The sequence below is a fragment of the Onychostruthus taczanowskii genome, unplaced genomic scaffold, assembly GCF_017590055.1.
Source record: "Onychostruthus taczanowskii isolate IOZ18803 unplaced genomic scaffold, ASM1759005v1 scaffold151, whole genome shotgun sequence".
In the NCBI taxonomy this organism is placed as follows: Eukaryota; Metazoa; Chordata; class Aves; order Passeriformes; family Passeridae; genus Onychostruthus; species Onychostruthus taczanowskii.
In genome coordinates this window covers 486,941-556,386 of record NW_024498697.1, presented here as the reverse complement: position 1 = coordinate 556,386, position 69,446 = coordinate 486,941, and the positions used below count along the sequence as shown (strand labels likewise).

General features: G+C 53.2%; 2 protein-coding genes across 4 annotated transcripts; one reads left to right on the top strand and one right to left on the bottom strand.

The window, feature by feature from the left end:
• The first annotated feature begins 24,480 nt into the window (after window positions 1–24,480).
• Window positions 24,481–51,587, top strand: MAP3K14 (mitogen-activated protein kinase kinase kinase 14). Of its 3 annotated transcripts, none has more exons than XM_041398963.1 (16): window positions 24,481–24,606; window positions 32,599–32,871; window positions 33,420–33,489; window positions 35,682–35,892; window positions 36,000–36,596; window positions 37,589–37,726; window positions 39,826–39,955; window positions 40,622–40,753; window positions 41,175–41,279; window positions 42,370–42,533; window positions 42,863–43,013; window positions 43,643–43,993; window positions 45,196–45,302; window positions 46,601–46,745; window positions 47,274–47,374; window positions 48,480–51,587. In XM_041398963.1, exons 2-16 carry the CDS (start codon window positions 32,619–32,621, stop codon window positions 48,642–48,644), a joined length of 2,820 nt encoding a protein of 939 aa, XP_041254897.1. In that variant the 5' UTR covers window positions 24,481–24,606; window positions 32,599–32,618; the 3' UTR covers window positions 48,645–51,587. The 3 variants fall into 3 exon arrangements, with proteins under 3 accessions (XP_041254897.1, XP_041254899.1, XP_041254896.1); XM_041398965.1 differs by having other exon boundaries at window positions 24,485–24,602; window positions 35,685–35,892; XM_041398962.1 differs by having other exon boundaries at window positions 24,485–24,602.
• Window positions 51,588–52,655: 1,068 nt separating this feature from the next.
• On the bottom strand, window positions 52,656–64,721 carry FMNL1 (formin like 1). The gene is given in 26 exon segments (XM_041398978.1): window positions 52,656–54,117; window positions 55,094–55,217; window positions 55,399–55,491; window positions 55,731–55,832; window positions 56,063–56,226; window positions 56,313–56,442; window positions 57,033–57,113; window positions 57,212–57,280; window positions 57,365–57,599; window positions 58,195–58,397; window positions 58,844–58,965; window positions 59,062–59,267; window positions 59,269–59,380; window positions 59,522–59,747; window positions 59,854–59,955; window positions 60,047–60,196; window positions 60,309–60,419; window positions 60,915–60,989; window positions 61,359–61,452; window positions 61,546–61,622; window positions 61,834–61,942; window positions 63,135–63,266; window positions 63,481–63,564; window positions 64,092–64,165; window positions 64,254–64,337; window positions 64,590–64,721. Coding segments are annotated over 26 exon segments (3,195 nt in total). The 3' UTR covers window positions 52,656–54,013.
• Between the last annotated feature and the right edge of the window lie 4,725 nt (window positions 64,722–69,446).

The window sequence follows — 69,446 nt, the reverse complement described above, 5'->3', positions numbered from 1 at the left end:
CACCATGTGGATACCCTTCAAAAAACTGCTTTCATCTGTCACCCCAAAAGGCAGCTTTGGCAGAAGCAGGAGGATGAACCCACAAGCAGCTGGGCCTGAAAGGGCTTTTCAGGATGTTTTTATTTTGCTGTTGTTCATTTCTTCTATTATCTTTTTTAGCTCTGTTGTTAGTAGAAGACAGAAGCCCAGATAGGCTGAGGAAGTGGAAGGGTTAAACACAAACATGGAGCTTTTATCAGCCTGTGGATCCAGAATTAACCAACAAAGACTTCTGTTCTTAGGGAGCCCTGGAGGAGGACCAAGGCTCTCACAGTTTGCTGTCCTCAAGGGTGGACTCGTGCCATTCCTGTTGCCTGTGCTCAGGATGGTGTTGGCCTTTCCAAAACTCAGATCTGAACCCAAACCACGCCTTCATCTGCAGGACACAGCTGTGGGATTTACTTTGTAGTACATGATCCTAAAAGTTTTGGAAAACAAAGAGTGGAACTGCTTTGTGCAAAATGGAGAAAAAGCCCAGTAAAAGCTGCTGCTTCCTGTCCCAAGGGCGAGGAGGGATGAGCAGCTGTCCTCTCTCTGGGGTGCCGCTAGTGATGAACTGAAAATGGGCTGTGGAGAACGTCCCTGTGCCAGGGTAGGACACCAGCCAGGTGTCCAAATCCTCAGAGGATTTGCTGGTAGGTACTGGACTGAGTTCTACCTGATCCCAAAAAACAGGGGGGCAGGGTTGGGGCTGGGCTTGCTCTGGGACCCAGAGCAGGTCAGTGTGGGAGGTGTGTGCTGGCCATGTGCCAGCTCCAGGTGTGGCACAGAGCCATGGCATAGCCAAAAGGCTACTGAGGACAGCAAAAGGGACATGGCTGATATCCAGGTAAAAGAAATCAGAGCCTGGCTCAGCCAGGGCACCCCATCCCCATTGCTGTGGTGCCCAAAGGAGGGGGCCTGGGGGCTCCAGCATCCCCTCCACCTCTGAAGGCTGAAATCCCCCCAGACCAGGTTCAGGTGCCAGTGGGGTGAGTGTGGCCCTGCAGCTCTGCCCAGCACAGGGCTGGGCACACGATGGCAGCTCCGTGCCCGGGTGTGCCTGAGTGCAGGCAGCACATCAGCCACAAGGGCCACCGTGCTGGGTCTGGGCACTTCAAATCACAACCCTGGATCACACCTGAGGCTTGCACAGACATCTCTGGGATGCAGCTTCTGGCTGGGATAGAAGGATGGAAAAGACGACAAAACAGAAAAACACAGAGATTTCTCTGGAAAATGCCCTGAGGGCTGGAGCTCCTCTGCTCTGGAGACAGGCTGGAAGGGATGAGGGTGTTGAGCCTGCCCAGAGCAGCTGTGGCTGCCCCAGCCCTGGAAGTGTCCAAGGCCAGGCAGAACAGGGCTTGGGGCAACCTGGGACAGTGGAAGGTGAGGAAGCCTCCTGGATGGGCTTTAAGGTCCCTTCCAGCCCAAACCATGCTGGGATTTTATCAGGTTGTTCTCTGATGCTGTAACTGCTCATCTGCCAGGTCTCTCTTTAAAAACATGAATTTTGCTTTTGTAATTTATATTGATTCTTCATTTCTTCTTACTCAGCTTCCTCTGGTATTTTTTCTATTTCATGAGGCAGGGCCTCTTCCTCCTTTCCACAATTCCCCTGCTGGTAAATGGCTCCGTGGGCTGCCCCAGCAGTAACCGTTTGTGAGGGGGTAACTGTGCCCTTCCCTCTTCTCTATTTTTTCAAAAAGGGAAGTAATAAAGAAAATTAGACAACATCAAAATTTCCAGCCCAACACACACACTTTGCTGTTATGGTCTCAAGCCAAGGAGGAGGATGTCAAACTGTAAACAAACTAAATATTCACTTCCCAGGCATTTTGCAATTAAAGTGGATATGGTGTTTTCTTTTATGGAGTTTTCCAGGAAGTTTTATGAAGACCAAAATGAGACTCCCCAAGACTGCAATGTGACTGTTGCACAAATACGTGAACATTTATGGTGGGAAAACATTAACATCCCCTCTAAGGTCAGTGTGTACAGAGCCAGCCACCCTGCGAAAGAACCCAGATGAAGAAGAGTCCTCAAGGACTTTTCTTCTTGTAAGGGGAAATCTTTCCCAAAGCTGTTCCTGAGAATCCTCTTGAGGATGTTTGTGTTCCTGGGAGAGGAGGGTGGAGGAGCCTGAGGCAGCATGAGGGGTTGTGGGGCTGCCCTGTCCCTCAGCAGCATCCAACTGCTTCGTTTCCTCTCCGGGAAGGAATTGCCCCACAGCAAAGCTTCACTATGAGCTGCTTCTATTTGCATCCATGTCTGTGATTCCCCAGGCTGAAGAGGGCTGGGAATCCAGCCAAAACCACCAGACTCAGTTGAACAGAAGGGAAACATCTTGAGATGTTGACCGGGTCTGACTGCAGCTGATTCTGCAGTTTCCTGAATAAAAACCCATCCCTGCTCTCCTGGAGATGTGGTGCTGAGCCATGGCCAGCCCAAACCAGCACAAAACAGGCTGCTCAGGAGAAAAGGGCTCCAGGCAGACCTTAGAAACCCCTTCCAGTGCCTAAGAGAGCTCCAAGAAAACTGGAGAGGAACTTTGGACAAGGGATGGAGGAACAGGACTAGGGCTTTCCAGTGCCAGAGGACAGAGTCAGGTGGGATATTGGGAAGGAATTGTTCCCTGGCAGGGTGGGCAGGCCCTGGCACAGGGTGCCCAGAGCAGCTGTGGCTGCCCCTGGATCCCTGGAAGTGTCTGAGGCAAGGCTGGACAGGGCCTGGAGCCACCTGGGACAGTGGGAGGTGTCCCTGCCATGGCAGGGGTGGCACTGGATGGTGTTTTAGGTCCCTTCCAACCCAAACCATTCTGGGATTCTATGACAAGGGATGGAATCCCAGGCTGACCACTGAAATCTCAGGCTCCTGTACTCTGGCTTCACAGCACAGTGTTGAGAAGTTGTTACCCTGTTACCCCAGTGCATAACATCCATTAAAATTCCTTAAAGAAACAAAAAGGAAGTTTTTATAGTGTGAAGATCTTTGGCAACACTCACCCAGCTCCATGGTCCCTCCTCATTGTCCCCAGCATGGTTCTTCATCCTTCCTCACCTGCCGTGGGCCTGAGGCAGCCCAGCAGTGCTGCTCCTGCATCCAGGCAGCTGGAAAGTCACAGGGATGGGAGCAAACCCCTTCTCCAAACATCAGTCTAAGAGAGGAGGAGCTGGTTCCAGGCCGAGGGCAGTTTTCACCTGCCTGGAGTCACGAGATTGTTTGGAACAGCAGCAGAGAAGCAGAGCAAGCAGAGCTGGAGGGGTGCTGGAGCAGTTGCTGCTCACCCTGATCCAATGCAGGGTGAGTGCAGCTTAAACCCCTCATGATGGATGTTTGTTTAATTTGTGCTCTTCCCTCCTAAAACTGCCGCTGACGGAACCCCAGCGCAGCAGCTCTGTCCTGGCCCAGGGCTGTGTTTACACTCAGCCAGTCCCCAATGTCTGATTAAAGCTCTCTCTGCAGCCTCACTCTGTGATTCCTCATCCTCTCCAGGCAGACACAGAGCAATTTATTCCCTTCTTTTCCATGGCAGCCTTTTATTTATTGGAAGAGGGTTATCCCAGCAGGGCAGGAAGTGCAGCTGCAAAGGGGAGGCTGGAGGTCAGCTCATCCCCAGCTGTCCCTGCTCTGCTCCTCTGCTACAAACAGCCCAATTCTTTCACTCTTCCCTCAGAGATCACATTTTCTAGATTTCCTTTAATCCTCAGTGCTAGAAAAACAAGGGAAGTTTTTCAGGATATGTTGTAAGAAAGAAGGAGCAAGTTCACATCCCAGTCCTTGGAGGTGGCATCTGCTGTGGGATCTACTGAGGAATTCCAAACTCACCTGGCATTGTGTGAGGGTTGCAAAAGCACAGGATGGGAAGCAAAGGCAGCAAAGCAGTTCTGAAAGGACCAGCCACCTTTGTCCAAGCTTCAGACACCAAGAGTATTGTAACATATAAATATCCAGGTCCATCAGAATTCCTCATCCCTACCAATGTGACCTAAAGGATCCTGAACTTGGTGGTTTTCATGAAAAAGGTGATTTCTTGGGTCTTCCTTGTCCATCAGCTCTCTTGCTTCTGCAGATGCCTCAAGCAATAACACAGAGCACCTTCACCTGCACCCCCCATTTCCTGCCCTCCCCTGGGCCAAGGGAGGAGGTGCCAGACCACCCCATGGCCCCTGGATATGATGCTACTTATCCTGATCATAAAAAAATGCTCCTAATTTACCTATCAGAAAAGGGTCTTTGAAGAATAATTACAGTCTCCTTGTATTGCTTTCCCCCCCACTGGAAGTTATTCTGTTCTATTCTGTTCTGTTCCATTCCATTCCATTCCTTTCCAATTTTACTCTTCTCTATTTCTCTTCTATTTTTTTCTATTTTATTCTGTGCTCTCCCATCCCAGGTTAGTCCAGCTGCAATGATATACCATTCCAAATGGGAATGCTAATTTAAGGGGCAGGTTTCCAGCTATCTAAGATGCAGTGAAATGCTTGGAAGATCCCTCACAGACACCTGGGCTCCCAATGCCAAAAGAATGTCTAAAATCTACATAGGCATTTTCTTTATCTCAAAATCTTAAAAATCCTTGGATCTAACACAAACTGGCACCCTGAGTTCAGGTGTGGTGTCTCAGCAGAACTCAGTGTGACACCCATCCATTCATCATCCAACACTGTGTTATCCCAGAAAAGAACTCCTGAGGGTCTGAATTTTCCCAATCAGTCATTAAAAAATTGTGTTGCAAATGTTAAAAAGCTTCTTCCCAACCACCTCAGTGCAGCAGCCAGAGCCTGAAGCTCTCCTGGATGTGTGAGAATAGTCCCAGACAGGAGCTGAACATGGCCAAGTGCATCAGAGACTGTAAGCAACAACCTTCAGTTCCTCTGTGCTCCTTTTCCTGGAAAAGCTGTCAATGGCTGTGCAGAAGAGCCAAAAAAATCCCAAAATCAAGGGTGGTGAGACCCTGGCACTGAGTGCCCAGAGCAGTTATGGCTGCCCCTGAATCCCTTGAAGTGTTCAAGGTCAGGCTGGACAGGCCTTTGACTGATCTGGTCTAGTGGAAGGTGTCCCTGCCCATGGCAGGGGAGGAACTGGTAATCCTTAAGGCCTCTTCCAGCTCAGACCATTTTGGGATTCTGTGGGCATAGCTCAGCAGAGATTCTAAAGAAACAGAACAGCCAAGGGGAGGACCTGGATGTCCACTTGAGTGGTTTCCAACCAGCTTGGCAGGAAAGAGTTTTGTCCTGGACAAACTCTGGACCCTGGAGTCTAGGACTTGTCTGACTTTACTTCTGGCTACCAGAATTCATGAACAGCAAATATTTGATGAGCCCAGGCAAAGAAGAGTTGTGTGGATTGAAAGTGAATTGATTGAGGGCAGTTGTTTGAGAGGCAGCTGGGCTCAGCCTCCCCAGGTCTCTGTGTGCATGAGGCAGCCAGAGCTTGCTGAAATAAGGTAAAGCAAGGACAGTGTGGCACAGAAAAGACACGAGGGCAGGGAGTCTGAGCTAGAAGAACCCAGGGGCCAGAGGAAAATAAGAGACGAACTGCACGAAGTTCCTGCCAGCTCATTTCCTCGGGCCCCTCTGGATGGCAGCACAACCCTCTGCTCCATCCACTGCTCACCCGGGGGTTCGTGTCAGTGGCAAAGGCTGTGTCCCACCTCCAGATCATTAATGAAGAGATATTCCCAGCAGGAAGTACAGGGGGAAGAGCAGCAGGTAAATGTTTAAGGTGGAAGGAGTCAAGAAGCAGGTACTGACTTGCTGGGCCCCAGACAAAGCCAGACCCATTCAGTGTTTGGTGGGTGGCTCCTACCATGGCTCAGCCAGCAGCCCCTGCAGCATCCCTGCGACTCCCAGGGGTGTTTGTTTGGGATTACAGGGTTGGGTTCTGCTGAGCTGTGATGGCAGGACTGACAGGATGGGTAGCTGACACTGCAGTGCCCTGCCACCAGTGACTTCTTCCTGGTGTCCCCATCCCTGCTCATTGCCCTTGTGCTCCAGGCTTGCTCTGATCAGCTCAAGGCTACCCAAACAGCTCATTAGGAAGTCATTAGCTCCCAATACAAACACACAGTAAGTTTCTCCTCAGGTTATTTCCTCCTCCTGTCCCCTTTCTCCTGGTGCCACCAGGCAGCAATGACCAGAAAAGGCTTAAACCCCTTCACTGCTCCACAGTGCTCTGGTCTCCCCTCCCTACATTCTTCCAAGCTCAGGGAGGCCTGGAGAGCATTCTGCATGGCTGGTGGCCTTCATCCTCACTAAAAGAGTCAGGAGAAGCTTGTGTAGCCTCTTCCTTGGCACCAGCTCACTCTAACACCCCTGATGCCTGCAGGGATAGAAATCATGGCTAGTAGGGCCTTCTGGGGGGATGAGCTGCTGGATGTGTCCTGGTCTGACCCAGACCCTTGGCTTGGCCACCCCACCCTGCACTGGGGCAGGGCTGGGTTCATGCTGTGCCACCTGGCTAAGGATGGCACAAGTTGGAGCTGCTCCATCAGGGAATGGGGCTGGGGTCCTGCCCTGGCATCTCCCCAGCGAAGGGGCTGCAGCCCAGGGCAAGATGGGGCAGTGGAGATGGGGATGTCTGGGGCTGTGTTTGGATCCATGCAAGGAGGCAGCCAGAGGCTGTACATGAGACCAGTGCCACCACTGTCACTTTGGGAGCTAGAAGTGAATGAAGAGAAAGTGTTAGAGAGGGTCACACAAACGTTTATGGAGAGGAGAGGAGAGGAGAGTTTGAAGGGACCTACAGTGACCATCTACTGCAACTGCCTGACCACTTCAGGGCTGACCAGAAGTTACAGTACATTGTTAAGGGCACTGTCCAAACACCTCTTCAACACTGACAGGTTTGGGGCATTGACCACCACTCCAGGAAGCCCATCCCAGTGCCTGACCACTCTCTTGGTAAAAATGCTTCCCAATGCCCATTCTAACCCTCTCCCTGGGCAGCTTTGAGCCATTCCCAGGCATTCAGTGCCTGGATCCCAAGGAGAAGAGCTCAGCACCTCTATCTCCACATCCTCTCCTCAGGAAGCTGCACAGAGCCATGAGATCACCCCTCAGCCCCCTTCTCTCCATATCTTCCAGCCCATTGCCCCTTGGTTCTCCTCCTCTGGACACATTCCAGGGTTTTCCCATCCTTCTCAAATGTTGGGGTGCAGAACTGCACACATTTTCTATGTATGGGATCAGAGACTGTAAAAATTTGACTTAGGATGGGGAAAATCAGGATCTAGAAATGGGATGGGGGACCACAGCCAGCCTAGGAGCTCACATCAGCAGCTTGGGAAACCTGGAGGGAACCTGGAACAAAATGGGGATCCCACACCTGTGGTGCCACCCACGGCTCAGGAAAGACTGGAATGCTGGCAGTTCCCATGGGGGAGCAGAAGTTTGACACGGGAGGGTTCTTCCTTCTGGCAGAGAAGAGGAAGAACACACGCCAAAGCTGTTGGCCAACAGAGACGCGTGGAACTGGGAAACAGCATATTCTTTACAGGGGAGGTAATTAATTGTTGGAGCTGCTCATTAAGGCATTGGCAGGCTCAGTACTGACAGTCACAACTGAGGCTCCAGGCCTTTGCTGTAAGAGGTTTTTCTTCAAATCTGAGTCATTTCAGTGCTGTCCTGCATCACCCAATGTTTTCTTCACAGTGAGACCTGCATTGGAACACTGGGTTGAAGCGTGGCCTTAGGAACTGGGCAGTTGGAGCTGACCATGCAGGTGTCACACCTGGGAAGGCAGAGTCCTCCAGTGATGGCTTCTGGGCAAACAGGTCACACAGGTCTTTACTCCATCTCTAAGTGAGGGAATCCTCTGGAGCTCTCACTTAGTCCCTGTGTGGTTGCAACCAAATCCTCACTCCGTAACAGGCTGGGAGAGCTGGGGGTATCCAGCCTGGAGAAGAGAAGCATCCAAGAAGTATTTAGCATCCCTTCCACTGCCTAAAGGGGCTTCTGGAGAGCTGGAGAGAGACTTTGGACAAAGGATGGAGGAACAGGACACAGGGACCTGTGTCAGAGGGCAGGTTAGGTGGGATGTAGGGAAGGAATTGTTCCCTATGAGGGTGGTGAGGCCCTGGCACAGGGTGCCCAGAGCAGCTGTCACTGCCCCTGGATGCATGGCAGTGCCCAAGGCCAGGATAGACAGGGCTTGGAGCCACCTGGGCCAGTGGAAGGTGTCCCTGCCAATGGCAGAAGTGGCACTGGATGTGCTTTAAGGCCCCTTCCCACCCAGACTCATCTGGGATCCCATGACAGGTTAGATTTTCTCTCACCTCACTCTGCTGATCCCACACCGGGTGAGCAGTTCCCAGTGTCACAGCAGGAGCTCTTGGCCAGTCAGGCCTGGATTGACCCTTGATCATACATCAGTTTCTATTGTGGTCTTTCACATTTCTTACACCTGGCATCAGCAGGCTTTGTCTTTACACCACTGGCCATCCACAGGTATGGCATCTCCCAGTTAACCTCTTCACTCCTCCTTGGTAAGAAAGGTGGGAAAACCAAAATATTGGTGTTGTTTCAGGGATGCAAGTTGAAGCTGTGTTGGCCCTGCCCGGGCTGTTTGCAGTTAACAGCTTCTGTGTGAGTGTGAACACCCGAGTGGCACTCGCGAGGTGACCTGCGCTCCCCCCACACGGAGCGGGTGCCAAGAGGCTGCACCTCGCCAAGTGTTTACAGTAATCCTTGGCAGGGACCCAGGGCTCCAACAAAGACATCTGCTAATCTGCAGAGAGGAACTTTCAGGAAAGAGAAGCTTGAGCGTTTCAGGGAAACTCTGCTCCCAGCCGGGCTCTGCGAGTCACAAACTTGTCTGTCCCGGCTGGAGAAGCACACCTGAGTCTCCCGAGACTGGGATTTGTCTCAGACAGCAGTTCCCAGTAGGTTCCATCTCTTGGATTAATTATTCTGCAGCGCTCGTGGCCTCTGTCCTCGTTCCTGGAGCCTCCTGGCTGTGCTGGGATCAAAGGGGATCCTTGTGAGATATCCACGTGGGACCTGAGCCGGGCCAGGAGCTCAATGACCGAGCGGTTCCCCGCTTCCCTCCTCAAATCACGAGGCTGAGGGAAAGTGGGACAAGGAATGAGGTGCTGGCAAGAACCTGGCAGCAGAACAAAGCCTGATCCTGCTGCCATGGAGCTCAGCCACACTGTCTGTCCCCATCAGAGCCAGGTGCCACGTGCTGTACAGAGTTTGGGGCTCACCAAGGGTACATTTCCTCACATTCCCTCACCTCAATGTGCCAAACCAGGCAGGTGCAGCCCCTCTGCCCCAATTCAAACTCCCTCTTTGGAAATATCCAAATTCAGACAGATTCAAAGCTTTAAAGGCTTTTCTTCTCTGAAGGGTGCAGTCCTGCATGGTGCCTTGGCAGTCCCATCTCCTGGGCAGAGTCCTGCTTGGACCCCCTGTCCTTGGAGAGAGGATAAAGCCTTTCCTGCTGAATCCCAGCTGGCTCCTGCACAGCTCCTCTCCCTCTGAAGGAGGGAGGCTCTCAGTGTCGGGCTGGGAAATCACATGCTCAATGGCTTCAACATGAGGTAATTGTTTTTGGAAGAGACCTGGGCACTGGTTGGGTTTGCTGGTTTGTCAGGCACACACGGATGTGGGACAGGGGCACGAGTGACCAGGACCAGGCCAGCCTGCCCCAGGCACTGATGGTGCAAATATCCAAATTCTCATTTGCAGCATCAATAATTCCTACAGAAATGGTTGAGAGGGGCTGGTGGGTGCAGTGCCACTGGGGGATCCCCCCATGGGGGTCAGAGGGACATTTGAGTCCCCCCTGTGCATTTGTCCCCAACCCAGGAGCTACCATGGGGGCAGGAGCAGTCCAGGGGCAGCAGCCACAGGGAGTGGCTTCAGCTCCAGAAGCTTCTGCTGGGGAGTCCTTGCTCTGATGCCAGCTGGTGCCAAGGTGCTTTGCCAGATTATCTTTGATCTACCCCATTAATGGGTCTGATTAAAGCTGCCTCATTAATGAGCATTTCAGTGTCAAAGAACATGAACTGGGGCACAGCCCCCATCCATCTCTGCCCACAGCTCCCAGGGAATTGGATGGATTTGTCCTTACCTGCATGAGATGTGACACAGGGAAGCATGTCCAGGACAGCCCCCTGCCATCCTTCAGCTCTCTCTAGCTTAGAGCCAGAGCCATTTCAGTGTCCAGAAATTCAATATCTAGCCACCAAATGAACCTGCAGTAGCTGAATTAGCCCTGCCAGCTCCAGCTGACCTGTGGTTGAGAGCTGGGGTGGGCACAATCTCAGAAGCTCGGCAGATTTTTCAGCACCATCCTGCCCAAATCTTCCTTAAGCATCACAGAATCATAGAAACATTTCAGTTGGAAAAGCCCTCTAAGATTGAGTCCAACTGTTCCCCTAGCACTGCCAAGCCCTCCACTAACCCATGCCCCCATATGCCACATTCATACACCTTTTAAGCCACTCCAGGCAGGGTGACTCTGCCCCTGCCCTGGGCAGGCTATCCCAGGGCTGGACACCTTTTCCATTGTTAAATTTTCCCCAACATCCAACCTAACTCTCTCCCCTGGCACAACTAGAGTCTGTTTCTTTTTGTCCTGTCCCTTTTTCCCTAGGAGCAGAGCCCGACACCCTCCTGGCTGCCCCTCCTGTCAGGAATTGTGCAGAGCCAGAAGGGCCCCCCTGAGCCTCCTTTTCTCCAGGCTGAGCCCCCCCCCAGCTCCTTCAGCTGCTCCTGGTGCTCCAGACCCTTCCCTGCTCCGTTCCTTTCTCTGGAATGCTTTCTGTGGAAGGTGAACCCTCTAGAGTTCTTTGAGGAAGACTCAAGGTGTCCCTTGGACAAGTCCTTGTGCCACGTGCAGGTTGGAATGGTCACAGCACAGGTGATTCAAGGGTTGGGCTCCCAGAGCAGCTCATGAATCAAACACCTCCCGGTGGGTGATGCTGCAGGAAGGTGGCAAGGGGATCCATCCCAATGGCTGCAGCTGTTTGCAGGTATTTGCTGGACCCTTCACTCATAACTGGACAAATACAGAGCTGATTACAGAGATGCTGTTCCCAGTGCCCAGGAGCTGAGGGCATAGTCCTAAAAATGGTATCACTTGCAAAAGTGATCTTTGAATTCTTGAAAATCCCCTGGGCAGCTTTGGTGAGACAGGCAGTGAAATCCTGCATCCTTCTGAAGGAACATGGGACAATGCATGTGGCTCCAGGTGGCACAGCCCTATCCAGGCTCCTTACCCAGCTGATGAATGCCTCGGGAAGGGAGGGGAGAATGAGTGTCCTGTGAGCAGAAGGAGATGCAACATCCTCCTCAGACCAGTTTTTCTTAAGTCATTGATTTCTTATTTTTTAGAAGTGATTTTTAAAAGTGTGCATTTACATTAAAAAAGAAGAACTTTTCTTTAACGTCACAAGGTAGGAACTGCTTCTATCTAGTATGAGAGTGTCTGCTCTTATCTATGACAATTCTTTGATCTGCTAAGACATGTCTGAGCCTGGTGCACAAAGAGAATCAGGTCCCCGTCTAAACTTGGCAAAGCAGCAGCTTTTCCCCGTGATGTTGCAAGAGCATCTTGGGATCCCGTTGATGAATGAGCTCTTTTTGTGTCTGGTGTTACATGAGCCAAACCGGAGAGTTCGTCTCTCAGTCAAGCCAGTGACAGTGTAACACAACACGGGCAGGGAGGGGACACAACCCTGAGCTTATCCTGTGCTGCAATTCCCTGTTGTGGCAGGAGCCATTGATTTTAATGCATAAATTACTGTGGGAGATGAGACAGACACTTAATTTTGGTTCACTGATGAAGTTAAAGTGGATTCAATGAGCCTCTCCTGCTTCTGTGCCAGCCTGGATTTGCCTCCTTCTTGCTCCTGGCTGTTGGCACTGGTGTTTCTGTTGTTAAAATAAATGTCCTCTAACATCAGAATCTCCACTGGAGAACATGATCGAGTCACTGCTTAACCTTTTCTTAGTTATGCTCAGTCTAGAATCATAGGATGGTTTGGCTGGAAGGGACCTTAAAGATCACCTTGTTCCCACTCCCCACCATGGGCAGTGACACCTTCCACTCCTGCCTTGAGCGCTTCCAGGGATGGGGCACCCACAGCTGCTCTGGGCACTCTGTGCCAGGGCCTCCTAATTTCATCCCAATATCCCATCTACTCTGGCAGTGGGAAGCCATTCTCCCTTGTCCTGTCAATCCAGGCCCTTGTCCAAAGTCCCTCTCCAACTCTCCTGGAGGGTCTTTAAGCACTGGAAAAGGCTCTAAGATCTCCCTGGAGCCTCCTCATCTCCAGACTGAACACCCCCAACTCTGCCAGCCTGGCTCCACACCTGAAGACTTCAGATTTGTAACAGTCTGAGCTGACTCTTTCCAGCATTTATTAAGTTACCAACAATTCAGGCAACCTCCCAATGACAGATGGAAATATTTTTCTGACCAAGAGCTCCCCATGGAGGGGAGGAGGGTCTAACCAGAAGGTCATGGGTCTAGGACAGCAGAAGCCCTGTGGGAATGGGCTGGTTTAGCCCTGGAGCCAATGCTGTGTCCTCTGCAGAGTGTGAATTTGCTTGTCTGGAGACCCAGCAGATTCACTACGGGGGTCATTGCTGTGTTTTTCCAGCCCATTACTTTTTTGTTGCTCTTGCTACTGGATTCCTCGGGTGAGCAGCACAGCCTGTGAACACAAACACCTCAGCTTTGCAGAGCTGGGAACAGAGGGAAAGGTGCAAATTCACCTGAGTGTGCTGAGGGAAATCAACAACTGTACTCTGGGTACAGCTCAGCTGGGCTGGACTGGAATTTTGGGCTGGAATGCTTTGCCTGGGAGCCCCTTAATTTCAAAATTATAATAGCTCAGAGTGGGGGGGGGGGCTATATTTTCCATTTCAAAGGAGGCTCCTACCTTCCTTAGCAGACACCTGGCTTTTCAAACCAAGACACAGCTTCCCTGGGCAACCTGTGCCAGTGCTGCAGGAGCCCAGCGCTGGGGCTGTGGGAGCCCAGTGTAGGCAGCCAGTCCCAGAGCAGCAATCACAAGGAGGCGGCTCCATGTTGCCTTTGCCATTTAGCTGAATTTCCTCTTTATCTCCCTATGGATCCCACCTCCAGGCAGAATCCCCATCCCATGGGATGCTTTAAAGGCTTTGTTATTTTGACCAGATTATTACATAATTCCCTTTAAAGCATCACACACATTTTTGTGTTGGATTAATACCAAATATCTGATGGAATTTTTAGCCCATTTCCATTTTTATACATTTTTTACAGTCTAGTTTAATTTAATTAGAAATTCCAGTCTCTGATTTATCTTAATAAACTTCCAAAGCCAAGGCTGAGCCAGCTGCTATTGCTGGAGAACTGCTGCTTTAGGGGTCTGTGTAAAACTGACTTTGTGCCATGCCCCTGCTCGATCCTGTGCTCTGGCTGACCAGGCTTCTGCTGAATTTTTCTTACCAGGATTTACTGTCACAGCAGCTGAAGGTGCCTCACAGGCCCTGCATTTCTCAGTCCAGATAATGCTGCCTGTGAGCTCTCAGGCTGTTTGGTAAAAGGACATTTTTGGTGTTAGAAAAGCAAAGATACTCCAGGTGTTGCGTTTTGCAACCTAATATTAATTGTAGTTCTCCTGCCATCAGCCCTGATGGATCTGTCTGTGGATATCTCCCCAGTGACCCCACATCTTGCTGTCAAACCTGGTGAAGGAAATCGTTCTCCTTTTTAGGCTCCAGGAGAAGTAATGGCTTCTTGTAAGCTCCTGCAGATGGGATTACCTTGGACATGCTGCCCGTGTTCCATGCCCAGCTCTGGGCCTCTGGATGTAATTTTCTCCATCTCTCTTCACACAACAGCAGGAATGAGGACCATGCCAAGCTGGGCTCCCTCCACCAAGATCATCCTTCTTCTGGGAAGTTAAAAATTAATCACAAGGAGGGAATTAAAGCTCTGAGGTTTGTGAGGGATTTCTGTCCATGGGCAAAGGGGTCACTGGGAAATAAAGGGAGGGAGGGACAAGTGGATGGATGGATGGATGGATGGATGGATGGATGGATGGATGGATGGATGGATGGACGGACATACAACTTTAACAGCAGGAGATCAACAGAGTTATGGGAGAGAGCACCAAGGGAGGTGTCACTGGACTAAGGAGCTGTGTGGGTGGCTGGGGACATCAGGAGAGGGACAGAATACCCAGAGTCAACAGTGAGTAAATCTCTGGAGCTGGAATGTCTCTAGCAGGACTGTAGTTGGGAGGAAGGGAAAAGCCTTTGCATTTCTGTTTTTCTGTTTCTCATTAGCCCTTCTCACCACAGATGAGAAACAGGAGAAAATTTCTGAGTATTTCCAACATTATCTCATATTTCCAATCAGAGAAAATTAGTGACTGGCATTAGCACTGTAAACAGTGCTAGTGAGGTCCCAGGTGGTGGCAGAGGTGTTGAGGCAGGGTGACAGCCTGGAGCGGGGCAGGAACCTGGGAACGGGATGTAGCAGCCAGGTAAAGAAATCTGCTCGGAGGATACTGAGCATGGCAGTTCCACGTCCCTTCTGCAGCTCCGGGAGCGGCTCGGAGGAGGTGGGGACATGGCAACATGGAGCTGTGCCGACCTCCTCGCAAGGCAGGGGATGAGCACCGGGCAGAACCGGCGGAGAAGCGCCTCACACAGGCAGCAGCTGCTGGGCTTCAGCTGAGACCATCTCAATGCCTGTAAGAGCAAAGAACTGCTCGGGGTTTCAGAGGGTTCAGGTGGAGGCCAGAGGCTGGGATGAAAGGAGACATTCCAGAAGGGAAAACTGCACAACAGCCGCCGACAGCTGCGCCCCCGCAGGGCTCCCTGTGCCGGCGCTCTCGGGATTTCCTCTGCTCTTCTTCCACCCCGCTGGGTCCGTGCCCGGCGCAGGGAGCGGGCCCTGCTGCCCGCCCTGAGCGAGCGCTCGGAGCATCCCAGCCTCGCAGGAGGTTGAGCAGGGATTCCAGGAAGCTGGGGCAGGTTTTCCCGACACGGTGAGAGGCTGTGCACAGGCAGGGGATCCCGCACACCCGGCAGACAGGAACTCGGGATGTTTCGCAACAAGACCCCACATTCTGGCACTCCACGGCGACTGCAGAGCTGAAATGCCTGGAGCTGTGTGGGCTCCGTCCCACGCTGTTTGTCCGTCTGAGATTGGTTCCAAAGCCCACGTCTGCAGTGCTGGGAGCAGAGGGGTTCCCAACGCCTTGTCCCGGAGCCAGCCCTGCTGCTTCACCACGGCGTGAGCAGGGGATGAGGGCTGGGCTCAGCCTGACCAGGAAGGGACCAGCAGTGAGAGGGACGGTGGGCTCTGGACACGGTGCCTAAAGCCCCAGCCCAGGGCAGCCCCTGCGGACACAGCCGGGTCTGACACCCAGGCCACCCCACAGTGCCCAAAGCTGCCTCCCTCGGCCCCTGTGCTGGGGCTTTGTGCCGGGTAACACCAGCCCTGCACACCTGTCCCTGGGATCCTGTAAACCACGGAGTCCCACAATGGTTTGGGTGGGAAGGGACCTAAACCCCCACCCAGTGCCACCCTGCCATGGCAGGGACACCTCCCACTGTCCCAGGCTGCTCCAAGCCCCAATGTCCAGCCTGGCCTTGGGCACTGCCAGGGATGCAGGGGCAGCCACAGCTGCTCTGGGCACCCTGTGCCAGGGCCTGCCCACCCTGCCAGGGAACAATTCCTAGTTCCCAATATCCCATCCATCCCTGCCCTCTGGCTCTGGAAGCCATTCTCTGTGTCCTGTCCCTGCATTCCTTGTCCCCAGTCCCTCTCCAGCTCTCCTAGAGCCCCTTTAGGTACTAGAAGGGGCTCTGAGGTCTCTTCTGAGCCTTCTCCTCTTCAGGCTGAACCACAGCTCTCTCAGCCTGTCCTCATAGGAGAGGCATTCCAGCCCTGGGATTTGTTGTCCAGCAATAATCAGTCCCAGTATGATGACAAAGTCTTGTCTAAGATGCAGGAGCCCAGATGTGATGTTGTTCACTTTCCTGCTCTCCCTCTGGACTGAGGAAAGAGAGAAAGTGACATGAAAATGGTCATTTATTAATATATTGTGTCATTATTGGTCATATGTATTCATATAAATGGTCATATTTGGACACATATATGGTCATATTATTCATATAAATGACCATTTATTCATATATTATAGTTCTCTGGGAGGTTGGATAGGGCTTGGCACAACCTGGGATAGTGGGAGGTGTCTCTGCCCATGGCAGGGGGGTGGAACGAGATGGTTTTTAAGGTCCCTTCCAACACAAACCATTCCATGGTTCTATGATTTACAGACTATTGCAATACAGGGAAGAGGAGACATTGAAACCCAAGTAAGCCACTCAATTTGTGTCCTCATCCTGTGGCCTTTAAAAATTGCTAACTGGATTAATTCTTGCAATCAAACCTGCCTGTAACCAGCCTGCCCAGTGAGTGCTGTGTTCTCCTGTGGAAGGAACAAACCACATGTAGGGAATGACCCCAGTGCTGTCCAACACGAGAGCCCTGCAAAGCTGGGAGGCTGCAGCCAGGTAAGGATCAGCCTCTTCTCCCAGCTAACAAGTGATGGGGCAGGAAGAATGGTCAGGTTGTGCCAGAGGAGGTTTAGGTTGGATATTAGGGAAAAGCTGTTCCCAAAGGATTGTCTAGCCTTGGCACAGCCTGCCCAGCACAGTGGTGGAGCCACCATCCCTGGAGTGTTTGAAGAGTGTGTGGCTGTGGCCCTTCATGCCATGGTTTAGTGGTGGCCACGGTAGTGGTGCAGGGTTGATGGTCAGACTTGATGATCCTAAAGGTCTTTTCTGACATGAATGATTCTGTGATTTTGTGAAGTGCTGCCATAACCCTGCAGTGGAAGTTCAGCCACCAGTTTGCTCAGCTGAAACATAAAGCCAAATTCCTTTTTCCACGTGTCTTGCATGCAACAAGCTGTGGGTTATTTTGGAATGACCTGCACACCTCAGCTTGGAGTCCCAGCAAGCCAGAGTGGCTTTTGGACCCTGCCTGGCACTCCTGAGCTCAGCTGCGTGTGGCATTAACAGCAAACTTTTTATCTGCTCATAGTGAAACCACAGAGGGATGTGACCAGAGCAGCTATCTAGGGACAAAGTCCTCTTTGTACACAGAACAAAACCTGCAGGGAATGTCAGCACTGGCACCTCCTGCTGCTGAAATACTCCATGGAGGATGAAAACTCCATAAATACTGTGCACAGGCATCTCCATTGACTTCCCACCCTTCATCTCTACACATCAGCAAAGACAAAGTCCCTTGAGATGCTGGTCACAAAATCCAGCACACTTTTCCCTCCCAAAAGAATGGATACATAGCTCAAAGTGCTAATGAGTAAAGTTGTACTTGGGACATTTTTTTGACAAAGGGCTGTAGTATTGCATTTTATTTAAATGGTATGCTCTGTCTCACCCCTCCAAAATGTATGGTACATTCTAAGCCTGTGGTCCTGCCCTGAACCATCCTGTATCTGTAATCCCATTGGCCCAAATCTGATTCCGCGCCCATTTTCATTCTCCCTCTTAAACCGCTCCAGCGAGACCAGACCAGTCGCTCTCTTAGCCTTTCTCCCCTCTTAGTCCTTCCTTCCCCTAGGCTCTTCCTCCCCCCCTCCTTCCCCCTCCCCCCTTCTCCCTCAGTAACCACCATGCTCCCGGGGATGGGACCCCCAATAAACTCTCTTCTAATCAGCACCCCCAAAGCCGTGTGGAGTCTCCTTGCCTGCCTGCTGCTGCCAGCCCACTCACAGCCTAGGGAGCCCTCCGGGGACACCCCGGGGTGCCCCCCCAAAACGAACAACAACAAAGGGGTACAAAGAGTCGAATTAGAACCAGCTCACTGGGAGGAAAGTATTGCTTATTTTAGATTAAGAGTCATCAGTTTAAAAAAAGAGTATTCAATCAAATAGAAACATAAACTTCTCAACTTCTCACAATTCATGAGCCTGATCTCTACAAACTGTATATTAACAATTCCTTTTCAAAAAGCAGCATTTGAAGTTTTCATTTACTGCTTAATTACCAGAACTGGGGCTTAAAAAGAAAACCACCCCATGCCTATTGTAATACTCTGACAAAGATTTGGGGCTTATTCTCTAATACACTCCTAAGTATCTGAGGTGAATGATATCTGTTTCTGGTGAACCTGGGACTCCCAGAAAAGTGATTTTTAGGGAGCTGAGTTTGGAAAGCTGTTAAGGAATCATCACAGGAAGAGAAATCCTGTAATCTACAAGAAAAAGAATGCTTAAGTTTCCTTAAACTGAGCACCCATGACCCAAAATCAGAGGCTACTTTTAATAATCTCAGTTTTGTCTTCCCAGTGCTCATTTCCTCTTTGATAAGGTAGTGCCACTGCCTCTGCAGCAGACTCTGATCAAGACTCAGCTCCACGTAAGTCGGTCAGAGGAGCACTGAAATCCCCAGCTGAGCTCGCAGCAGAGAGGGAAAATCGATGTTTACTTGATCCTCCTGCCCAGAAATGAGCAGGCACGAGGAGCTGTGGCCCCGCTCCCCACAGGAGAGCCCTGCCTGCCGTGTGTTTCCTGGCGATAGCCCCGCACCGAGAGCCCAAAGCAGAACTTGCTCAGGAACACAAGCGGCTGGATCGTGGTTTGGCAAAGACAAGAGGAAGCTGTGCAGCAGTGTATTCCCTGCAGGGCCAGTCTCTCATTAATTGGAACTGCTTGGCATTCAGAAGAGCTGATGAAAAACTTTGGGAAGCCATTGAGGCATTTTCGCTGGCACAAGCACTTGGGAGGGATCACATCTATGTCATGGAACTGAGATTAGAACGGAATCAAACCCCTTCTACAAAGGCCTGAATTTATTTGTTATCATATGCCCCACCCCAGGGAGATGAAACCAGCCCATTTCCAATGCTAGGATTCATTTCTCTCATAGAGCCATGAATATCCCAAGACATTCTCTCGCAGAATCATGGAATATCTCAAGTTGGAAGGAACCCCCAAGGATCATCCAGTCCAACCCCTGGCCCTCCACAGACACTTCAGCAATTCCACCCTGTGCATCCCTGAGAGTGTTGTCCAAACACTCCTGGAGCTCTGGCAGCCTTAGGGCTGGGACCATTTTCTGGGGAGCCTGAACAGTGCCCAGCACCCTCTGGGGGGGAAGAGGTTTCTCCTGATCTGCAACCTAAACCTCCTGGACACAGCTTCATTAACCCTCTCTGCAAAGTCTTTTAAGCAGCAGACAAACACTCACATGCCAACATCACAGACTTTTAAAACCCTGGGCTGTATTACCCACAGAGGAGCAGCAGCAGCACTGGGCTGCTCTGACAACTGTGCTCTTGACTTGCCCTGACACACCCCTTGCTCGAGGTGAGGTTATGCAAGGGGATGAGATAAGATGACCCACTCATTTTAAAATCTACCCTTCTAGGTGACTTCAGCTCTTTCTCAATAGGAAAGATACAAATATTGCAAACCTATGCCCATTGAGACACATGTATACTGAGAGAGAGAAGATATTTATATATTTCTATAGTATATTTATGAAACATCAGCACCCCAGCACTTCAGTCAGTGCACCCGACAGATACAGAGCCTGTCTTTATTCTATCTATCTATCTATCTATCTATCTATCTATCTATCTATCTATCTCATCTATACATATATGAACTTTAAGGTCCCGTCCAAGCCAAACCATTCTCTGATTCAAGAGATTTTTCTGATTCTTTCTGACAAGAAAGAAATTGTTCCCTACCTTTAAGGTCCCGTCCAAGCCAAACCATTCTCTGATTCTATGACAAGAAAGAAATTGTTCCCTGTGGAAAGGCCCTGGCACAGGGTGCCCAGAGCAGCTGTGGCTGCCCCTGGATCCCTGGGAGTGTCCAAGGCCAGGCTGGACAGGGCCTGGAGCACCTTGGGATAGTGGAAGGTGTCCCTGCCATGGCAGGGGGTAGGACTGGATGGGCTTTCCATCTCATTTTGGGTTTCCATGCCACACCATTCCATGACTCTAGTATACATATATACTACATGTAAAGAACAAGAGAAAAGCAGTTACCATTTGTTTTATACGGAAATGAAACCAAGGAACTAAGAAATTTGTCAAGGATCATAAATCAGTTGCAGAATCGGAAATTAAAGCAAAGTAACTTAAGTACTTCTTTGGTTTGGACAGGAAAGTGCTCTGAGATCAGTTGATAAGAGTGGAATAAAGCACTAATATTCCTAAAGCAACATCATCCCTCTGAGGAGTTCAAACAGCTAGGAGAAGTGAGTTTTTCCAGTCTAACTGCAGTAACTCTGTGTGCAATTCCCCTCCTGTTTCCTTTCCAGCAGCCTACAGCAGCTCACAGGCTGCAACACGAGTCTGTCCCACAAGCTCCTTACCTTGTGTTCACTCAAGGGTTAAGGAGTTTGCAAGTTACAAAGCCTGCTGTGTCTTGTGTGGGAGTAAATGTCATATCCCACTGCACAGGGTATTTATAGCGCAGCACTATTTGGGAAGTGAAACTTTTGAATGGTGAAGTTTTCAAGCAGTTGCTTCAGGATGAATTTCTGAAGAACGGAACAGAAATGAGAGAGACCATTTGTCACTTTGGCTCAAGGTGGCTCCAAAAGTCACAGTGAGAGCAGCGTGGTCTGAGTGGGACCACCTCGGCTCTGAGAGCTCCAGTGTTCACTCACAGGGGGGTGTGTGCAGCTGGCACATCAACCCCATGTCCCCACTGGAGGACAGAGCTGCTCTGTCATCATCCCCACAGCACCTGCTGGAGGAGCTCTTCTCTTGGATAAGGTGCCCAATGTCCCCTGTGAGGGTCACCCTCCACACAGGTTCTCCAGTGTAGCTGCCATGGCCAGACACCAAACTCCAACACAACCCAAAGGAGGGGAGGCCTCGACCCAAGAACAGACTCTAGGAATGCCAGCACATAAAGCACAGTGACCCCCACCCCTCCCATGCCCCAAGCTCAGCAGCACCCATGAGGGCTGGACCTCAGCTTCCAGGAGATGGATTAGGACAAGACAGCATGGGCGGGAGTGGCACTGGGGCAAAGTGATCAGAATTCTCCTTTGTTAAAATGGTGACATGACACTGGGATTGGTGGGATGATGCTGGAGATGAGCCAAGGTGGAATGAGCTGTCTCCATCTCTGGATCCAGACTGAAGCTGCCAAAGCCCTGCCTAGCTCGAGTCCTTGCATTGTAACTTGCTGCTCTTGGCTCACACACATGCAGTGAGCACCAAATGTGGGGTAACAGATCAGGAGCTCCCAGCTAAGAGCTTTTCCTGACCAGTGGTCCCAGAGTGGATCACCATAATCAATTCAGGCAGGAACAGAAGATTTCTGTGAGGCCATGGGTGCTCTCTGAACTGTAACTGTAATCACAGAAGTAGATTTGACACTACTGGGGCACCTGAAAGGAGGACACTGCATATTTTGCAGCAATTATTAATGCAGCTATTTGTGCTAACTCTTCAAACCAAGTACAGATATGCCCTGTGCTATTTCCATAAACAGGAGCACAGCTGTATTTGCATTCTCTCCATGTGTGCTGGTGCTCAGAGCTACTTGTGGGTTTGATTGCCGCAACAGAAACCCGAGCCGGCCGTAGCAGCCCCTGAACCAGGACGGAGGGGCAGAGCCGAGCCGGGAGGGGCAGAGCTGGGAAGGCAGAGCAGAGCCGGGAGGGCAGAGCTGGGAAGGCAGGGCAGAGCTGGGAAGGCAAAGCAGAGCCGGGAGGGGCAGAGCTGGGAAGGCAGAGCAGAGCCGGGAGGGCAGAGCAGCGCCGGGCCCAGCGCCGCTGCAGCTCCGATGCCTGGGACAGGCGGTGCTCTCACCCTGCTGCAGGCACTGCTGCGGCTGCAGAGCTATCGGGAGCTCGGGGTGATCAGGACGTGCTCCTGCTGCTCCCAGCTGAAGGGCTCTCCCCATCTCTGAGCTGCACCTGTGCCGCGACCGTGGCTCGCTGACTGCAGCGTCATCGTCACAGCAATCAAACTTCATTCGTGCCCTCCAGACATTCTTTACAGCTCCAAGAGTGACAAACCTCTCTGCCAGTAACACTGAGACCACTGATTCATTTCGCACAATTTAACCACAAGAGAAAAGCAGAGTGTTCTGGATTTCAGTGTTGAACCTGGGCTTGTGACAAACTCCACGTGTGCTTTTCTCAATCCTCTCCCCCTCCTTTCCTCCCTCATCCCCAACAACTACAGAACATGATTCCAATGGAAAGTTTGGCTTGTTCAAACCCACAACATGAGTATTAAGGTCTTTTATATTTTGTCAAAAGCTTTGTTTGCTCTTCTTTCCACCATGATAAAAAAATCAAGGTCATAAATACCCTTAAATGCAACACCACAATCACCTCAACTACTCTGGTAAAAATAACCTCAGACCTTTAAAAGCAAATTATGTCAAATGCTGTGACCAGCTATTATCACAACTCCTGCCTCACTTCAAGGTTTCTTTCAGCTTGAATTAGGAAGAAATGCTCCCCCAGGAGGGAGGTGAGGCCCTGGCACAAGGTGCCCAGAGCAGCTGTGGCTGCCCCTGGATCTTTGGAAGTGCCCAAGGCCAGGCTGGACGAGGCTTGGAGCCACCTGGAACAGTGGAAGGTGTCCCTGCCCATGGCAGAAGAACTTTCAGGTCCCTTCGTACCCAAACGAGTCTCTGACTCTGTAAGGATGATTCTTTACTCGGGGATGTTGGAGGTTCTGTGGACCCCAGGCTTTGTGACTCTAACCCATTCTGCCCAAACACTAGAGCACACAGAACATGAACCCAAAACTCAATTTGCTCCATACACCCAACCCAGAGCTGCTCCAGGGAGGACTGAAAACCACCTTCATCTACCAGCTCTCTCCTTGGAGGGCTGAGCTGGTGAGAGCAACCCCACTCCCCATATTTTTCATGCACACTTTAACCAATTCCACAAGTTCTGGAGTAACCTGCAGAAAATCCTGTCGACTACAACACATGAAATATGACAGTGACCTACTGCAACGTGTTGACTCAGGGCTCATACCCTGAGTTAAATGGGCAACAGGGGACTGTTCTGCAACACAGAACATACAATCCTTCAGGTTGGAAACAACCTCTAAGATCACTGAGTGCAAGCAACTCAATCACCAACTGACACAGTAGAATCCTCCTAGGAAAGAGTTGTTGGAAATTACAATTTCTATTCAAACTGTGCAAGGAGTTTGAGCAAGAGGCCCCTGTGCAGAGCCAGTGTATGCTGAAGGTGGGGGATGTGGGAGCTTGCTCCTGCCCAAGGCTGCTCCAAGCACCATCCCTGTAGTTCTCACACACAGACTCTGCCAGGGCCGTGAATCATTCCCTGTTCCTGTGTCACACGAGGAGTCCAAATCCAGAAGGAATAAGCACTGGATTCAATTCCTCCCTGTGAGGGTGGGCAGGCCCTGGCACAGGGTGCCCATTGCAGCTGTGGCTGCCCCTGGATCCCTGGCAGTGCCCAAGGCCAGGCTGGACAGGGCTTGGAGCAGCCTGGGACAGTGGAAGGTGTCCCTGCCATGGCAGGGGTGGCACTGGATGGGCTTTAGGGTCCCTTCCAATCAAATCCAATCCATGTTTCTATGGTTCTCTAAGTTCATCAGAATCCTTTTTTGAAAGCTCTGAAACGACCTCTAAAACGATCTATTTCCCATGGCTCCCCCACCTCACTGAGTCAAGGACCAAATCACCCACACCCACCGCTTCCTTTAGTGTCAAAGCAAAACATAACCGTACTTGGGCAAAGTATAAGCCAATAATAAAGTGTCGTTTACTGGGGAGATGAGAGTTAAGTAATCATAAACTTCTAGCACTCGAAAATCTCCCCACAGCAGGACTGACACCTCCCACTCCCCACCGCCGGGAGCAGCGCCGGCATGGGAGGGCACAGTCCGGCAGCCCTTCCCTTGTCATTTCACCAGGAAAGGGCGACGGAGTCTTAGACAAGGGAAAAAAAAAAATTAGTAGAATGTCTCAGCTTCCGGAGCCAAGAGCAACGTAATGGGCGACTCTCTGGAGCGGCTGCTGACAGGGAAAACGCGCTAACAGGGAAAACGCGCTACTGCGGCACCGAGGTACCTCCGAGGGAGCTCCGAGGTGGCCTCAACACGCCTGTCACCCCCTGCCCGAAGGCACACGGCGGGGCCCGCGACCGGCGAGAACCACGGCCAACATGGCGGAGGATCGTGAGGGGACCGGCGACCGCTCCCGACCCCGCCCCCCTCGACGAAACGCGCATGCGCAGGGCGACAGCGCCCGGAGAATAGAGGGGCGGAGACTACTTGGCAGAAAGCCCCGCCCACTTCTGGGAAACCCAGCCGGCCGGGGCCGAGCCGGGGGGCGGAGCCGGGGCAAGAACAGAGCGGTGATTGGGAGTGGGGCAAGGAGGGGTGGGGCCATGTGGCGAGACGGAGCGATGATTGGCTGTGAGGAGACAGGGGGCGGGGCCGAGGCTGGGTGCCGCCTGTCAGTGAGCGGGAGCTGCCGAAGAGGCCTGGGGGGCCGCGCCGGGCTGTGCCGGGCGGGCTGAGCAGAATCGCACCGGGCTGGACCGGCCCGAGCCGAGCCGAGCCGAGCCGGAGCGGTAGGTGCGGGCCCGGCCACTGCCGCGGAGACGGGATCCGGGTCCGGGGTGCGGCGTTCGGTCTGGGAGCCGCGGGGCGCATCTGCCCGGTAGGGCCTGGCGGAGCTTCCGCGGCTGCCGGCGGGAGCAGCGTGTGAGGAGCTCCGGCCCAGGCGGGGGCACCGAGCGGGTGATGGGCTCTCCGGGCCCCGCCGCAGCCGCTCCCTTGGCAGCGCTGTGTGTGGGTGTTCGGAGCATGGATGTCACTGCCGCCCGGCACCGTCTCGAGCCTGCGGCTCGCGGTGCCCCGAGCTCCCGGTGCCCTGGGCAGCCCGGCTTTCTGATCTCCCGGTGCAGGGACTTCGTTGATCTTCTGATCTCCCGGTGCCCTGGGCAGCCCGGCTTTCTGATCTCCCGGTGCCCTGGGCAGCCCGGCTTTCTGATCTCCCGGTGCCCTGGGCAGCCCGGCTTTCTGATCTCCCGGTGCCCTGGGCAGCCCGGCTTTCTGATCTCCCGGTGCCCTGGGCAGCCCGGCTTTCTGATCTCCCGGTGCCCTGGGCAGCCCGGCTTTCTGATCTCCCGGTGCCCTGGGCAGCCCGGCTTTCTGATCTCCCGGTGCCCTGGGCAGCCCGGCTTTCTGATCTCCCGGTGCCCTGGGCAGCCCGGCTTTCTGATCTCCCGGTGCCCTGGGCAGCCCGGCTTTCTGATCTCCCGGTGCCCTGGGCAGCCCGGCTTTCTGATCTCCCGGTGCGCTGGGCAGCCCGGCTTTCTGATCTCCCGGTGCCCTGGGCAGCCCGGCTTTCTGATCTCCCGGTGCCCCTCAGGCCCCCGAGCTCCCGGGTTCCCGGTGCAGGGACTTCGTTGATCCCTGGCCCTGGGGAGGGGAGAAGGAGGCAGAGATGAGCTCAGCTCATCACAACACAACCGAGCCGGACCTTAATTCACCTGACCCAGCCGGTCCTTTTCACTCCCAGCGTCTCTTTGACACAACTAAATGCCTAACTTTTTTTTTTTTTTTTTTCTGGCAAAAGGTTAATATGTTTCTTTGCTGATTAATAAGTTGCTGCTGTGGTTGATCTCAGATGCTTCCTGTCAGCTTTAACTGGTTACATTAGAAACATGTGTTGAGTGCTCCGCACATGTACGACACAGCAGTCTGAAACCAGCACCTATAAACAAAGTCTGAATTTCTTTTTCAACTGGCTTTCTAAAGGCTTTTATGAGTAATAATTCGCGCTTGTGTGCTGTGACATTAGTGATAAGAATAGTTGAATTGAGTGTGTCTGTAGTGAGCTGCTTTATTGCATTTTACCTCAGTTGAAATCTGTTGGCATGGCCAACGGATTCCTTGGGAATGAGTCATTTGCTATTAACTATTAAATTTTAACTGTATTAAGAGACTGAATCTTGTAGAGAGCTGTGAAGGAGCATAACAAACAAACATAACTGAAAACCTAAAGGGTTTGTGGGCTCTGGTCCAACACCACTGGAGTTAATGAACTTGAAGTTAATGAGTCTATCCTGGGTCTTCTTTCCGTGTTAAATGGGAGAGGGTAAAGCAGAGCTGTTGCAGCAGTGATGAGGTGCTGAATTATTGTTATAATTGCCAAGAGGATGGAGCAAAGTGACCATGAATCAGCTTTCCTTCTGTGACTTTTGAACTTTGCTGGCAAGTGTCAAATGTGTTGGTGGAGACAGAGGGATCGAAGCCAGGAGGACAGAAAGATTACCAGGTTCTGAGATGAGCAGCTGGCTGGAGTAAAAGAGCCCTGAGCCAGGAAGGGGTCTGGAGATGCTGGGGGAGGGAGATGAGGATGCATGGAGGGACAGACAATTCCCATTATGTGGGAATTGCATCTGTAGGAAAGTGGGCTTTGCTGATCAGGGTTTAGTGACATCAGGGCCCTGAAGAAGATGGACCTTGTCTTGCCTAAAGGCAGTTCTGTTCCACAGTTCATGTGGGAGTTTGTCTCATGAGAGTCTGCTCAGGCTGGACAGTTAGAAATCATCCCAATCAGTTCACATTTTGATTTTATAGTCACAACTGAATTGGCAGGACCAATCATAAATAAAGATAATATAGAACTGCTTCTATCTATACTAAATTTAACTAAACTTTTGGGTTGGTTTTGCCAGTAAGGCATCCCAGCCTTACTGTTTCCCCATAGGTTTACATGGATTTTATAAATATGATTGAAGTGTAAAGGTGCAAAGCAGTGTAAAGTAACAACTGGGGACAGCCTGGCTCCACCTGCTTGGGCAGAATTGATTTTCAGGTGTGTCTGTGGTGGCTGCTGGAAGTTGTCCCTTTAGGTGCTTTATTGTATAATTTTGTTGTAGTTTAGGAAATAACTTCATGAGTGGATTGTCAAAGCCATGGTGTTGTTAAGTGGCCTGAGAGCTCTGTGAGAACAGCTGGGAAGCAAACTCTTATCAGTCTGAAGTTTGTTCTGATTATTTCTGTTCTCCTTGTGTACAAAGGGGTTGGGAAAAACTAGCCATTTTGTGAATGAATGGGCTTGTGGCAGTGTTTGTAAACGCTGGGCAAGTGGTGGTGTTCATGTGTTCAGCAACATGAAAAGAATTGTTCAGGGGTGAGCTGTGCTCGGGCTGTTCTCGAGGAAACGAGGATAAAGGTGTGTTTGGGTGCTTTTAGAAATCTGCTGATAATTAAACCCAGTCAAATATTTTCCTGCAGATTTGGTAACCAAACTATTGCAATATCTTAATGTCTGGCAACTAAAAAAAAACAACTGAGGCTCATTATCCTGGTGTTTACAGTAAGCAACACCAGTGGCTGAAAGAGGATTTGGGAGTATTTACTATCAAACCACTTTAAAGAACATGTTTACACACTGCCTATCGTTTGTAATGTGACGTGCTCCTGCATAGGGCTGATAGTGCAGTGCTTCAAACAGGGAGCTTGTGGTGCTGTGGGGAGAAGGTTTTTAGCTTTCCCTGGTGCTTCTCAGGTGAATCTGTGGATCCACACGAGAGGGACCAGAGGGGATTGTGCAGGAGCCCCTGGAATGGCTGGATGGGTCACAGTGGTTATCGAAGGGGAGGTGAAGGCTGAGAGCTCCCTGGAATAGCAACTGCTGCTCTGACTCACCAGGATTTTAATCAGTCAGGCATTCTATTTATTTTCACTTTGGAGCTCTTAGATACACAAGGGAAGTATTTTTTTTATCCCCCTTAGACATGCACTTAAAGCAGCATTAAGTGTGTGTTGAGGTCGGGGGGCTGTTGAGTGCTACAACTGGTTTTTTTAAGTCCCTTCTGACAAAAACTGAAACTTGTCCTGCTGACAGCTCTGAGCAGTTTAAATCTCCACCCAGGCCTGGGCTACAGTAACAGGCCTTAAAGTGCCTCAGCCAAAACCGGAACTGTCTGAATTTCAGTTCCATCCGAAACGTGTGCAGGCAAGGGAGCCCACGAGTGCCGTCCATGAGGCAGGGATGAGAGAGGAGCCAGGGATGGAGGGCAGTGGTGCCCAGGGTCTGAAGGGCTTGTACAAATAATTATAGAATAGTTTGGGTTGGAAGGGACCTTAGAGTTCATCCAGTTTCACCCCCTGCCATGGACAGGGACACCTTCCACTGTCTCAGGTTGCTCTAAGCCCTGTCCAACCTGGCCTTGAATCCTTCCATCTATATATCTCTATCTATCTAAAGCATATATATATATATATAAGATATATATATATGTATACATACATGCCTTTGACCCCAAACCAGATTTTTAATGTGATCCATCCATATAACAAGTATAATCTATTTTTTTTTCCTTTGGAAGAACCTGCTCCTTGACAAGGTTTGGTGGCTTTGCACAAGGATTTAGCAGCTAATACCCTGTGTAGGTTCTTTTGGCTACAGACTTGGCACTTTCTGCCATACTCACTGACAGCTGTTAGGACTGGAAGGACCCCAAGAGGTGTGTGGTGTTCTTCTCAGTTGACATTCCCTGCTCTAATGATGCAGAAATTCCTGGCTCTTCCCAGCTGTTGCTTTGTTGTGGTGGTCAGCAAAGCAACATGGCTAAAAATGCTTCTTGTGTTTGATCAAACCAGCAGCAGCTGAAAAGGCAACCTGAGTTAGTGCACTGTGTACAGAACTCCTCTCCATAAGGAACTGGGAAACCTCACTGAGACAACATAATTTTTAATGTTCTTCTTTGCCTTCCAACTAAATGTCAGTGTGAAACTGCTGCTGAATGAGTACACTCAGATGAGAAAATATCTTCATTCTGTGAAGTTGACTTAGGAAACCTTACATATATTTTAAAGCTCTTTCCCAAGTCTTTTTTTGACCAAATGTATGGGCTGATCCACAAATTAACTGAAATTCTCCCAAAAGCCATTGTCCATGGGGATTGGAGCCAGGCACACCAAGCAGGATCCCATATTGTGGTGTGCTGTGGAGTGGTGCAGTGCTGGAAAGGTGTTTGCATGGCTCCTGTCCAGCTCTGAGTTTGTCTCACAACGACTTCATGACACACAGAAATGCTTTTGTGAGGTCCCTGCTCCAAACAACTTCCAGCTGAGATGGAAGAGCTGAAGAGGGACTTGTTTAGAGAAGGAAGGAGGAGGTTTTAAAGGAGCAGCAAGCACGTGGTTGTCTCTTACATTAATAGTGTTTGAGTATCTCATTAGTTCTGACTCCCTTCAAGTCTCAGGTGACCTTATCCTGTATCTTAGTTTCTGCCCCACGTTAGCTGAGGGAGGAGCTGCCACCAGAGCGGTGCCTTCACAGCACAACTGAGACTGTTTGGTTTTCATTCTGTAAAAACACACTTTCTGTTTTACAGCAGTGGGAACTAACATTAGTTAACCCAAGGTGAGTAAACCCTTAGTGAAGATAAGGAGCAAACAGGCTTCAAGCTGGTATCAAAAGCCCATTGTGGGTTAGGAGTGCAGTATCCACTCTTATCTCCTGCATCATTACCTGACTTCCCCTTTCTGCCTTGAAAATAACGAGCCCATCACATGTCCACAGAAGGAAGAAAGTCCAGGATATGGAAATCAAGAGTTACAGCTGTATCTAAGTGAGCTGGCTGAGGGAGAGGAGAAGCAGTTCTGGGTAGGACACAGGCACCCCTGAGCTCAGGACCATGAAGCTCCTGGTGCTGTTTGTCTGTGCCCTGGGTCTGTACAGGAAGCTGTGCTCATCCTGGAGCTCGTCAACAGGCAGGGGAACCACAGCTCCAGAGTGTCTCATGTGGGTAAATCCTGCTCTTAGTGGGCTTCCTGTGGATCCTCAGGTACCCATTTGCTGCTGCCCAGGCTCCTTTATCTGGAGAAGGGCTGTGGGGTGCCTGGGCAGAGACCGAGTCCCTGCATCGGCATTCGTGGGACTCAGGAGCTCTTTGCACCTCTCTTAGCCCCCTTCCACGTGCACAGAGATGAGTCAGGCCTGTTCAGTTCTGAATCACAGAATCACTGAGCTTGGAAAAGACCTCCAAGGTCATTCAGTCCAGCCTTCAACCAAATCCCACCAATGCCCACTAAGCCATATCATGAAGTGCCATGTCTGCTTGGTTTTTTAACGCCTCCAGGGATGGGGACTCCACCAATGGCCTGGCAGTCTATTCCAATGCCTGACCAGCCTTTCAGTGAAGAAATTTTCCCAATATCCAACTTGAACCTCCCCTGACACAACTTGAGGCCATTTCCTCATGTCCTGTCTCTTGTTTTCTGGGAGCAGAGCCCAACCCTCAATTGGCTTCAGCCTCCTGTCAGGGAGCTGTAGAGGGCCATAAAAGTCTCCCCTGAGCCTCCTTTTCCCCAGGCAGAAGCTACACTCCAAAAACTATTTAAAAGTTCTGATTGCTTATTTTTAATTACAGCTTCTGCCATCATGCTTTGCTGTACACACCATAAAAATAGTTGGCATTTGACTTTTCCAAGGACTGAAAATTGTGCAGCAACAGTTAAACCAGGCTGGGCATGCAGGTTCTGGTCCTGCAGAGCCCCACAGACCTGAGTCACACATTAAACTGCCTGAGCTCTGCCCGGGTCGAGGCCGTTGCTCACAATTGCTGCCTCGGTCTCTTTGAGTCTGCAAGTGAGGTAGAGCTTTGTTGACTTTAATCTCAGTTATGTTTCCTTGTTATTCTTTGCCATTTTAGAGGGCAACAAGGACTTGCAGTTTTGTTTCTCCCCTGTCTCTGTTCTCCTTTGACTCAGCCAAGGAGGGACTTGTAGAATTATGTATTTTTTGGCAGTGGGCATTGGCTTGCCCTGAAGGACCTTGAAGGTGAGGGGAGGGCAAGGAGAGACAGAGTTAATGCAAGTCAGGAGAGAGTGAGGATAAAAATAACTCTGAACTTGTCAGTTTGGTCACTGGTGGCTGGGTTAGTCATCTGGCAGGCTCTGCTCCTGCTGCTCCAAGGGATTATTTTACAGCACTGAGAATTGACATAATTTCTGTAGAGGAGAGGGAGCGGGACGGCCGTAATGAGTGGGATACTGTCATCAGCACTTCTTTTGCACAGCAGCTGTTCTCTGTTTGGCCGCTGAATGTGGTCATTGTTGACTTTCCTTGTATACCTGCCAGGTTGTTAGGTGACTCACAGCACCAAGGTTCATGCACTTGGCTCCCAAATGCCTCCTCTTTTCCTTGGTGGTCCTTCAGGCATGGAGCACCCACTCATTTTGTCATTTTCTTGATTCATCTCTGTTGCCAGGAGCCTGTTGGAGTAAATGTCCTGTTGCCCCAAGCAGCTGCTCAGGGTGGGGGAAAAAGGAAAGCAAAAAGGAAAAGGAAAGGGAAAGACGAAAAAAAAAAAAAGAAGAAAGATTTGTGCAGATTGAAGCTGATGAGCCCCAAGGTGCTCTCCTGTAGTGGTGCTGATATCTGTTTTCCTGGCCTCTGTTAAAATGAACCTCCTTGTCCTGTCCTGGGTTTGTGGTACTTAACTCCCATGTAGATTGCCCGAGGTTTCTGAACTTCCATGGGCTGTTTAAGGGTGGAAATGTTCATTTTAAGGTTTTACACTGGCACAAGGAAGGGTTCTCTGCACCTAAGGGGCAACAGAGCACATTCTGGTTTGTAAGCAAACACCTGGTTTAACTTCTCCAGAATCCAAGGTGAGGGGATCAGGGGCTACACCAAGGCTGTACTTCCCAGGGGCTCGTGCTGTGGGGAACTCTTCACTCTCCACATTTTCACCCCTGGGTATCCCCATCCTGCCCTTCAGTGCTTTGCTTCCATGCTGGTTTATGCTTTCTCCCTTTCCATGCCCAGCTCTCTTCCACCTCCCCCTGTGCTGGGAATTGTTTGGAGCTCCATTTGTGTTCCTGGTCAGCTCACAGTGCTGCTCCCCTCCCCAGCTCGCAGGCAGAGGGGTCTGTTCCAGCACCATCACTGTCCTCTATCCCACACCAACTTCCATGGATCCTGACTCTGTAAGAGCTCCACTTCTGATGGGCTTGAGCAGCGATTGCAGAAGTTGTTGGTGATGTAGAGGAGGGAGGGCACTGAGGAAGGATCTGTGGAAGGGCATTTTGGCTGTCGAGCCTGGCTTCATTGAGGGAGGATGAGGAATAGCTTTGAGGATGGCTGAGCACAGGATAAAAAGGAATTAGCTGGGTTTATGGCCATTCATGTGGTGTGAGAGCACAGTGTCATTCCCCCCAGGTGCACTCTAGGAGAACTTTCATGTCTTCCCTTTTTCTGGGGATGAATATTCTTCCTGATTAGTGATATGGGAGTTCCTTCTTCTCCTTTGTTTCACTGTTTATATTTAAGGGAGTATAACAAGAATTAAATTTCTCTGAAACCTGTGTGGTTGCATACTTTCAGTCATGAGAGTGTTGAATATTCAGATCTTCAGTGGTCCAAGTCAGAAATGAAAGACTGGTACTCCAGGGTTCTTCTCCAGCTCAAAACATGGTCAGGACCTTGATTTCAGTTGTTAATTATGATACCTTCAGGAGCCTCCTGTTTCTTATGAACTTGAAGCTGCTTCTGTCTGTGAATGATTTTGACAAGTGTTTTGTTTTCCTGTTCTTGCTCAGTGTCTCCCTGAAGCTGGGAAATGGCCGTGATGGGAATTGCATGCCAAGGAGCTCCTGATCCAGCCGTCAAGCACAAAAAGGAGCTCACGGCTGCTGAGGGGCTGAAGGAGACAGTGAGTGAAAAACAGAGCAGTGTTTGCAAAGTAGAAGATTCAAAGAAGGTCATCTTTCACAGTCAGTGGAAAATCCTGAATGATGTAATCACCAGAGGAACAGCAAAAGAAGAAACAGAAGGAGGCTGTGCATCAATTTCTATTATTGCCCAAGCAGAATGTGAGTAGCAGGGCGGGCTGCGCTTCATTGAGAAAAAGGAATGTGTAAAGAGGGATGAGATTTCACTCCCTCGGCGCTCCTGGAGAGCTGAGGCCACATCTATTTGTAATCCCATGTGGGGTGGAGCTGATGACACATCCCAGACTCTATTTAGGAAGCTCATGAAATCTCCTAATAATGTGGCAGCATCCACTGAATAAAGCATAAATAACAGACCAGCATGAGGCCTGTGCACCTCGACCAGATCTGTGTCCTGTGGGTCACCTGTTCTTAGCTGACTTCTGAAAGGGGTTTAAAAGAGGGGATAAAGAGGAGGAAACCAAAGTAAAGCTGTCATCTGGGAAAGAGCTGGGGGATCAGGAGATAGCTGGGAAGCCTCCTAATTGTGGGGGAGGAAGAATGCAGTGTGGGTGGTGTGACATGACTGTGCAGTGATTGTCTGGATCACTCACTTAGCACAGTGCTAGAGCTGTTTGAGTCCAGTTGTTACTAGGAGAGACTTTGCCTGGTTTAAGACAAGTGATGATCCTGGGTTTTTTTTCCCACAGGTGAAAACAGTCAGGAGTTCAGCCCCACTTTATCAGAGAGATCCTTCATTGCCCACAGTAAACGTTACAGGTGAGAGACCTCTTAATACAAACACCCCTCTTTACTGCTGTTTTCTTACTTGTCCTTGTTCCAAATCACCCTGGCTCTCTGCACTTAAAATATTTTTCCAAAAGCACTCCTGTTGGAATTAGCTCTTCATTCTGAGGCCTGGTAAGAATGTGTCTCTCCCAAAACATCTTCCTATCAGGAAAAAATACAAGTTTAGGCACAAACCACTTGAAGCACCTTGCATTGTCTTATTGGCAATGCCTGCAGATTTACTGCCCTTGTAGCCTTCTGGCTGTTTCTGGATGGTCAAATTTGTTTTGAAATGACTGGGGTTTTTTTAAGGTTCAAAGGCTTGACGTAGAAGGATCCAAGGAGAAATTTTCTATCTTTTTTAACTGAACTGTGTTGATGCTTTTGAAACTGTTACACCATCTGCTGAAAAGCTGTGTGTTTGAAACCTGGGCTGCTGCTAGAAGGAGTCCTCAGAAAAGGGAACAGCTTAATTTCTTGGAAGGATAAAAGGGGATGAGAGAGCCTTTGCTTAATGACAGCATCAACAACAGAAGTTGTGAACACAGAGAAGCTGGAAATGGTAAAAGGGACAGTGACACTTGTGATGGACAAGTGGAGGCCTGGGAATTGCTTTTCTGGAGTCAGCTGGGAATGAGCTGCTTGTTCTTCATGAAGAATATCTTCCTGTTGGGGCTCATCCTGGAGCTTTCTTATGCACTGGAGCCCTGTCAGGCAGCCCCAGCACCCTGAAATGGGTGACTGGGGTACAGAATTCGGAGCTGCCTGTTTCCTGGTGGTTTCAGACCCCTTGTGGGGTGTGTGGTTTGACACTGCCCAGTGGCTTTATGATGTGATTCCATGAACCATCTGAAGAATTGCAAAGTGACCCATTTCTGAGGGATTTTATGTGGGATCTGGGTTTTTCTGGGATGCACACCAGCTGTGTATTCAGACTCAAGGCACTGTGCTGATGTCATCAGCAAGAGCTCTACTTATGGCATCTTTTAGCATTAAGACATCAGGAAAAGATGGAGAGAGTGGATGTGCCCTGCATCGCTGATCAGGAAAGGCAGAGAAATGTGTCAGAACTTTCCAAGTTAATGGAACAGTTGCTTCATTTGAAGATCAAATTGTTTTCTCTTGGAACTTAATTTTAAAAAATCTAACTGCTATGATTGGTATTGAATCATAGACTCACAGAATGGTTTGGGTTGAAAAGAATCTTAGGGACTATTTCTTTCTGACCCTCAGTAACTGCAGGCAAATATCCCTCTTGAGAGTTCATCTCTCTGTCCTAGCTGGAGTGTTGTGTATATCTGTACTCATTCTTAGAAATCATGTTGTAGTATTGGACTTTACAAGCCAGCACATTTTGGCTTTTTGAAGCTGTTTTATTTGAGTGCTCTTAGTCATCTCTCTTCTCTGTGCAAAGCTCTTTTCCTTCAACTTAGAGCAGGCATTGTTATTATGAAAACATTTATTAATTTGAATATTTTTTAAAATAGACTGCATTTATCCATCATCTCTGTGTTCACTAGAAATCAAACACAAACTGTCTCAGAGCTGCCTAGAGACATGCAGTGCTTTCCCCTCTACTTTGCTATGTTCAAAAAAGAGACATAAAAGAAAGCTGGAGAGGGACTTGGACAAAGGGGCTGGAGTGACAGGACAAGAGGAATGGCTTCCCTCTGCCAGAGAACAGGGTTAGGTGGGATATTGGGAATTAGGAATTGTTCCCTGGCAGGTGGGCAGGCCCTGGCACAGGGTGCCCAGAGCAGCTGTGGCTGCCCCTGGATCCCTGGCAGTGCCCAAGGCCAGGTTGGACATTGGGGCTTGGAGCAGGCTGGGACAGTGGAAGGTGTCCCTGCCATGGCAGGGGTGGCTCTGGGTGGGCTTTAAGGTCCCTTCCCTCCCAAACCATTCTGTGACTCTACATTCCAGTCTAGTTCTTCCAGAATTTGTAAATCCTGGGGATACTTCAATGTTTTGCTTCCCCCACACCCTGACATTTCTTTTTATACAATGCCAGAGGTGCTGCTGGGCCTGGACCTTGAACTTATCCTGTTGGAAGGCAAGAAGTTGTGCTTTAGTTCTCTGTTAAGTTAGCAGAGTTTCTAATATTCCTTCTGTGGCTTGGAGATGCCATGTGAGCTGTGCTGGCACTGCCCCATCTCAGAGCCCTGCTGTGTTCTGCTTCCCAGCAGCCGCTCGGACAGCCTCGAGCACATCCCCAACAATGTGGCCCATGCCACGGAGGGCAGGATGGCACCCACCTGGAGAGGGAGGCACCGGGGCAGGGCCAGGAAGAAACGGCACAAGAAAAGATCCAAGCTGAAAGGACAACCTGTGGCTGCTGGCAGGAGAAGTCCAAGAACTCCAGAACAGGAGAGCTGCACCCCAATTCCTGTTCAGGTGAGAATCTTCCTTTTGTACTGTCCCTGCAAACTCCTAACTGCTCTTGGGTGAATTTTGGTGTCTGTACTGAGGTTCCTGCTCAGCTGTTTGGTTTTGTTTTCTAGGAGGATGAATCCCACCAAAGTAATCTTTACAGAAACAGTTTTTGGGTTCCTGAATTTAACAAGGACTTGGGCTATGATCCACTGTCTTTTGAGAAGCCTGCCCATGCCCCTTTGTCCATGGGCAAACTCCATTCCCCAAGGAGCCAGTACAAAACTGAACTGCACAAGCTGATCAGCCCCATTCAGTGCCTTAATCACGTTTGGAAACAGAGGGACACTGTTCCCCAGCCTGAGACTCTCCATCCTTTTCCCTACAACATCCTTCCCCCCCATTTCCCACATGTGGACACTCCTCTCCATGCCATGAAGCAGAATGCTCTGGACACATACTTCCATGGTGACCTCAACTATCAAGACAGTCACTTATCTGGCCTAAACTTAGAATATAATTTCACCAAATGCATCAACCAGTCTGTGCAAACCAGTTCAGACAAGCTTTCTGTGGAAGAATATTTGGTAGATGCCTTGAAGGGGAGCGTGAGTTTTGGTGAACCACAAAATTTAGCCAGCCTGGCCAAGACGTGGAGAGGAGGTGCGCTGGAGCTGAAGGAACAATTCCATGAAGCAAGTGAAAATGAAGGCGTGCTGCTGAACGAGGTGATCTGAGCCACTCTGGGGTGTGGGAGGCAGAGTTTCTCCTGGGCTTTGGGAGAGGGATAATCTGAATCCATGTGCTTGCTTCTAAAACTGTAATTTCTGAATGGTTCTGGATCTGGTTGAAGCTGCTCTGTTTTCTGCAGGAATTAAAGCCCTGCCTGTCTCAGACTGCTGGCTCCATGCTGTGCTCAGTCACCAGACATGCAGGCCTGTCTCTGAGCAGTGGTTCTGTGCTTAGTCAGTCTTCAACCATGTCCTCTGTTTGCTGGGGAAGAGCCTAATCTGTTCAGCCAGGCTGCAATATTTATTGGCTCTGAAGGAGCTGGAGTGTGACAGAAACCATGGCTGGGCAGAAGGGGAGGTGCAGGAGGCCAGTCTGTGCCTCTGCTGGGACCAGCAGCTCCTGCAGCATCCCACAGGGCCTGGGCACAGAAATGCATTTGAATCCTAGGGACATGATTCACTTCTTCTGAATTCAGTTCTCTCTCAACAGCTTAAAGTCCTCCTGGAGGACTTCCCTGGGGTCAGTGTGACCCTGTCAGTGTAGTCTGTGGAGTTCAAGGTGTCCCTTACCTGCCTGAATGTGTTCACACTGACACCGAAGGCAGTCTCCATCTACTGACTGCAGAAAAGCTTTCACACAGTGTCTGCATTTAGTCACAGGAATGTGGATTAGTTGTAGATTCAGCTTTGTAGTTATGTCCTGTGTGAGAAGGAAGGAACACAGCTCCAAAGCCATCCAAATCCTGGTGGCCTTTCTTTATTTACTACAGTGGGGTGCATTCAGTTAGATCCAACAGAGCCCACAGAAATCAAGTAGGTTGATCCTGTATCCCAAGCCTGTGACAGAAGTAATCTTGTACTGAGATTTCTGGGGAGGTGCTGTGTATCTGTCCTTGTGCTGCTTCTGAGAGTGTTGATCCCTGTCTGTGCAGCTCAAAATTTAATTGTCTCTTTCCTTGCTTCATCTTGTTTTCTGTTTGGACTTCCAGAAGCTGAAGGCGGTGGATTACGAGTACCGAGAAGAGGTTCACTGGACCAAGTGCCACGGTTCCTTGGGCATTGGCTCTTTTGGGGAGGTGTACAAAATAGAGGACAAGCAGACAGGATTTCAGTGTGCTGCCAAGAAGGTAATTCTGTGTGAGAGAAGGACACAAGACAGCACATAGAGAGAAATCTCTCTTTAGGACCTTGTACTGTCACAGTGAAGTGCTGCTGTTGTGTCCAAAGAAAAACTCGGGCGGCAGCAGGCGGAGAAGCAGATGTAGGACTTGTATGTGCACAGGGGCCAAGCTCAGCAGCCAGAAAAAAGCTCATTTGGCTTTAAAGTGTGCTGAAAGGGATCCTGGGTGCTGAGGCAAGAGTAGAGCTTTCTGAATGATTGTGAGTGACTGCAGGGCAGCAACAGCTGCGTGGGTTGTCTGTTATCTGACTATTCTTATCTGAAACCATGTCTGCTGTAAGTGGTTACATGGCAGGTATTTATTTCATTGTTGAAAAAGGAATAAAGTAGGAAAAACCCAAGGCAGTCAGTAGGATCTGAAAACAGAGCTTTCATCTCCTCAGTGTCAGCTGCAATGCTGGCACATTGTTCTGAGGTGATGCTGTTCCAGATGCAGCAAGGGATGTGTGTTTTTCCAGAAGCTGGCACTATAATCTGTTGTACTCCAGGATATGCCATTGTCACATGATGTAGGAAGTGTGTGGAATATAACTTGGATCAGGGCATTGATTTGTGGGCTGCTGTGGGGGCCTCAGGGATGCAGACAGGGATGCAGACAAGGAGATGAGGAAAATGTAAACTATTTTATTTGAACTTACATTGAATACTTTCATCACCTCTGTGAACTGATGTTTCTCACATTACTTCACTAGAAAACTTTGTGTGGGAAGTGTTTGCCTTGAGTACAAAAATATTATGTGCAAAAAAACCTGTAACTTTCATTTTCCAGTTTAAAATTTTCATTTTCCCCCCATTCACACTGGGCCCAGCTTGCTGTGCTCCCTGTGGAAACATGTAAGAGGCAAGACAAGCCAGTGTGTGTATTTATTTAACCATTTCATAACAATTCAGTTGTCAGCTATAGAAACAAACATCTCTCAAGCATGTAGAAAATTAATTCCTGTTCTGCATCCTGTCAGTTCAGGTGTGAAATCTTGTGGTGACACAACCAGCTTGTTTCCTGTCAGTGTGTAGTTATTTAAATCTATTATCCATTTGACAAATCCACAGTCTTGGGAGAAATAGCTGTTCCTTGTGGGGTGTATTTTCAGGAAGGAAGATGGTTGTGCTGAAAAGGGAAACATGAAAGTAGGAGAAGCTGAAATCTTTCAAAATGTCATTTCCCCCCTTAATTACTGAAGGATAAATTATCCTTCTTTACATCAGAAAAGCATCTTCTTAGATCACACTCTGAAAGCAGAGAGTTCTAATATGCAAATTGGACACTTTTCTGTGCTCCATTAATTTTCCATGAGTAGCTATCTCCAGTTCCTGCTGCCTCCCTGTGACAGGAGGCCACTACCTCACCTTCTCTCGCCAGACTTGGTGCTGGAAGCACCTGCTCTCCAAATTCTTGAGGTGAAAGGAAACCAGCTATAGCTGGATTGCTGACAGAGAAGAAACATGATGCATCTTTTTCCCACCAGAATCTTCATGACTCATGTTTTCCTTCTGGACTTCAGCAAATTCTTGTTTTATTTAGTTTGGCTGAACTTAGCAAATAAAGTTTTTCTTTAACCATTTGCAGGATGAGCACCATCTCACAATGTGATCATACAGATCACTGCTGGTGGACATATTTTGTATTCCCTCCTGTTTTGGGGGAGTTGAATTTTTGCCAAGTTTTGTACCATCCCCAGGTGTTTTTTCCCTCTCTTTCATAAAAGCAGAATGTTCAGTTGTCAATATTATCTTTTTACTGAGACAGAAATTACCTTCCTCCTGAGGGGTACCTGTCCTCAGCTGTAATCTGGAGTTACTGCAAGCTGGCATCTCCTGTGATGAATTTTCACTTCTCTTAGACAATGAGGGTTTATCATCCCGAGCGTTCCCACTTCTGGCTGCACTCCCTGAATTCTATTCGGGAAGATCACAGAATTAAGTTTGGAGGAGACCTCCAAGACCATCAAGCCAAATTAACCCATCTCTGCTGTCACACAGCCACAGGGAGGGACAGTTGTGTGAGGATCCATGCCAGCACTGGCTCAGTTCTCCCTGTTCCTGTAGGTGCAGGTGGAACACTTCCGTGCCGAGGAGCTGACGACGTGCGCGGCTGTGACGAGCCCCAGCGTGGTGCCCCTGTACGGCGCCGTCAAGGAGGGTCCCTGGGTCACCATCTTCATGAAGCTGATGGAGGGTGAGCAGGGGACCGTGGAAGCACTGCTGCCACTGTCCAGTGCACATTGACCTCCTTTTCCTCCTGCCCCAGTATGAATCTGTTAGTTCCTCAGTGCATCCAGGATATTCCTGGTGTGAATTCCCGAGTGGGTTGGGATGGGTGTGGGTAATCCCTGCAGTGGGTTTGCTGTGGGGGGAGTGATTCCCAGCCCTGCGTTATTCCAGTTCAAGGTGTGTCTTTTTCACAGTAAAACATATCTGGGGCTGGTTTGTGCTTCCTGGTGGTTTGCAGGCCACCAGTGGGGCTCATTGCCCTGGCTGTCTAAGCAAACCTCGATGATTCCATTGCCTGGTCGTCTTTTTCTGGCCAGAACCATGGAAAACAGGCTGTGAAGAATGAGTGGTGGTCAGTAACACCGAGAATTGCCTGTTCTGATCACAGAGCACTTGCTTTTGCTCCAAAGCAGCACTGTCAAACTGACACTAAGCAAAAAACCATATGAACAAGGCCTGTTTTTGTGGGCAGCAAAAACTCAATAAACAAAAGGAACAGAGCCATGTGTGGAAGATAAGTGCTGTCAGACCTGGAAAATCTCATTTTTTCAATGGAAACAACCAGGAATGCTAATGATGCTGGGGAAAATTTAAAAATAAGATAACATGAACTCCCTGGATTCCTTCCTAGGTGGCTCATTAGGGCAGCTCATTAAACAGAGTGGCTGCCTGCCAGAGGACAGAGCCCTCAGCTACCTGGGCCAGGTGTTAGAGGGTCTGGAGTATCTTCATGCTCAAAACATTCTCCATGGAGATGTCAAAGGTAGGAAAGTGTTTGAAGTACCTTGTTCTTCCCTTTTCTTAGAAGAGGAAAACTGCTTGGAGATTAAATTATGGGATTACTTACTTAAGTTATGGGATCTACTTACTAGATTTTCAGATCTATGTTTGAAATTAGTTTCCCATGATTCTAGACTGCTGGGAGTATCATATTTGTCACTTCTCCTTGTCACCCCATGGGTCTGCCAAGCTGTTTGCCCAGGCTGGCCCACCACTGGGCTACAAGAATCTCCAGGGGAGGCAACTGGTAGTTTATAAGAGATAATTACAGCTCTGTACTTGCTTAAGCCAGTGACAGGAGATATAAGTCCTTTGGGCTTAGAAAACTGTAGTTGTGTGTGCTTTTGAGTGTTTTTCCCATCTCCTGATGCAGAGGAGACTAATGGAACCCTTCTCGTTGGCAGCGGAGAACGTGCTGCTGTCGGCCGATGGGAGCAGGGCCCTCCTGTGTGACTTTGGCCACTCTGCTCACCTGCACCCAGATGGGCTGGGAAAGTGCTTGGTCACAGGTGAGGTTTTGCTGCTGCTCTTCTGAGGAATTGCCCTTCTGACTCATTCTCTGTCATGAACATTTACATGTGGCTGATTTGCAAGCAACTGCTTGGGGTGTCTTATTTATTGGTATTACTGTGAGGCATCCCACTGACAGCATCCCACAAAATGACCTGAAATTTGGGAGGTGATGGTCCTTCTCTCCCAGGCTAGAAGGGTTTTTGTAAGATTATATCAGCATGCTGCATTCAGTATTTTGTCCCTGCAAGAAACCACACTGTAACTTTAAAATCCTACTCAGACTTGTTGTGTAACTTCACTAAATAGCGGGGAAGAGTCCTGATCTCCACTAAAGCAAAATTCCTTCTTTTTTTTTTTTTTTGACAATTAAACTTAACCATGCTTCTTCATGCAGCTGTGGAAAGAGAAGGTAGGTTTTTTAAAGTCAAGCTCACGTTTTGCCTCCCAGATTTGCTTGAAAGGGAAGTTTTACCCTTATTCTCTGTATAGGGGATGGGTCTGAGAGGGAACAGCTGCTGAGAGCACACAATACTGCTTTTTGGGTTAAGGTGGAGCCCTTCCACTATGGAGAAAAGCTGAGAGAGCTCAGATTCTTCAGCCTGGAGAAGAGAAGGCTCAGAGGAGACCTCAGAGCCCCTTCCGATGCCTAAAGGGGTCCCAGGAGAGCTGGAGAGGGACTTAGGACAATGGCCTGGAAGGACAGGGCAAGAGGAATGGCTTCCCACTGCCAGAAGTCAGAGTCAGATGGGATACTGGGAAGAAGTTCTTCCCTGGGAGGGTGGGCAGGCCCTGGCACAGGGTGCCCAGAGCAGCTGTGGCTGCCCCTGCATCCCTGGCAGTGCCCAAGGCCAGGTTGGACACTGGGGCTTGGAGCAGCCTGGGACAGTGGAAGGTGTCCCTGCCCATGGCAAGAGGTGGCACTGAATGAACTTTGAGGTCCCTTCCCACCCAAACCACTCCATCCTACGAAGTTGACATGTCTCACTTTAGATGAAAAGAGAGGGATTCTGCCTTAGGCCTCCTACCAGTGGCACTGGAGCAGTTCCCTTGCCTGCATGCAGTGACTTTTCTCCTGGATGGTTTTAGGGAACTACGTGCCTGGCACAGAGACCCACATGGCCCCGGAGGTGGTGATGGGGAAGCGCTGTGACTCCAAGGTGGACGTGTGGAGCAGCTGCTGTATGATGCTGCACATGCTCAATGGCTGCCACCCCTGGACCCAGTACTACAACCACCCTCTCTGCCTGAAGGTGAGTGACCCAGCCTCTCTGCAGTGAGCTGCCAGAGCTTGTTACTGCTGGCCAGGGAGCACTCACCTCGGGGTGGATGGCTGGGAGCCAGCTGGGCATCTGACAGGAGCTGAGCATTCCCTGTGCTTGCTCTGCTTGGGCTGTTCTTCCATGCCCTGCTCATGACTTGGGTGTGATTTTTGGGCCATTCAGCTGCAGTAAAATTACTGTTCAGGTCTCACTTAATGCTTTCATTTCAGTTGGAAACGCTGTTGGGGTGGGAAGAACCTTCCTGAAATCAAATTAAGCCTCTCTGGTCTAACCTCTTTCACTTCCTGTTTGTTACACAGATCGCTAAAGAGCCGCCTCCTGTGAGGGAAATTCCACCTTCCTGCAACCCTCTCACTGCTGAGATTATTAAGCTGGGGCTGGAGAAGGAGCCTCTGCAGAGGGCATCTGCATCAGAGCTCAAAACTAAGACCAGCGTGGCACTCGAGGAAGGTAGAAATGTCCTGATATAAGTGATGTGGCTGTACCTTCATATTCCCACTGGGAGAGCTGCTGGTGCTGTTCCTTTTGGAAGGGCCAGTCTATTTTATTGTCCAGTATATCATTTTCACAGCATTGATGCATATTTTGAGTTGATGGCTTCTGCCTGCAGCCGAGTGTTTGTCACCCAAATAAATTATAATTTCCTGTGTGCTGCTACATGCTCTTTTTCCTTCTCTGCTGAAGGAGGTGAGTTCTCCGTGGGTTTGCTCAGGTGCTGTGCCAGGCCTCCTGTCAGCTGAAGCATCAGCTGCATCTGGAGAACCTGGTGTGCAGCACAACTGCAAGCAGGGGTTTATTGCATCCTTAGCTGTAACTCATACTTGTGGTTCAGTCTTGCCCCTGACACATCACTAATTCATTTCAACTTAATCCTGCTGAGTGGTTCTGTAATACAGCAAGAATTTGTGGAGGTGGTCTGGTTTTATCTTTTGAAGAAGCTGGAAATTTTGCAGCAAATGCACTTCAAAAATTCTTACAGCAAAGGAAAGCTTTTCCCTCTTTTATTGCTTTATTTGATAATGTTTGTATCCCTTTTTTTTGTTTTTGTTTTGTTTTTGTTTTGTTTTGTTTTCTTGTAGTGGGAGGTGTGAGAAGCCCCTGGAAAGGTGAATACAGAGAGCCCAGACATTTATCTTTGAACAAGGAAAACAGTGCCCAGACATCCCTGTCCCCCACAGTGAGCCCAGTTTCTGAGACTGGTTCTGACCCAAAACTGTCAGTCAAAGTTTCCTGTGGCAGCCCAGTCCTACCACCTCCATCTCTGGAGCAAACAGAGGAGGTTGAGGGACCCCACTGGAATGAGGGCAAGGAGTTACCTGAGACCTGTGATCCCCCACCCCTCTCCTCAACTCCTCTGCCCCTGAAGAGCTGCAGCCACGTGGAGAGAGCCACAACCATTTCAGAGCAAGAACTTCAGCAGCTGGAAATTGGTGAGCACTGAGCTGGGGGAGGAATTCAGCTCTTTTTGCTTGAGAGCAGGATAAAAATACAGCTGCTTTCTCTTGGCTTGTTGACAGTTATTTTTGGGTTTTTAGCTTGGATGTCATTTTGCTCATAGTTCCTTTCTCGTTACACAAATTGCTCAAACTTCCTTCAAACTACCAAAACTAATAGTTCTTAACCAATTAAATGTGCCACAAAGGGAGTGAACAGAATTTCCTTCCTCCTGAACAGGGGGGAACCTTCTGAGAGAGGTGCAGGAACCTCTTGGAAAGCAGCCTCTTTCAGTGCTTGTTTGCACTGTGTAAACAGTGTCAGAATTCCAACTTCATCTGCAATTTTAGGTTCAAACGTTTGGTTTTTTTAAATTGAGGCTAAGCCAGGATAAAAATAAAGGAATGGCAGATGTCAAGCAAAGCAGTGCAGTTAAAATCAGCCTGCAACTGTTTGGTCCTGGGCAATGGAAGACCTACAGCCATCAGCCAAAGAATTTGGTTACAACAGCAATCCAGAGTTTGAAAACCAGCAGTAAATTCAGTGTGGAAATCAGTGATTTGTCCAGTTCCACTGCCCCAGTATAACTCTACATTTCACTTTTTTTTTTCTCCCATATTTTCTAGTCTTTTTGAGTGAATTGAAAGAAATTAGGAAGAGAGTGGTTTGAATTGTAACTGTGTCAGAAAAATGAGGAATTTTAGGTGTTGCTGATGGGCAGCTTCTTTCTCAAATAGCTTTGGGTCTTAGCAGCGCTGTAAGAGCTGATTATGTATGGGATATCTGGCTATTATCAGGAGTATTTGCAGTATTTGTAAGTACTTGTGTCCAGATAAGGGAGTACAAACCTCCAGATACTTATGAGAGCTGAGTACATGAGTTTGTGCTTTCCCTGATAATGTGGATAGATCTAAAGTGACATCTCACAGGAGACATAATGGGCAAGAACTGGTAAATTTTGGGTGCTATTTTTCATGTTGTTGTACAATCCATCCCCACTTGGCTCAGTTTCCCTGTGTCACAGTGCCCTGTGGCCTCTGCATGGCAGAGTTATGTGTTGGGCTCTGCTGGCACCAATATGAATGTTCATTAAATATTGCTGAAGAAGCTTTGGGTATTAATTGCAGAGCTGTGAATAGAGCAGGAAGGCATGGAGGAAAACACTGGAAATGTCTCCCTTCTCTTCCTTTTGCTGCAGAACTGTTTCTGAACAGCCTTTCCCAGCCTTACTCTCTGGAAGAGCAAGAGCAAATGCTTTCATGCCTCAGCATTGACAGCCCCTTTGTGTCAGATGCCAGTGAGAAGGTGAGTGGGGATGGGTGAGGGGTGGCTGGCTGGTCCCCTCGCGAAAACTGCAAGCTGTGACCAGCTAAAATCTGGAGTTTCTCACCTTTGCTGACACCCAGTTTGCTGGGGAGCACCTTGGGAAGAAAGCTTTGCTCATGCCCAGTGGGGTGTTGAGGGTTGTAGCTGTGCTTTGGTTCCCTGTCCAGCATGGATCCTTTCCTCCAGAGGCTCTCCTGTGCTGTTTCCTCACCAGAAGCTTCAAGTGTGTGGATACAGAGAATCTCAGCAGCCTCAACCCTGTCTGTGCAGGAGAAGGGAGCTGGGGAAGCAGTGATGGAAATAGGAGCTGCACCAAGCAGCTGTGCAGGGTCTTCTTCCTGGCCATGGCCACCAGTGAGAAGTTTGGGGAAAGACCAGGAGAGTAGGACAGGAAAACAGAGACCCAAATCTTGGATATTCATTCTCTGCCTATAGATCTATTCTCCATGAACTTATTTTAACCCATTGATAGTAATGAATACATAGTCCTAGTCATTTACTAATTTCAGTTAGATTGATTTGCTCTCTCTGGTGTTCCTAAGGTAGGGAATACCAGTGAGGAACACTGACTAGGCCTTGTTGGACCAGGGAAGGACAAAAGCCCTTCAATCACAGTTTTCAAAGACATTGAGTCCCCAGTTTGTGCATCCTGGCATCTGCAGGAGTCGGTTCTGATTGGGAGCAGCTTTGTGTCCTATTTCCCTCTCTCTTCTCAGTCTTCCAGTGCTTTTTGAGGAGGACTGAGGGAGTTCTGCTCAGCTCAGCTGTTGACACACACAGTGTGCAGTGTGGGATCTGACTCTGCTTGGTTTTTCCCACTAACACCTACGCCATACCTTTAACTTAGTTTTGACTGGTTCAGACATCTGCTGGTGTCAGATTGACTGGGACAATAGAGACCCTTCCCAACAGTGCAGCAGCATAGGGTCTATGGTTGATTTTGTACAGTTAATTGTTTTTCCTGGGTGTTTCTAAGGTCAGTAAGTGACAAATATTTTAACTGATGCTTAATTCTCCTGCCAGTCAGTACAACCCCTCTTTTCTCACCCAGCTTTTCAGCTCATTATTGATTTAACTATTGAGGATACTGATAATGTCTGCACACTGTTGCACTGCTATCCATTCCCTTTCCCAGATGGCCCATAAATGTTGACTAAGGCCCAGCCTTAAATCCCTGTAGATTTCCACCTTTTTCCTCCTGACCTTATTTTAATGCTCATCTCCTGCCAGCTCATTTTCTTTCAGAACCTTAGACAAACCTGTGCTTATTCCTGCAGAACTCCATGAAGGCTTCTCACAGCTTGAGGGACACCATGAGCTCTGGGATCCATTCCTGGAACAGCCAGGCAGAGGGGCAGAGCTGCAGCTGGAACAACCTGCTGAGCCGCAGCCGGCCCACGGACACCCCCAGCTGCTTCAACGGTGGGTCTGCATCCCCTCGGCTGGGAGAAATGGCCAGCAATCACTTTCTCACTGTCTAGACAAGCTGGATATGGAGTTTTTGAACTCCTTTTGTCCTTCAGTTGCTGTGCCAGCACAGACCCCACCTAAAGATGGGTTATGAGGAGGCCCAGTCCACCCCAGTCACAGATGGGTCTGTACAGTAAAATCCAGGGAAGTTTCTGAACACACAGAGCCTGTGTGCCCTGCTTCATGCAGCTTCCATATGCAAGGAATGTTTTATAACCACAAACATCTACCCAGAATTTTGAGGGCATATTGTGCAAATTAATACATCCCTTCTGCTGCTTTCTTGCTAAATGCAGCTCTGCTCTGTGAGTCATTGCTGTCTGCAGCAAGCTCCATGCTCAGCAAAAGACCTACATAAATTAAATCCTTAATGACAAAAATGAGCTTTTCCCCATGTGTGTGCCTTGTCAGTCAGTTCTGCTGTGGACTGTGAGGTCCTTGTGGCTCAGCAGAAGTTAAAGAATCTCTTGTGCATTCCAGGAGTGAAAATCCAGATCCAGTTGCTAAGTGGAGAAAATTTGCACATCAGGGATTTCCACAGGACAAAGGTGGGAGACATTGCCACAGGGATAAGCAGCCAGGTGAGACACAGACTGGAGTTCAGTGCATCATTTGAGGAATAATTTCTTCCCTACTGCACCCTCATAACCCCTGAATGCCAGAGAGACCCAGGAGTGGTTCAGGGATCCTTAGGACACCTTTAGGAGCAGAACCTCAGTGCTGCTATTGTGAGTGTGGTACCAGACAATGTTTTCTGGATCATTCACAAAATCATTGAGGTTGGAGAAGACCTCCAAGATCATCAAGTCCAACCTTTGACCAAATCCCACCAGGCCCACTAAACCATATTTCCAAGTGCCACATCTACTCATTTTTTGAACCTTTTCAGGGATGGTGATTTCACCACTGCCCTGGGCAGCCTGTTCCAATGCTTATCCATTCTTGCAGTGAAGAAATTTTCCCTAATATCCAGCCTAAACCTAGTACCAAAGCTGAATTGTAAGCCAGTGCCAATTTTCAGAGTGACCGCCGGGATCTATATCTTAGAATATAGATATTCTGTGCTGCAGCTTAAAAAAATCCTTCCCCTCAATTATAAACTCTTTCCCCTCTCCCTGAAGAATCATTATATAGCTTTTTCATCATGAGGAGTAGCATCAGCTCAGGGAATTGAGCTGTGTTTGGCTGGGGTGCTTCCAACTTGTTCTGTTGGAGATGTTGAAGCACTCTTGTGAACCTCACAGTAGGCTGCTTTGGTTGTTCCTGAAAAAAACTCTGGAGTGTCTGTGGGACTGTGACTCATCTCAGTGTAAAATGGGATTGTCTCTAAAAGATGTTGCACCAGTCCAGAAAATGTTCCAGTGGTGCTGGTTCTCTCTAGACTCTGTTCTTGTGGACATCACAAAGCAAAATACCTGGAGAGGAGCTCAGGTGCCCAAACACTGGGAGCTCAGGACCCCCCAGCCATGGCCTAGAGCTCGGGGAGGCACTTTGGCATCAGGGTGGGCACTGCCCAGTCCAGTTCCGAGGCATTTCTTTATGAGAGGAGTTCAGGATGTTCCTGCCAAGCACGAGCCCCTCCCTGGGAGCTGTTCTTGCCTTGGGAAGCCGGGTGGAACAGAGGGGTGTGATGTTCTGGAGGAGACTGGAAGTGTCACTGAGCTCTGTGTGTGTTCTGCTCCCCAGATCCCCGTGCCTGCCTTCAGCCTGGTGACCAAGGAGGGGCAGCCCGTGCACTACAACATGGAGGTGCCTGACTCTGGCATCGAGCTGCAGTGCACCCTGGCCCCCGACTGCAGCGTCAGCTGGGCCTGGCGCGTCAAGCACGGCCAGCTGGAGAACAGGCCCTGAGGCCCCGCCTGCTTTGGAGGTTTGCACCTTGTGAAAGGAGGAATTGCAAAAGCTTCTGACCTCCCCTGCCATGGAGCACCAAGTGCAGTGGCTGGTGTTTGTGCTGCAGCAGGATCACAGCTCGCTGCCCTCGGGCCTCGCTTCTGTTGGCTGCTCTGATTCACTTCCAAGACATGTCCTGAGCTTAGATATTCCCCAGGACAGTGGGAACTGCTTGTTTTGGGTGTGTTAGAGCTTGAGAATGGTAGGTGGAAATTCCTGGTTTTTCAGAGGAAGGAGGTCATGCTTTTCAGGAGAGCAGAACCATTGGGTGAGAACTCTTGCTCTTGCTCCAAGGTGAGGTTGGTCGTTGCTGGGCTTGCCCAGAGGAGGAGGTTGGGTGCCCTCAGTGTAGCTGGGGTTAGTTGTGCCAAGGGGAACTGGCTGACTTCTTTCCAGCTGGAGGAAAAAACATTTCTGTAGGCTCTGGGGAGCATCATCTCCACCTCAAGCCTTTTGCATGGGGAGAATCCACAGCAGTCACTGGCTGGCTCTTGGTTTCACCTCCCACCCTTCCTCGCAGTTGCTTCATTCTTAAATGAGAAAAGAACTTTGTTCCCAGAAAGATCTTTGCTTGCAGCTCCCACCTGCACATCTCAGAGGAGCTGGTGCTCTCTCTGGTGTCCCTGGCAGGCAGGGCAGGAGAAGGGTACAGAATTCCATGGTGGGAGGGTGGAGGGGTTGTTCCTCTGTCCTGTTCCCACCTCTGATGTGGGAGTTAAGGTGCACTGTCCCATCCTTGGAGGAATAAGGGACATCAGCTCTGTCAGCTGTGGCAGGGCTGAATTTTATTGCAGAGTTTATAAAAATCTCTGTCCCAGCTCCCAGTCCAACCCAGTGCCCCAGTTCTGTGAGCTCAGCCTGGCCTCACAAGGCTTCCCACTCCTCCCCTCACTTCAGACTGGGTTCACTGAGTGGGATGAGCAGCTAGGCCTGGAATGCCTTAAGCTTCAAACAGTTTTTTTTTACTGATTTGTGAATGTTTGGAACATACTGAAACCTCACAGGTCAAGTTCAGGTGGGTGGGTGTTGTTCTTCCTTCTCCATCCCAGAGCAGATCCCGAGGGAGGTGTGAGCTCCGAGTGTGCTTGCTCAGGGCTGCTGCCAGGCCTGGCACACCTGGGAATCACAGTCCCTCCCTGTGGCTGTGGCTCTCCCAGAGCTCTGAGGCTGCAGCTGAGCAGGAGCTCTGCATCCAGCCTGGGCAGAGCAGCAGCTCCCAAAAGCCAAGGTGGGCTCTGCCAGATCTGTGCTGGTCTGGGAGACACAATGGGGCAGCAGTGCTGGCAGTCTTCCCAATGGAAGTTCACTTAGAAAATAGCTGGGAAAAGCTGAACTCTGAGCCTCCCTTTTTGAGGAGCAGCAGTCCTTAAATAATGGATGCTCTTTCCCTTTGGTCTCCCAGAACATGGGCTGGTTTTGCTCCACCAGACAGTGACATCCCTGATCAGAAAACTCAAGTTTGTAATAAGAATGATGTAATAGGAAAGTGGAACTCATGAAGAAAAATGAAACCTGTCACCACTTTGGGTATAGTTTTTATAGCACTTTTTGTTCTAAAGCACTTAATACATTGTCCAAAATAGGCACCTAATTATATCTACAATGCCACATTCAGAGTCTTTTTAGTAAATAATTAACACATTATGCACATGTCTTCCAGGAGGGAGTGGGGAAAGGGGGAGGTTGGCTCAATTTCTTTTTTCAGATGCCATAAACTACTAAGAGTTTAAGCTCTGGAGCAGGAGGGATCAAAGTGCCTCTTCCAGGGTTCCCAGGAGCTCCCAAGCACAGGTTCAGTGCCTACCTGGCTCCTTTCCTGATCTTCCTCCAAGGGGACAGGAGGAAAACTTGGTTGTTTTTGTGAGTGTGTGATGATGTGTCAATCCCAAAGCATTGTGGGTTCCATCCCAAAGGCTGCACCTTGTGCCTCTGTCACCTGGGCGATGCTCCAGTGTGCTGGTATCCAGTTCCATGCCTAGGCACTGGGATTGAGCCCTGGAGCAGGCAGGGAGCAGCAGGACTGTCTGCAGGACTCCTGGGCTCTGCATCTGCAGCATTAACCTGAACTCAGGCCACCTGCACCAGGACAGGGAGCCCTCCCAGGCCTGGGATGTCCTCCCAGGGCCCATGGAGATGTCTGTGCTCCCAGGGCCCATGGAGACATCTGTGTTCCCCAGAACCCTCATAGCAGCATTAGCCAGGATTCGCCCTCTTTGGTTTGTCCAAAGCCTTCAGTCCTGTTTTGCTGCCACCACAAGTGCCCAAGTGAGGCTGCAGGTTCCCAGCCCAGGCAGCTTGGCCGTGTCACTGCTCTCAGGGTGGGAAGTGGTGTCACAGTCCCTGCCTGGGGACAGACACCTCGGCAGCCCCACAAACCATGGGTGCCTTCCCAGTCCCTGAGCTGGGGTTCTCCCCTGGGACGATCTCCAGGCTGTGCTGCCAGCCAGCCTGAGCTCTCCCTGGCTCTCTCCTGCTGCCAGGACACTTTCCTCTTCCCTTGGCTTGTCACTTTGCTGTGACAGGCACAAACAACCCGGCTTCCAGATGAAGGCAATACTGACAGCAGAAAGTCGGGGAAGATTTGCATTATCCTTGTTCAAATTTGGCTGGAACTGTCAGGTTTCATAACGAGTGTTTAGGACAGAACCCCAGCTCAGGGTGGGGAGGACAAGTAGGAGTGATAAACACAGATGGCTCTTGTGGTGCAGCTCCTTCCGGAAGTCTGGAAAAATCGCTGCTGGTGAGGCGAGGTGGAGCTGAGGATCTCGTTGGGCAGTGGGGGAAGGTGCTGGAACGAGGAGTTTCGATGGAATGAATGACACTTTATAAAACTGTGATTTCTTGAAGTTAATGTTTTTGACCTGCATTTTCACAGGAAAAAAATAAAACTGAAAAAAAAGATTTGTTTGTTGTCGTTGCTGGTGGTTTGATGTGTTATCCCAGAGAACAAGATGGTGATGCGGAATGAGACATTTTCCAGGAAGAGGAGCCTGGTCTGATTACACTCTGCTGTATAACTTGGGTTTGGGAGATTCAGGAGAAGTCAGGGGCGAGGCTTGGGCACTGCCCAGGCTCCCCAGGGAATGGTCCCAGCCCCGAGGCTGCCAGAGCTCCAGGAGGGTTTGAACAGCGCTGCCAGGGATGCCCAGGGTGGGATTGCTGGGGTGTCTGGGCAGGGTCAGGGCTTGGACTGGATGATCCTTGGGGGTCCCTTCCAGCCCAGGATATTCTAGGATTGTGTGATTTCTGGGGCTGAAGAGGCAGCACTAACTTGGACGGATCCCAGGCTTTGCTGAACAGCCTGGCATCTCTCTCCTTCCAAGCAGACAGTCCCTTGTCCTCCCTCTGTCCCGTTGTAGGGGATTTGCTGCACTGGGAGCTGCTCAGTCTTGCCTTGGGAGGCGCAGGGGTGAGGCAGGCAGAGCTCTGGGGATCCCCCCACAGCTCCCAGTGCTGCAGCCCCTCTGCTGCTGCTGCTGCAGGAGCTGTTTGTCTGCACGGAGCTGAATCCTTCTGGTAAACGAGCCCAGCAGGCTGGGGGGGCTGTGGCCAGGCTGCTCAGTGAGGACAGTTATCCTGAAACACATTTTTTGTGCTGGCATGCACCCACATGTCTGTGCTGTGAACAGACCTCAGAGCTGTTGTCCTCAAAAAAAAAAAAAAAAAAAAAAGGTGGGTGGTTTGTTGCTAGAATTCCAGACTAGATTGTGTTAGAAGGGACCCTAAAGATCATCTCGTTACATCCTCTCACCTCCCACTATCCCAGGTGGCTCCAAGCCCCGTCCGACCTGGGGCTGGGGCAGCCACAGCCACTCCCTCCATCTTTCCATCCCTCCATTCATCTCCCTCCTTCCCTCTCTTCCTCCCTCCCATCCTTCCCTCACTCCATCTTTCCTTCCTTTTCTCCCTCCCTCTCTTCATGACAGCATCGCCTCCCCATGCAAATTCTTTTCCCAGACAAGTCCTTTATCCTCTGAGACGTTTTATTACCAGTTCTGCTTTAGATTAAACAGGCCTTCAGTATATAAAAATAATGTATACAAATGAGCAGTTAATGGTTTACATTTCTGGCTTAAAGGCATTTATAAGTTACACATTCATTTCCCATCCCTCCCCGGACGCGGAGCCGGCGCTGAAGCAGCTAAAATACAGCAGGAAGCAGCGGCTGCTCTGGCTAAAGCTGGGACGAGCGAGAAATGACGGGAGGAGGGAGGAGCGTCCTCGCATCGGAACGAGCGGGGGCAGCTTGCCGGAGTAAATGCAGCAGGAGAGGTTTAATTGCGGCACTGCGGGCTCGGGGTTACTCAGCAGCAGCAGCAGCGGGGCAGGGGAGGGAGCGACAGCCGGGTCCGGTCCGGTACCGAGAGGTTCGTGCGGCTCTGGGGCAGCAGGGACCCCGCAGCCTTTGGGATCGCGGGGCTGGGGGCTGCCGGCATCTCCTGCGTGTCCCACCCGAGAAAACGGGGAGCCCCGCAGGGCTGACAGTCCCGGTTCATCCCAGAGGCTGCAGCCCGACAGTGCAGGCGGATGCTGGGGATGCAGGCGGGCGGAGGTTCCACCACCTCGCAGAGAAACTTGTCCCTGCTGCTGATTGTCGCAGCTACGGAGCCTCCCCTGCGCGAGGAAGAGCCCAGCGCTGCTCGCCTTGGGGACACCCTGTGTGGGGGTGTTCCAATCCCTGCTGCCGCAGCACAGAGAAATTTGAAGGAAGACTTATAAAATCATGTAAAATAGCACCGCTGCCAGCCCCTGGCTCCGGGAGGTGCCCGGGGTGGGAGCTTTGCAGCAGCTCCTCGCTGGCTCCGCAGCGCAGGAGAACGCGGGGCTCGGGGCTCTGCGGGCCGGGGAGATGTGCGGGGGAGATGTGCGCGCAGCGTTGTGTCCCTGGCTGACAGCCCTGCCCTCCCGCAGCGGCAATCAAAGGCACCAGCAAGCGGAGGGTGGGACACGGGACACTGGGCTGGCCCCGCGGCCGGCGAGCCAGGGAGCAGCGCCAGGGTAGGGATGGGACAGCCCTTCTTTTCCTTCCAGGACAAGCTGGGGCCTTTTCTGTGCTTCCCCCTCCCTGTCCTTAGCCAGGAGGGCCCCCCAGCCCTGCCAGCCTGGAGGGAGGAGCTCAGGAACACGGCCAAGCAAGCGCCGGGGGTGCCGGTGCCCGGCCCAGGCAGGCAAGGCGGAGCTGGCACGTTAAGCGGCTGGAGCAGCTCGGAGCGGGCTCTGTCCCTCCGCCCCGCCGAGCCCCGGGCCGAGGGACTGCCATCCTGCGGTCCCATCTGCGTCGGGAGGATGGTCCTGCCCCGGTGCTGCAGCCGCAGGGACGGCGCCGGTCACAGCGCGATGTCCGGCGTCGCCTGCAGGCTCTGCCCCGCCGCCCGTTTCTTGGCGCTGCCGCGGGCCTTGTCCCCCCGGCGGTACGGGTTGTTCCGCAGATCTGCACCGGGGGAAGCGCGGGGCCGGATGAGCTTCACCGCCCACCCGGCACGGCCGGGGTCCCGCACCCACCGCGTTAACATGGAATGCTTTGTGGTGGAGGGACCGCAACGCCCACCCAGTGCCACCCCTGCCACGGCAGGGACACCTCCCACTGTCCCAGGCTGCTCCAAGCCCCAGTGTCCAGCCTGGCCTTGGGCACTGCCAGGGATCCAGGGGCAGCCCCAGCTGCTCTGGGCACCCTGTGCCAGGGTTCACCCCCCCAGGAATGAATTTTTTTCCGAGCTTTCAACGTAAAACTCTCTTTTGTTCATTTAAAACCCCTGCCTCCTGTCCTGTCTCTGCCCGGGACTCGCCCCTCTGGGTATGAGGACACCCAGGAGGAGCCAAGGGCCGAACGCAGCACGGGGAGGAGCAGCAGGAATCAACAATCAGCCCGTGGGACCCCGACCGTCGGACCCCGACCGTCGGCTCTGGGAGCCCAGCACCGAGGGGCAGCCCCAGCTGCTGTCCCGGGGCTGACCCGGGTGTCCCGGGCTGGGATTCAGGGTGCACAAACGCAGCCGCACACCTGCAGGAATGCCGGCGGGGCGGGGGGGAAGCCCGGCAGCGCCCGCCCCCCTGCGCCGCCCCACGTTACCTACAGAGGACTCTCCTCGTTGAAGCTCACGTCGCAGAAGAGCCGGGACGAGCGTTTGCCCGTCCGGGCCGTGAAAGGGACAGTTTTGAGAGCTGAGCAGAGCGATCCAGAGACAGCGAGGAGGAGCAGGAGGAGGAGAGAGGAGGAAGAAGCAGAAGAGGAGGAAGAGATATGAGACAGAGGAAGGAGCACTCGGCAGCTTTGCCATGTGGGGTGTGAAGGTGCTTGCAGGTAGGTTTGGTCCCCGTGACAGGGCTTGGTGACCCCCCCAGCTCCTGTGACAGCCCCTGCAGCCCCCAGCACTGGGTCTGTGATGTGGGGACACCTGGCTGCTCACCTGAAATTATATCCTCAATGGCCCCATCTTTTCCTTCGTAGATGAGTGGCTCCTTCACCATCTGCCTCTTCTTCAGCTCAGCTATCATGTCCATCTGCTGCCTCCTGGCCTTCTGGACAGGCAGCTGGGAGGGGACAGGGTGCTTGAGTGGTGCGATCACACCCCAGAGGAGGTGGGGAACCCTCCCCTTCACCTCCCCCCCAGCTCTCCCTCCCCAGGACCTGTTTAGTCCTTCCCCAGCACTCAGCCCAGCCAGGGCTGGTAGCTGGGACCCCACCAGGACACAGACATGGGGGCACCTTCACCTCGGGCTGCTGCTCACTGCCAGGGGAGCCAGATTCCGCCTCTTTGGCTGCGGCCTCTTGCTTCTTCCACAGCTCGATGTCCTGCTCTGCTTTCTTGGGAGAGGGGCAGGAAGGGTGTGCTGAGCCAGGGAACCCAGGACTGCAGCCCCCTTCCTTCTTCACCCCACAGCCCCCAGCTCACCCCAAGCCAGCTCCAAAATCTCTGACCATCCCAAGGGCATTCCTGAGCCCCAGCCTTGCCTGTGACTTCTGCTGATTGCTCCAAAGTGGAGTCAGGTGCCCCAGATCTCCTCCCAGCCCACAGAAACAGAGAACCCCATGCCCCCTCCTACCTTGTAGGCTTTGATGAAGCGCATGAACATGGGGAAGAAGGTGGTGGGGGGACTGGTCTTGGGGTTCTCCCCGAAATACTCCACAGCTGACTCATACGCTTCCTGTGGGCAGAGACACCTGATCTGGGGGCTGGGCAGTGGTGCCCATCGCCCACCACCTCCTTCCCGCCTCTCCCACCTCCCCATCCTGCCCCGTTCCCTCCTGCCTGTCCCGCTGCAGCCACATCCCAAGCAGGAGCCTCTCCCATGGAGCAGAGGTGGGAGAGAGGCTACCCCAGGGTGTCCCCATGCAGGGGACTGCCCCCATGACCCCACCCCACCCCAGCACCCACCTTGGCGGTTTTGCTGTCAGCCTGCAGCTTCTCCATCACCTCGGAGTTGACCTTGAGGAAGTCCTTGAGCACGGGGCTGTCGTCCTGTCTCATGAACTCCCTGCGGGTCAGCTCCATGCCCTGCTGCAGGCTTCGCACGTCTTGCAGGACACCATCCAGGGACACTGCAGGAGGTCAGCAGTGCGGGGTCAGGGCAGGCTCGGGGTGCCAGGGGCTGCCCCAACCCCAGCCCGGGGCCCGTGGGCACTACCTGTGCCTGCCTTGTCAAGGAAGTGCAGCTCGGTGTGGAAGCCGGTGAGCTCTGGGTACTTCTCCATGATCACCCGCACCAGGTAATGCAGCAGCGTCTGCTTGCGGTCTGTGGACTTCATCTCGAGGAGCTGGGGCAGGGCAGAGTCAGCCCCGACCCGCAGCCACCACCCCCTCACCCTGCTCAGGGCTGCCTCGGGTGGCCCTTTGTCCATGTGGCTGGGTCTGTATCCATCCCTCCACTCCACAGCTGGATCTGCATCCCTCCACTCCCATGGCTGATTCCCGTCTTTCTCCATCCCCGTGGCTGGCTCTGCATCGCTCTGTCCCTGCAGCTGGCTCTTCATCCCTACATTTCCATATGTGACCTTCCTCCCTCTATCCCCAGAGCTGGTCCCCATCTTCCTTCATCTCATCTTCCTCCATTAAGGTCCTTGAATCCTTTAACCTCTCCATACCAGGTCTCCATCCTTCCTACCCCATTCCTGTGTATCTCCATCTCTTTGCCTCCTCCATCCCAACAGTCTCTTCATCCCTCTGTCCCCAAAGCTAAACCTCACATCCCTCCATCCCTACTGCTGGTGCTTGCATCCCCCACAGCAGGTTCCTGTGTCCTTCCATCTCTGCAGCTGCTCCTTGTGTCCCTGTGTCCCCAGGGCGGGTCCCTGGCAGTGGCAGTGCCCCCATCACCCCCACACCAGGGAACCCACGCCGGCCCTACCGCATCAAGGCTCTGCAGCCGGAAGCCGTAGGCAGCTCCACGCTTGCTGCTGTTCATGTAGTTCCCGAAGGCCAGGACAATCTGCAGGGACACCACGGCTTGGGGACACGGGGCCAGCAGGGCACAGTGCCCACAGACACTGTGCACCCAGCGGGGCCACCTCCCCCCAGAGCCCTCACCTCGAGGATGTGGCGCAGTTTGCTGGAGGATTTGAGGGACATGGAGGCGGCGATGATGGCGTTGAGTTGCTGTGGGAGGGAGGAAGGGAGGGAAGGGTGTGAGTGCGGCCGCAGGAGCCGCCCCCGCGCAGCCCGCCCGGCCCCGGCGCACACCGGCATCAGCAGCTGGGCCGTGTCGCCGAAGCTGCCCAGGAAGATCATGACGTTCATGCGCTCGGCCAGGCGCGGGATCTTGCTGAAGCGGATCATGAACTGGTCCTCGTCCGAGAGCTCCTCCGGCGGCTGCTGGTCCCGCTCGAACTTCCCGATCAGGGTCCGCTCGTACTCGGTGGGCAGGAAGCGCAGCAGCAGCTCCAGGAAGTCGAGGCTCAGGGCTTGCTGGTCATACCTGCGGGGAGGGGACACCCCTGGCACTGTCAGGCCCTGCCGCAGGTCCCGAAGCCCCTTTGTCACCCTCGGCTGGTCCCATCATCCTTCTGTCCCCACAGCTGGTTCCTGCATCCCTCCATCTTTCTGTACCTGGACCCTGCATCTCTCTACCTCTCCATATGGATCCCTCCATCTCTCTGTCTTTGGTCCCCACATCCCTTCCTTTCCTGTCTGGTTCCTGCATCCCTCCATCCCCACAACTGCTCTCTGCATCTGTCTGTCTGTGCCTGGACCTCCCAGCCCTTTGTCTCAGATCTCATCCCTGCATCTCTCCATCCCCACAGCTCACATCCTTCTATCTCTCCAGATCCGATCCTTCCACCTTCCATCTGACTGTATCTGATCCTTCCATTCCTCCATCTCTCCACATCTGATCCTTCCATCTCTCCATCTCTGATCCCTTCACCCTCCATCTCTCTGTGTCTTGTCCCTGCACGCCCATATCCCCATACCAATCCCTCCATCCCATCACACCCTCCACCATCCCAACCCCATGTCCCTGCTGGGTTGTGCCTGACCTTATCCCACCCTGCCCAGCCCAGGGGGGCACTCACGTCTCGATGGCCGTGCAGATGTCCTGGACGCTGCGGCCACCCTTGCGCAGGGTGATGGCCAAGTTCTTGGCCCGGTTGGACTCCATCAGGGTCACCTTGCTGGGGGCCTTCTGCGTGGCCTTGGCCTTGAGGGCACTGATGTCCAGGGCGGGGCCCTGCGCCTTGGTCTTGAACTGCTCCTCAAAGTCACTCATGTCCAGCTCCTGCGGGGACACAGGGCTGTGGACACGGCAGGGAGGTGGCACAGGACATCTGGGGTGACGACAGGGCCAGAGGACCAGGATAAGGGTGAAGAGTGAGGATCAAGATGAAGCAAAGGGATGAGGATGGAACAAGGGGACAAGTACAGGGACAAGCAAGGGGACAGGGAGAGGTGAGGAGGGGGTGGAGGGACCAGAGGATGGAGATGAGGAGGACAAAATGGACAGGTTGTGAAGGTGCAGATGGGGCAAAGGGACAAGGACAGGGCGAGAGGAGCAGCACGCCTGATCCCGTGTCCCTCTCCATGGTGCTAAGGACTTTGCCTGACCTCCAGCTCCTCCTGCAGCCCTGGACACCGCGGGTGGGGGCAGGGGGGGCACCAGCCAACCTCAGCATGGCCCGGGGCACTGAGCCCCGCTGTGCCTGGCCCCTCGTCCCCTGGGCTCACCTGCAGCACCTTCTCATCATTGAGCTCGGTGAAGACGGTGCCGTCGATCTGGCTCGGCTTCAGGGCCACCCAGTTGAAGACGGGCATGCGGAACTTGGTCTGGATCGGCTTCTTCACCTTCACTGAGGGTCACAGGGAGGGGGGCACGTCACGCCCACCCCAGGGTGCCCCCAGACCCCTCCTGGGGAGCATCTCCACCACCCCTGGGCCACACTCACCTGAACTGTTGGCAGTGGGGGGGGCACCCGGCCCGGCTGGGGGCTCCCCACAGAGGGGTGGGGGTGGTGGAGGGGGAGGCACGAGGCCCTCTGGACCCCCCGGGAGCGGTGGGGGGGGTGGTGGCACTGGGGCACCCGGGAGGGGGGGAGCTGGTGGGGGGACAGTGCCTGTGGGCAGAGGGGGTGCAGGCGGTGGGGGANNTGGCAGCAGGTGCTGGTGGGGGAGGTGGGGCTGGAGCCAGAGCCGGAGCATCTGCAAGGGAAAGAAGAGGTGGGTGAGACAGTGACACAGCAGGGCACGGTGCCACCACCATGCTCTCTCTGCCACCGCATTACCCTGAGTCCCCTGGCACATCCCCACACCCCCGCCTCACTTTCTGTGCCCAGAGACTCGCTGCCACCCCTCCCAGGTGCCAGGTGCCCCCGCCGGGAAGGGGACATCCCCTCGCACCCATGGTACCTGTGCAGGTGGCGGTGGTGTCGGTGGTGGCAGCGGCCTCGGGGGTTGCGGGGGTTTCTATGACAACGGGGACAATTTCGATGGCGACGTCTCCGTCGGGCCCACGCAGAATCTGCACCAGCCCCTTCTCCTCGAGCTCCGCCAGCCGCCGCTCCAGCGCCAGCCGGTAGCACTCCTGGGGCTGCGGGGACGGCGGGCTGGGCGGCCGCGGGGGGCTCAGCTGCTCCTGGAGAGGTGACAACCCCCGGCAGGTCACTGGTGTCCCTGTGCACCCCTAAGAGCCGGTCCCTGAGCCCCAGCCTGCCCTCGGCACCGCGGCACCCCCGGCTCACCCGCAGCGCCTCCAGCTCCCGCCGCGCCTGGCTCAGCTGCTTCTCCAGCTCCGCTATCTTGGCCATGGAGTCGTTCTCCGCATCCTGCAGCTTCTCTGTCAACTGTGGGGGACGAGGCGCCGCCGCTCAGCCCCGTCCTCATCCCTCCCTCGGGGCTTGCGTCAGCGGCTCTGCCCACGCGCCCACGGCCCACCTGGCTGACGTGCTCCTGCAGCTCCTCCATGTGCTCCAGCACCGCCGTCTTGGTCTCCGAGTCCTCCAGCATGGCCCCCACGTCGAAGACATTGTCCAGGTAGGCTTGGATCTGCACCTGCAGCTTGTCGCTCTCAGTGAGGCGCAGAGTCTGCGGAGGGACAGCTGGTGTCACCATCGGTGCCAGCGGCACCCCCACCCTCGGGACCCCCCACCCTCGGGATCACCCACCCCTGGGATCACCCACTCCCGGGATCACCCACCTCCAGGTACTGGTCCAGCCCCAGGTGGGTGAACTCGTACTGCAGGAACACGCGGAAGTTCATGTTCTCCACCGAGTGCACCACGATGTTGATGAACTGCATGCAGGCCACCTGCGCAGACACGGCTCAGCACGGGGCCAGGGTGGCTCGTGGGGATGTTGCCCCAGGGGCTGCATGGGGCGTTGGTGGCCCTCGGGGACATGGTGCCCCCGGGGAGTGCATGGGGGTTGACACAGTCCTGGGGAGGTGGTACCCGTGGGACAGCACAGTGGTCTTGGGGACATGATGGCCTGAGGACAGTTTGGTGGCTTAGAAGCCCTTGGGGACATGATGCCATGGGCACAGTGTAGTGGCTTAGAAGCCTTTGGGGACAGCAGAACAGTCCTTGGGACATGGCAATCCTTGGGACATGCCACCCCCAGGACAGCACGGTGGCTCAGCAGCCCCTGAGGACATGGTGGCCTGGGGAGATTTGGTCATTCAGCATCCTTTGGGACATGATGCCATAGGGACAGTGTGGTGCTTAGGAGCTCTTGGGGCATAATGGCCTGGGGACAGTGCAGCAGCCTTGGGGACAGCAGAGCATGGCCCCCAGCAGCCACTCACCATGAAGTCAATGTTGGTGTCCTCATTTCGGAAATATTCCATCAGCTTCTCGAAGCGGTTCTTCTCCCCGCAGACCTGGGGGGGAAGCAGGGGGCTGACGGCCAGCGAGGACATGGCCAGGGGACACCCAGAAGAGTGACAGGACAGGAGGTATCTATTGGTGACACCATTCCAACTCTGACTGGTGCTGCCAGGCACCTGGCCCTGCTGGGACATGGCCCTGGGGACATGTGGTGGCATGGGGACATCAAACCCAGTGAGTGGAACATCCCTAAGCAAACCAGAGGTTTGAGGGTGGTGCAGGGCTCTGCCATACACAGGGTTTGTGCCTTTTTTTTTAAGGCACAAATCCAGCTGAAGCACAGATGTTCATGTGGGGACTGGGTGTCCCTGCTGGGGACTGGGTGTCCCTCCATCTCTCCATCTTGGGGGATGGAGACTCACCTCCTTGAAGTTGTCAAAGGCAGCCAGGATGATGTCGTGGCCACCTCGGACCAGGCAGACAGCAGCCAGCAGCTCCAGCACCAGAGCCTTGGTCCTGCAGAGACACACGGTGTGAGGGGGCTGGGGCCGCGGGGTGGGCAAGGGGACAGGGGGGACAAGGGACAACAGGGGGCAGGGCAGCTCCTACCTGGCGCTCTTGTTGTTGAGGCTCAGGGTGATCTCGTTGACACAGGCTGGGTGGTTCATCACCAGGCTGAAGCCAGACTGGGGAGGGGAAAGGAGCATTCATGGGGTCGTGTGTCCCCCTGGAGGCACTCGAGTACCGAGGGACACGGTCCCCACCAGGCAGGAGGCTGAGTGAGGACACCTCAGAGCCAGGGGATGCAGAGCCGATCCCACCCCGGAGCTGCCCCCGCGGGCGCGGGGGATGCCGGGGAGCCCCAGGCGGATCCCCGCGGATGCCGCCCACTCGCACCTGGTAGTTCATGATGGCGCGGAGGCACATGATGCACACATGGACATCGTCCTTCTGGCTGACGAGCCGCGAGTTGCGCAGCGTCTTCCTGCTGTGCGAGGGGTTCAGCCTGGCCGGGGAGAGCGCGGCTGAGCGGGGCCCGGGGCAGCCGCGGGCACAGCGCAAAGCGGGGACGGGACAGCGCAAGGGGGTGGCAGCGGGGCGCGGGGACACCGGGACACCCGGGCGGCTGCACCCCACGGGAGAGACCCTCGTGTCCGTGCCCATCTAGAAGCCCTGGGAGCGGGGGGTGATGTGGGGTGGGATGGGTTTTGGGCCCCCTCGTGCACACGGGTGGTCTCGGAGGCTCACCGGGGCGGGCAGGAGCTGCCGGGTGACCTGGGGGCACTGTCCCCATCGCTGCCCGGGGCACCGCAGGGGACGCTGGGGTGGACGTGGCGGAGGAGGGTGTGGATGTGCTGGTTCGAGAGGCAGCAGCTGGAGGCGCGTTAGAGCCTGCAGGACAGGAGGGAGAAACGGGGCTCCCGCGCCGCCCCGGGGACACCCGGGCTCGGGGACAAGGGATGGGACCCCCTGCGGGTGCCACGTCCCTCCTGACCTGTCCCTGAGGCTGGGAGGGACACCCCGGCTCCTCCAGAGCTGCTGGCGGGCGGCGAGGGACCCGCGCGGGCCCCGGGGTGCCACGTTACAGCTCGTGGGGTGACCGCGGTGGGTGTCCCTGGGACCCCCCCGCCCATCGGGGGTGCCCCGCAGGCCCTGTCCCCAATGCCGGTGACCAGCAGCGGGGTCCCGTGGGGTGTCCCCGTCCCGCCAGTGCCCCGTCACCTACCGTCAGCGCGTCCCCGGCAGCGTGCAAGAGAAGAGCGGGGTTAGACGGGGCTGCGGGCGAGCGGCACCAAGCGAGAGCCACCAGCCACGGGGACCGGCTTGGGGGACACAGGCCCGTCCCTCCGCCCCGGGTTTAACCCAGGGGGCTGCGATTTGCTCCCCCACAATCTCCAACACCCCCAATTTTTGTGTGTTCCTGGGATTTAGTCAGAGCACCCCAGCACGGCGGCAGTGCCGGGGGGGGGACACGGCTCCAGCCCAGCCCCAGGCGGAGCTTAGCCCCTGGGGACACACAGGGGGATGTGGCTTTGTCCCCACCCTCAAATCAGCAATGGGCGCCCATTTTTAGGGCCGAGCCTGCGTCTCCCTGCCAAGCCCCTCTCCAAGCGCGGTGCGGCCGGGGTGCAGCGAGGCGAGAGCGGGGGACACGGCACAGGGACACGGGGACAGTTGGGGACGGCACCACACGTTACCTTACAGTGAGGGGCCGCGGCTTGGAGGAGCCCTGGGTGGGGGACGAGGAGGTGCTTTTGTTCAGATCCTCCAGCGACCGCTCCTTGCCCTTGTCAGAGCCGGGGCTGTTCTCTGCGCTCTCCATGTCATACCTGGTGGCCCGTGGGGACATGGGGACGGGTGAGACGTGGCACCCCAATATGGGCAGGTGCCCCTCAGGGACGTTGGGGATGTTCTGCTCAGCCCCAGCCATGGAGCACTGCCCTGATGACAAGGGAGGGCACCCCCAGGGACCACCCCAGCCCTGCTGAGCCCCAGGGGAGGCTGATCCCAGCCTTGGGGACAGGGGACCCGGTGGGGACGTACGCGACAGAGCACTGGGCAAAGGCGAGGTACTCCAGCAGCACGTCCAGTCCCTTGTTCTCCTCGTTGAGGAACTCCTGGACCCAGCTGGAGGGTGCAGAGGGTTAGTGGGCTCTGCCAACCCCCACATCCTCTCTCCCCCTGTGCCCACACACTCAGCAGAGCCACTCCTGCTCAGAGGTCCCCAGCAATGGTGGAACATGCTGGGGACATGAGGTGGCACCATGAGCTGGCATTTCTCTGAGGCCAGGTGAGTGCCATGGTGAACCTGATGTATGGGGACACAGCCCAAGGGCTCCCCTGCCACCACTGCCACCACTGCCACGACAGGACAGCCTGGCCCTGGGGACAGTAGGCACCCACCACCCCACAAAGGGTCAGGACAGCCAGTGTGAGGGGCAGGGTCCCTCCTGGCACCCTGGGGGTGCCAGAGAGCCATAATGAGGTTCAGACCCCCCAGGACCCTCAGCTTCCCATCAGAACCCTCCTTAGGGGGCAGGATGAGGCCACAGCCTCCACATCCTGCTGTCACCCCCTAGCCAGAGCCAGCACACGTCCATCCCCATCCCAGCGACGCTGGCAGCAGCTGGGTGACAATGCCACCCCACCCTTACCCGATGTAGTTGGTCCTCAGGGAGATCTCCAGCTCCCGGAGCACCTGTGTGGACTCCTGCACTCGCCTCTTGAACTGTGGGATGGGGACAGCCATTGGCACCATCCCTGTGCCCAGCCTGGCACTGGGCCCAGGGGACCGGGGTGTAACGGGGACCCCTCACCTTCCTGCTGACACCACCCGTGTCCAAGTAGCTCTTCAGCTTCTGGATGTAGGCGGATGGAGGGTTCTTCACCTGGAAACGCTCCTACAAGCCCCAGAGAGAGGCTGAAACTGGGCCACCCGCTTTGGCACGGGGACATGCCACTGTCCCCACAGCAGCCACAGTGTCCCTGTCCCCACCCCAGGCGCATCAATGCTTAATGAGGTTAATGAGGTGCTGTGTCAGTAGTGAGATGGATGTCAGTGCTTGGTACAGCCAGACTGATACCCAAACCGTGCCATGAGTGGCACCTGGGGACAGGGATGGCACTGGGGACACTCTGAGCTTGGACCTCACCTGGTCACAGATCAGCTCCCACTTCTTCTCGTTGTCGTACTGGTTAAGCAGCTTCATCTTGTCCGGGGGCAGGTTCATGGAATTCTGTGGGTGAAGGATGTCAGCGCTGGGGGTCACCCCAAAAACCCCCATGGGATGCAGCACCCCCTGCTCAGTGAGCACTGGGAGATGGGGATACCCGTGGGAGGATGGGGACACTGGTGGGACATGAAGATTCCAGAAGATGGGGATACTAGTGGAACAACAGGGACAGTGATGGAACAATGGGGACAGTGGTGGGAGGATGGGATCACGGTGGAAAAATGAAAGCAGCATTCTCAGGATGGGGACATTGGTGGGATGATGGGGACAACACTGGGAGGTTGGGAACACCACTATTCCCAGGATGTGAGCATCCCATGGACCCATCAGTAATGTCCCCACCTGAGGGTCCCCAAGGGGAGGGGTGAGGGACAGGAGGAAGAACTGAGTCCTGAGTGCCCCATGTGCCCAGCCTCAGCCAGCCCAGTCCCAGCACGGCCACACTGAGTGAGGGACAGGGACATGACTGGTGACAACTGAGGGACCCAGCAGCCTGGGCTGTGCTTGGGGGTCACCCCTGAGTCCCCCCACCACAGGTGTGTGATGAGCCCGCCTGGGGAAACCAGTGTTTATTGAGAGACAGCGATGGCAGGGCCTGGCTCATCCCCACGTCCCTCCTTGCCACCCTTGCACAGCCCCAGCCCCCACGGCCACCACAGGACGTGACGTGGTTTCCACTCGGCACCGGGCGCTGCCGAAACCGCCCCCGCCACAGGCAGGACACAGCTCCTGCCCCTGGGCTGCTCTGCTGAGGGACACCATGGGGAACCTTCATGGGACACCCACCATGGCCTGGGCCAGGCTGCAGCCCAGCTGGGCTCACAGGTGATTTATTTCACTAAAAGACAGTTTTTGGTGCTCCAGCTCAGCTGGAGAGCACCTGCAGGCTGGCACGATGGCATGTGGAGCAATGCACCAGGCCACCCCTAAATCCCAGTCTTGGGGTTCCCTGAGGAGGAGCATGGGGATGTGGGGTGCATGCCATGCTGGAATAACCACATCCTTGGAGGAAGGCATCTCCCAGGGCTTTGGTTACCCACAGAAGAGCAGGTCCAAGGGGAGAGGTCCCACTGTGGTGGGCAGGAACAGAAACCTCTCTACCTCCTCCAGGGAGGACCTGTCAAGCTGCTCTCACAAGAAGCCAAAATGAGGAGCTGTGGGTGGGGAGGAGCTGGGTTGGGCTGGGGCTGGCTGGCACGAAGAGCTGGGCAGGGGGACAATCGGGCTGCAGGGTCAGAAATGGCCTCACTGTGAAGCCACTGGAGCTGCTGGGTTCTGGAACAGGCAAGGTGACAGCAGCACCTGGCTGTCACCACTGTTGGTCCCAAGCTGCCATCCTTGGGATGGCTGAGGGTCAGACCGAGGGACAGAGCTGTGCCAAGAGGGACCACACACCCAGACACCTCAGCCAGGGCTCAGCCACACCCGTGGCACCTCTGTGGGACACACGTCCCACTCTGTGGGACAAGGGCACTCTGCTGGGTGCCCTTGGCACAGAGGGGATGGTGGCACCTGCCACACGGACCAGCTTTAAACCATCACATGTGGGACCTGGACCAAGCAGGACCTTGGGTGGGACAGGACCAGGCATGAGGGTGGGGCAGGACCAGGCACGAGGGTGGGGCAGGGCTGTCCCCGTGGAGGTGGCTGTGCCCCGAGCCCCGCGGCCCCTCCCTTGCGGGCAGGATGTGGCACAGGTCGGTACAAACTGGGTGGTGGCTGCCACCCGGGTGGGCTTGTGGTGCCGGGGAGGAAGCGACTCCGCCGAGAAGCCTCAGCCAACAGCACAAAGAAACCGGTTCTCATTTCCTGCCGGGGAGGGGGGACCGCGGCTGCGGGAGGTGTGGCACAGAGTGGGTGATGTGGGGCAGTGGGTGATGTGGGGCAGGGTGGGTGATGTGGGGCAGTGGGTGATGTGGGGCTAGGTGGGTGATGTGGGGCAAGGTGGGTGATGTGGGTCAGGGTGGGTGATGTGGGGCTGGGTGGGTGATGTGGGGCAGTGGGTGATGTGGGGCTGGGTGGGTGATGTGGGGCAGGGCAGCAGCCAAGCACCCCATAGGCGTCAGAGGAAGGACTTGGTCCTCCTCCTCTTCCTCCTTTGGGGACAAGGATGAGGAGCCACAGTGACTTGCCCCCAGCAGCCACATCCACCTGCCGTCATCCAGCACCCTCATCCCGCCCCTGCCCGGGGTTTCCCAGCAGCCTCACAGCCCACCACGTCACTGAGTGGGTGCCACCAAATGACCCCCAACAGCGCTGCTGTGACACAAAGTGCCACAGAGCCTGCAGGGCCATCCCAGCCATGCCCAGCACCAGGATGAGCCTGGCTGGGACCCAGCACCAGCCGTGGGTTGAGCCAGGCTTTGCCCTCCACTGAAAACAAGGCCAGGGGAGGTGAAGCGGCACCAACATAATTTTCTGGTACAAAACAACCTTTTGCTGTCGTGGCTGGCAGGGACGGAGCTATTTTGGGTGTCAGACACCTCTTTTTGTTCCACATGTGAGCGGGCAGCGCCGGGCTGAGCCGAGCTCTGCACCAAGGCTGGCACAGAATGTTCTGGCAGCCCCTGGGGAAGGGTTTGTGCTGCACAGCCCGGCGGGCTGAGCGTGAGCCGCGCTGAGCCCTGGCAGTGCTGTCACCGGGGCACGAGGATGTGTGCACAGAGAGGGCAGGGAAAGCCTTGGCAGCGGGATGGGACAACATCTCAGCCAGCTCCAGGCACAAAATCCTGCCACAAGGAGGGGGACAGGGCAGGGAACTGCCCCAGATGGCAGCTCAGGGGCTGTCCCCAGCTGCAGGAAGGGCCAGCACCTCCAGGTGCCCGGGTGCCCAAGGGACCGTGCCACTCCTGGGATGCTCCATCCCTCCGGGCCACAGAGCGCCCCTGAGCTGGTTTGGACATGCCCAGTCCTGAAGTGCCAGCTGTCCCACGGTGCCCCCTCCAGTGCCCCTGACTGCCACTGGACTTGTTCTCCTGCCTCTTTCCCAGGGCTCAGTGCAAGGCACGGAGCAGGACCAGGCCCACCCAGGGCTCCCTGACCTCCTGGATGCAGCAAACTGCGCTGAGGACACTGCCAGGACCAGTTCATCCCATCAGGGACTCCCTGGATCCAGCCAGACCCAAACCCACCCAGTGTAGGCAGGGACAGCCGGAGCAGGAGGAGACAGACTGTCCCCAGGATGGCCGGGGGGGGTGGGCAGGGCTGGGCCGGGCTGGGCTGGGCTGGGCCGGGCCGGGCTGGGCCGGGCGGCCGCTGCTGCCTGCAGCTCCAGCTCTATTTTAAGAACAAGCAGGAGCTGCTGTAGCTCGAAACGGGGAGAGGAGCCTGATCCCACCAGTGTGCCCTCATCCCTGCTGGGGACCTGCCTGCCCACCCTGCACTGGGATGTCCCCCTGGTTCAGCCGGGGCTGGATCCAGCAGCACAGGAGGGCTCCTGCACCAGGACACTCTCCAGGCCCTGATCCAGCAGCTGGTGGCTCACAGGCAATGTCCCACCCAGGACACAGGTTCCCCTTGGGGACACCCTGGTGCAGCCCCACATCCCCCAGGCAGCCTTGGCCACCGTGCTGGAGATGGATCCAGCAGGAAGCTGAGGACCAGCTTTGTTTCCTGGTTGAGCAAGGCTGACACTGTGGCCAGGACTCGCTGGTGACCCGTCCTGCTGCTGGGGCCAACAGCACATCTGCAAACATCTGCAAACATCTGCAATGGTGATGTTGGCCTTGCACTCCCCCAGCTCCTGAGGGAAGAGGCAGCAAAGCCCCACCAGGCAAAGCTCCTGGCTGGAGCAGCCCCTGTCCCCGCCAGCCACTGCTTGATTTTGACTCCACCACACCTCAACTCACTATTCCATTTATATATTTCCAATTAATGCCCCTTGACATGCAAAGGGAGGGAAATCCTGCTTGCTTCTAGCAGGAGTATCTGGGCATCCGTATCCCAGCAGCAAAGATGCTTTTCCTCTGCTCCATCCCAAAAATCCACCTGGTCATATCCCAAACTACTTGGCACGGGACAACCCTCCCATTGCTCTGCCAAAGCAGCATCTGCCACAGTGCCCCAGCTGGGAAGAAGCCAATTTTTGAGAATGAAGTTTTGGGAAAACTAAATTCCCATTTCTTGGCACAGAGTGGGTGTATCCCCTTCCTGGCAGCAATTTGGATCCCCTATGCTCCTCCCTGGGCTTTTCTGCCAAGGCTTTGCACCACCAGCTCTCCCAGCTTGGGATGTCCAGCCCAAAACTGATTTGCACTGAGCTCTCATGGCATCACTGCAACCATGGCAACGTGTGAGATCTGGATCGTGGCCCACCAGGAGATTCCCAGCTCATCACCACCTGCTCCATCACTGAGCTAAGGAGGTAGAAAAGTTGAAGGCAGAGTCAGGGAATGTGTTAGTGCTGGGTGAGGGCAGAGGGACCCCCTGTCCCCATCCCCCCGGGGTTCTGCTGCCCCCACAGCCACGAGAATGGGGAAGGGACTGTGAAAGGAGGAAGCAGAATTGGGACAGCCGCTTTCACAAGACACCCGCTTCCCGTCGGGCCGTGTCCAGCCCCTGGGTGCCCCTTCTCCTGGAAAAGGCCTTTCCCTCTGGATGAGGGCAGAGAAGGTGGTGCTGAGGGCCTGGAGCAGCGCTTTCCCCTTCTCTGATCATTTTTTGGTTTAGGATTTCCAACCTGCTGGGCCCAGCCCGCTGAAAGTGCTGCTTCCTGGGGCCTCACAGCGGAAACACCCCGAGTCTCTTCCTGCCGCCGCTGCTGTGACAGCCGGAGCC

Excerpts from the sequence above, each read along its gene's own strand:
- MAP3K14 (XM_041398963.1), top strand. The coding sequence starts at position 32,619 with ATGGCCGTGATGGGAATTGCATGCCAAGGAGCTCCTGATCCAGCCGTC. Across the intron at positions 33,490-35,681 it reads GCCCACAGTAAACGTTACAG|CAGCCGCTCGGACAGCCTCG; the intron begins GTGAGAGACCTC and ends TCTGCTTCCCAG. Across the intron at positions 43,014-43,642 it reads CAGCGTGGCACTCGAGGAAG|TGGGAGGTGTGAGAAGCCCC; the intron begins GTAGAAATGTCC and ends GTTTTCTTGTAG.